Source organism: Bos taurus, chromosome X (assembly GCF_002263795.3).
Source record: "Bos taurus isolate L1 Dominette 01449 registration number 42190680 breed Hereford chromosome X, ARS-UCD2.0, whole genome shotgun sequence".
NCBI classification, from domain to species: domain Eukaryota; kingdom Metazoa; phylum Chordata; class Mammalia; order Artiodactyla; family Bovidae; genus Bos; species Bos taurus.
In genome coordinates this window covers 52,441,288-52,513,007 of record NC_037357.1, presented here as the reverse complement: position 1 = coordinate 52,513,007, position 71,720 = coordinate 52,441,288, and the positions used below count along the sequence as shown (strand labels likewise).

General features: G+C 45.3%; 1 protein-coding gene and 1 long non-coding RNA gene across 4 annotated transcripts; one reads left to right on the top strand and one right to left on the bottom strand.

Annotated features, from left to right (window-relative positions):
• Window positions 1–34,571: 34,571 nt before the first annotated feature.
• On the top strand, window positions 34,572–60,651 carry GLRA4 (glycine receptor alpha 4). Of its 2 annotated transcripts, XM_005227847.4 has the most exons (9): window positions 34,572–35,006; window positions 39,779–39,909; window positions 40,185–40,252; window positions 40,900–41,123; window positions 41,249–41,331; window positions 43,402–43,542; window positions 46,454–46,668; window positions 52,136–52,285; window positions 58,715–60,651. In XM_005227847.4, exons 1-9 carry the CDS (start codon window positions 34,936–34,938, stop codon window positions 59,003–59,005), a joined length of 1,374 nt encoding a protein of 457 aa, XP_005227904.1. In that variant the 5' UTR covers window positions 34,572–34,935; the 3' UTR covers window positions 59,006–60,651. The 2 variants fall into 2 exon arrangements, with proteins under 2 accessions (XP_005227904.1, NP_001092519.1); NM_001099049.1 differs by lacking the exons at window positions 52,136–52,285; window positions 58,715–60,651 and having other exon boundaries at window positions 46,454–47,454.
• LOC101901997 (uncharacterized) lies at window positions 51,774–60,900 on the bottom strand. Of its 2 annotated transcripts, XR_003033491.2 has the most exons (3): window positions 60,643–60,900; window positions 54,077–56,111; window positions 51,774–52,887 (listed from the first exon to the last, which is right to left on the bottom strand). It is a non-coding gene; the product is annotated as an uncharacterized lncRNA (long non-coding RNA). The 2 variants fall into 2 exon arrangements; XR_001495576.2 differs by lacking the exons at window positions 54,077–56,111; window positions 60,643–60,900 and adding an exon at window positions 53,732–54,059.
• Window positions 60,901–71,720: the final 10,820 nt, after the last annotated feature.

The window sequence follows — 71,720 nt, the reverse complement described above, 5'->3', positions numbered from 1 at the left end:
AGACTAAAACAACATCAGTAGCTATTGGATATGTGGAGGGGGAGGGGAGTTGACAACACATTCCAAAATGGCAGACAAGCTCCAGCCTTAGAAAGGCATGACTGGCCAAAGGATGGTCCATGATCCACTTCATCCTGACTTGACTGTAAGTGGAGAATGGGAAAAGGAAAAGAATAATTACAGCTAATAGAGTGAACAAAGCCAGTTGTAAAATACCCCATTTGTATGATTCCATTTATATGATATGTCAAGAATAAGCAAATCTACAGAGACAAAAAGTTGATTAGTGGGTGCCAGGGGCTGGAGGGAGAGGGAACGAAGAGTTACTGCTAATGCATACAGGATTTCTTTTGGGAACAATGAAAATGTTCTGGAGTTAGATGGCTTCACAATTTGGTGAATATACTAAAAACCACCAAACTGTACACTTTAAACGAGTGAATGTACATATGATATATGAATTATATCTCAGTAAAGCTGTGAAATGGAAACAATTACTAATAGTTATTGAGTGTTTTAGTATTAATGTATGTGGCTTCCCAGGTAGCTCAGTGGTAAAGAATCTGTCTGCCAAACTGCAGGAGATGGGAGTTTGATTTCTGGGTTGAGAAGATCCCCTGGAGGAGGAAATGGCAACACACTCCAGTATTCTTGCCTGGGAAATCCCATGGACAGCGGAGCCTGGCAGGCTACAGTCCATGGGGTTGCAAAAGAGTCAGATACAACTTAGTGACTGAGCATGTGTGCACACTTTAATATATGTCCAGCTGTGTTCTAACCACTTTGTAGATAATGATAATATGTTGAATCTGTAAAAAAAAATCCTCTAAGGAAGGTATTATTATTGTCCCCATTTTAGAGGCAAGGCAACTGAGGCACAGCGAGGTTATACAGCCAGTAGTGTAAGAACCAAGGTTTGAACCCAGACAATCTGCCTTCCAATCCCATGCTCCTAACCAGTATGCATACTGCCTGGCCAGTGTCCATCTGTGTGGATGAGTCCCGACCCTGCCCTCCGCCTCCTGAGTGAGTCCTTCTCCTCTCAGGACCTGGGGGCTTCATCTACCTCAGAGAAAATCCTAGTGTTTTGCACTATAAGGCCCTGGGCCAGTGTGGCCTTAGGACACAGAGCAGGAAGCCTCATAGGAATCTGAAGAGGACCAGGAAAGAAAAGGAGGGAGAGTAACTAAATTCCATGTCTGGAGAAGGAAGCAGCTAATGAAGTAACTGAAGAGTGAGAGAGAATCCTCCCCCTCCCCCCCCTCAATACAACTGCTCCCCCAGCACTTCCCTACACACACACACACACACACGCACGCACACACTCACATGCACATCCTTCTGTGCTCAATTATTCCAGCAGAAGGACAGAGCAGGGCTGCCAGAGAAGAGATTGCTTGTTAGTGAGGGAGCTTGGTGAACATGCCCTCCAGCTCTGCTTTTGAAAGCAGCTAGAGAATTGGGGGCTGGGTGACCTGCAGAACTCCTGGGGCTCAGAGAGCACCCCTAGCGGGAGCAGATGCTGAAAAATCACTCGACTCTTGTTCAGGACTGGCTTATTCAAGACTCTGTGGCTAGCCCCCAGGACTCCAAATCAAGTTCTAAGGCTTCATTCTGGAACTTTTCTAAAGCAGACACAATAGGGATATACAGAGGAAGCCTCATTCCCTGTTGACTCTGCTTATCCTGCAGGACCCCTTCAACTTCTCAGCCAATGGGCTAGCTGAGGACATACACAGTTCATGAGACTTTGACTCCTCTGCATAAAAGTACAGTCATGGTGCCTGGCCTCTTGTTCCCCTAGAAAAAGCTTGCTAGACATAAAGCAAAGCTGCCCACGACACTTCTCTCTCAATAGCTTTCCACCCTATGTCATTAGAAGCCTTCCACTTCACATCATCACACATCTCTGCAGTCACCAACTACTCTTCTTACTTTTCTACCTTCACAGGCACACGGTCTCAGAGATACTTACTTGACTCACTTTATTCATCTGCAAGTGAAGATGATACTGCCCTGCAATCTCCTAGAAGTTTTAGGAAATACAGTTCCGAATACTCTAGCAAAGTACACAAAGGGCTGCAAGTGCTAGGAGATACATTCATCTCCCCCACCAGCCTGTGAGCTTCCCCTCTACCTGATTATTCCCTCCCTAGCACCCAGCAGAATATTTTGCACATAGTAAGTTACTGAATAAAATGGTGCTTCATGAATTCAAGCTATGGATGGGAGTGTAGCATTTCAGGGCTGCAAATGACAGTCAAGCCTCTGTTACCATGAGCTGCTTCCCAACCTGAACCTGGGACCAGGCCTTTCCCATATCCCCCATAGCAGGATTAGGTGACATCAGGTGAAGCCAATGCCGTTCACTTTTCTTCATAAGAGTCCAGTGAGAGTAAGATTGTGCCAGGCTGTAAGGAGATTGGGTCACAGTCTTTCATAGCAAGGAGCAGAGGAAAGGCAATACCTGGGACCAGCACTGTGGTGGCAGAGGGTGAAAGGGGGACAGCAGGAAACATGGAGAGTGAACTCTGACTCTGTGCTCATTTCAAAGCATTTCTGATCCAGTCAGTGTGAGCACAGTGAAGGAAGAAGGCTGCATAGGACCATTTCACGCCAGCAGCAGTCAGAAGGGTAAAGACTTGAGAGAGGAGAAATAATCACAGACCCGCAGACTTGGATGGATGGGACCTTCAAGACCACCTCCTTCATTTTACACTTAAGGCCTGGGATTCTGAAGTAATTCACACAAGGTCAGAGAACCAGAGAAGTTCACAGCCATGTCTGGAACCAGGTAGCTCAACTCAGCCCAGTGTTCATTCTATGCCCTATCTTCCCATGAGGTGGAATAGCTCTTTATTCTTTAATATCCCTTGACCTACTTGATAGTCATGGCAGTCCCAGGGGTCAGGCAGGACACGGACTGTCATTCCCATTTGATACCAGAAGAAACTAAGATTCAGGGAGGCTTTTGCATTAATAGCCACAAATATTGGTGATGTGGCCAGGTTGTTATTGTTTAGTTGCTAAGCTGTTTCCAACTCTTTTTTGACCCCCATGGATATAGCTCACCAAGTTCTTCTGTCCATGGAACTCCCCAAGCCAGAATACTGGAGTGGGGAACCATGCTCTGCTCCAGGGGAACTTTCTGACCAGGGATCTAACCTGCATCTCTGCCCTTGCATGCAGATTATTGCTGAGCCACCAGGAAAGCCCTCAATATGGCCAGGACCATAACCTAGTACTCCCGACAAAGGCAGCTGAGTGATTAAGGACACCGCAGTAGGAGTCAGACAAACCTGGCTTTGAATCTTAGCTCTCCAGATTACCATACCCGAAACTTTGGGGTTAGTCATCTATCCTTCTGGGGACTCAGTTTTCTCAACTATAAACTGGGCAATGATGATAGTACTAATCTCAGAAGCATGTAATAATGCTCCGAGTAGTTCTTTTCTCTCTGTACCCTCCCCCATCCTCAGTGCCTCTCTCTTCAGGAGTCCACTGGGAGGAAGAGGTGGGGCAGTTGATAACAAAAGCTGAGAAAATGAGCTTTGGAACACATGAAGGCAGTTCTTCCCTATCACCTGGCCCCAGCCCCTCCTCCCTCCCTCCTCCCACCAAGGATGCTGGACAAAAGAGTACTCTTGGACTGGCACTCCCCATGCCATTTGTGTTCCTGGGCAGGCAGCCGGCAAAATCTTTAAATGCAAATTAAAAAAAAAAAATCAGCAAATCCCAATTGCCTGACCTTGGAAGCAAAGAGACAGACAGATGACAGCTGTAGAGGAATGAGCCAGGAGGACTATGGGCCCCACAGCTTGGGGGTGGGGGAGGAGGTGGAAGTGAAGATAAGGTGAAGAGAAAAGTGGGCATAAATACAGATGCTCACTACATGGCTAAGCCCCTTTTCCCCCAGACAGACAGCCAAGCAGCTCTGTGGCCTGGTAGGACCAGGCTTCCATCTCTCTTAGCACTACCAAAACCAAGATCAATGCCAAGTCCTGACACAGGCCTAGTGAAAATCCCAGCAGGCAGGAGCCTGGTTCACAAGAAAAAAGTAAATGATAAGCAATTGCTCTTTCCAGAAGCCCTTCTCCTTTATGCCCTCATTTGTACTTGCCTGTTCCTTTCCCATCTGTAACATTTGCCTGGTTCTTAGAACACTAGCCTAGTTCCGTCTTGGGACCTCTGTGAAGAAATGTCCTCCCTCAGCTACAAAATGAGTCAGAGCCAGATGGAAGAGTTGAGGCTCTTCTGCCTCCTCTGTCACGACTCAAATCTCACAGATTGCTTTTCCCAAACCATGCCCTAGGGAGCGAGGCATTTCCCTTTGCTTCTCTTACTTCTTTTCTTTGGCAGGAGGTCCCTGAAGGCTTCCCAGGTTGTGCTAGTGGTAAAGAAACTCTCTGCCAATGCAGGAGACATAAGAGATGTGGGTACCATCCCTGGGTTGTGAAGATCCCTGGAGGAGGGCATGGCAACACACTCCAGTGTTCTTGCCTGGAGAATCCCCATGGACAGAGGAGCCTGGCGGGCTACAGTCCATGCGGTTGCAAACAGTTGGATACGGCTGAAGTTCTTAGCACACATGCATATACACACTGAAGGCTACTATCTGTTCTGGCTGATCCAGGCTGGGCTAAACTGATAGGCCCCCCAGTGGAAACCCAGCCTGAGTCAAGTGAAAAAGCAGGCTTTACAAATGCCTCCTTGCCGGGGACCCTTCAGCTCAGCCTGTGGGCTTAAATAATCTCTTCAGTGGTATCACTGCCTTTGGGCTTGTTTCCTGGGTCTTTATACAGGGAGGGCAGTATCCTCAAACCACCTGTCAGGTGCCTTGGCCTTGGGGTTCCTGAAAATGAAATTCACTTCTCAGAGCAGCCAGAGGGGCTCTGGGGAGGCATAGTGTTGGAGCAATCAGAAGAAGATCTAAAGCTTCTCCCCACCCGCAAGCCAGCAGTGACCCGTGAGCCAGCAGAGACCAGCAGTCTCACTGGATCCAGGACTGCTAGACTGGCATTGCAATTGATTGGACTCCTTGGGTCAAGCTCCCAGTATAAAGATGGTAGGATTGTGGACATGAAGAGCAAAAGGAGCTCACATGTCAACATTTGGGATATGGAGGTTTCTTGCTGTTTCTAAAACCATGTGACCTCATTTCACTTTTAGTGTCCTCCAGCAGGGGCACCTCCACCAGGTGGTCCAACTGGCATCCATGGACAGATCCAAATGCCCAGGTGTTTGGCTTCTGGGTACTTGGTACTCCCTACTCACTGCCACTTCTCTCTCAAAGCAGCAAAAGGATGAATCAGGAGAAAAGAAACTCACATTTGCTGAACATGTATTGGTTGCCAGACACTATCTCAGATATTTTCCTATACCTTCTCCAGTTTCTTTTTTCCTATTTTCTATTTTTTATTTTTGGTGGGGAAAGGGAGTTGTGCCTTAGATGCAAAAAATAGCATTGCTTGGAATTCTGTTATAGTTACACTATCAGCTCATGTGTGGCCCACTTTGTTTTATGTTATTTCTATTTTTGCTCATCTTTTTATCAAAATATAGTTAATTTACAATGTTGTGTTAGTTTCAGGTGTACTAACACCACATTGTCAATGTTGTGTTATATATATATACATATATATATAGATGAATATATCTATATATGCTATGCTATGCTATGCTATGCTAAGTCACTTCAGTCAAGTCCGACTCTGTGTGACCCCATAGACGGCAGCCACCAGGCTCCCCCGTCCCTGGGATTCTCCAGGCAAGAACACTGGAGTGGGTTGCCATTTCCTTCTCCAATGCATGAAAGTGAAAAGTGATAGCGAAGTCACTCAGTCGTGTCCAACTCTTAGCGACTCCATGGACTGCAGCCTACCAGGCTCCTCCATCCATGGGATTTTCCAGGCAAGAGTGCTGGAGTGGGGTGCCATTGCCTTCTCCGATATCTATATATAGTTCACCTATATATATATAGGTGAAAATATATTCAGCTTTATATATACATATATTCATATTTATATGAGAAAGTAGGGAAATCACTAGGCCATTCAGGTATGACCTAAATCAAATCCCTTATGATTATACAGTAGAAACGACAAATAGATTCAAGGGATTAGATCTGATAGAGTGCCTGGAGAACTATGGATGGAGGTTCGTGACATTGTACAGGAGGCAGTGATCAAGATCATCTCCAAGAAAAAGAAATGCAAAAAGGCAAAACGGTTGTCTGAGGAGGCCTTACAAATAGCTGAGAAAAGAAGATAAGCTAAAGGCAAAGGAGAAAAGGAAAGAATGAAGAATTCTAAAGCATAGCAAAGAGAGATAAGAAAGCCTTCCTCAGTGATCAATGCAAAGAAATAGAGGAAAACAATAGAACAGGAAAGACTAGAGATCTCTTCAAGAAAATTGGAGATACCAAGGGAACATTTCATGCAAAAATGGGCTCAATAAAGGAAAGAAATGGTATGGACCTAACAGAAGCAGAATATATTAAAAAAAAAAAAAAAAACGGTGGCAAGAATACACAGAAGAACTATACAAAAAAGATCTTCACAACCCAGATAATCACGATGGTGTGATCACTCACCTAGAGACAGACATCCTGGAATGAAAAGTCAAGTGGGCCTTAGAAAGCATCACTACATATCAAAACATGGGCCAAAGAACTAAACAGACATTTCTCCAAAGAAGACATACAGATGGCTAACAAACACATGAAAAGATGCTCAACATCACTCATTATCAGAGAAATGCAAATCAAAACCACTATGAGGTACCATTTCACGCCAGTCAGAATGGCTGTGATCCAAAAGTTTACAAGCAATAAATGCTGGAGAGGGTGTGGAGAAAAGGGAACCCTCTTACACTGTTGGTGGGAATGCAAACTAGTACAGCCACTATGGAGAACAGTGTGGAGATTCCTTAAAAAACTGGAAATAGAACTGCCTTATGATCCAGCAATCCCACTGCTGGGCATACACACTGAGGAAACCAGAATTGAAAAAGACACATGTACCCCAGTGTTCATCACAGCACATGGACATGGAAGCAACCTAGATGTCCATCAGCAGATGAATGGATAAGAAAGCAGTGGTACATATACACAATGGAGTATTACTCAGCCATTAAAAAGAATACATTTGAATCAGTTCTAATGAGGTGGATGAAACTGGAGCCTATTATACAGAGTGAAGTAAGCCAGAAAGAAAAACACCAATACAGTATACTAACGCATATAGAGGGAATTTAGAAAGATGGTAACAATAACCCTGTATGCAAGACAGCAAAAGAGACACTGATGTATAGAACAGTCTTCTGGACTCTGTGGGAGAGGGAGAGGGTGGGATGATTTGGGAGAATGGCATTGAAATACGTATAATATCATATACGAAACGAGTAGCCAGTCCAGGTTCAATGCATGATACTGGATGCTTGGGGCTGGTGCACTGGGATGACCCAGAGGGATGGTATGGGGAGGGAGGAGGGAGGAGGGTTCAGGATGGGGAACACATGTATACCTGTGGCGGATTCATTTCGATATTTGGCAAAACCAATACAATATTGTAAAGTTTAAAAATAAAATAAAATTTAAAAATAAATAAATAAATAAAAAGAAAGCATCACTACAAACAAAGCTAGTGGAAGTGATGGAATTCCAGTTGAGCTATTTCAAATCCTAAAAGATGATGCTTTGAAAGTGGTGCACTCAATATGCCAGCAAATTGGGAAAACTCAGAAGTGGCCATGGGACTGGAAAAGGTCAGTTTTCATTCTAATCCCAAAGAAGGGCAATGCCAAAGAATGTTCGAACTACTGCCCAGTTGCACTCATCTCACACGCTAGTAAAGTAATGCTCAAAATTCTCCAAGCCAGGCTTCAACATTATGTGAAATGTGAACTTCCAGATGTTCAAGCTGGTTTTAGAAAAGGCAGAGGAACCAGAGATCAAATTGTCAATATCTGCTGGATCATAGAAAAAGCAAGAGAATTCCAGGAAAACATATACTTCTGGTTTATTGATTATGCCAAAGCCTTTGACTGTGTAGATCACCACAAACTGTGGAAAATTCTTCAAGAGATGAGAATACCAGAACTCCTGACCTATCTCCTGAGAAACCTGTATGCAGGTCAGGAAGCAACAGTTAGAACTGGACATGGAACAACAGACTGGATCCAAATAGGAAAAGGAGTACATCAAGGCTGTATACTGTCCCCCTGCTTATTTAACTTATATGCAGAGTACATCATGCAAAATGTGGGGCTGGATGAAGCACAAGCTGGAATCAAGATTGCTGGGAGAAATATCAATAACTTCAGATATGCAGATGATACCACCATTATGGCAGAAAGTGAAGAGGAACTAAAGAACCTCTCAAAGAAAGTGAAAGAGGAGAGTGAAAAAGCTGGCTTAAAACTCAACATTCAAAATATGATCATGGCATCTGGTCCCATCACCTCATGGCAAATAGATGGGGAAACAATGAAAGCAGTGAGAGACTTTATTTTCTTGGGTTCCAAAATCACTGCAAATGGTGACTGCAACCATGAAATTAAAAGATGCATTCCCCTTGGAAGAAAAGTTATGACCCACCTAGATAGCATATTGAAAAGCAGAGACATTACTTTGCCAACAAAGGTCCATCTAGTCAAGGCTATGGTTTTTCCAATGGTCATGTATGGATGTGAGAGTTGGACTGTGAAGAAAGCTGAGTGCCGAAGAATTGATGCTTTTGAACTGTGGTGTTGGAGAAGACTATTGAGAGTTCCTTGCACTGCAAGGAGATCCAACCAGTCCATCCTAAAGGAAATCAGTCCTGAATATTCATTGGAAGGACTGTTGCTTGAGCTGAAACTCCAAAACTTTGGCAGTCTAATGTGAAGAACTAACTCATTGGAAAAGACCCTGATGCTGGGAGAGATTGAAAGCAGGAGGAGAAGGGGACAACAGAGGATGAGATGGTTGGATGGCATCACTGACCCAGTGGATATGAGTTTGAGCAAGCTCTGGGAGTTGGTAATAGACAAGGAAGCCTGGCATGCTGCAGTCCATGGCATCGCAAAGAGTTGGACACTACTGAGTGACTAAACTAACTGACCGATATATATATATATATATATATATATATATATATATATATGTTCTTTTTCAGATTATTTTTCATTATAAGTTATTACAAGATATTGAATATAATTCCTTGTGCTATACAGTAGGTCCTTGTTTATTTATTCATATAACTTTATTTCTTTCCCTCTTTATCACCTTTCCCAGTGCTATTTCTTTTCCTGATCGGCCTCCAGTCTTTGTTTTCTTATGTGGTTGATTTACATAAGTAATATTATTCTGTTCATCTTTTTCTGCTTCTTTGTTTCACATAGTATCGCAATTATAAAGCTAATTACATTGATATCTATGTACCTAGTGTGTTCATTTTGACCACTGCATAGTATTCCATGACTTGCATATCCTGTATTTTACTTATTTGTTTTCCTGTTGATGAACATTTAGGTTGTTTCTAATTCCTTTCTATTGCAATATTGCAGTGGAGATTTTCACATAAGCCATTTTCTGTACCTGTGAGAGCAGTTCTTTTGGAATATATATCCAGAAGTAGAACTGGTCTATCACAGGGTACGTACAAATTAAAATTTTATAAATATTTCCTAATTCCTCTCCAAGTTGGGTATATCCATTTACATAATTCCCTATTTCCCTACATCATTATTAACACTTATTATTAGCTTACTCTTTTCAAATGTTTTGCCAGTCTGATGAGTATAAAAGAATATCTTGTTACTGTTTTAATTTGCCTTTTCCTAATGATAATGAGGTTGAACATTTCTTTAGATTATTATGATCTTCTTATTGAAGCTTACCCTTCTGTAAGTTGCCTATTTGTACATTTGTTGTCTTCTCTGTCAGATTTTGTGTATCTTTCTTGCCCTACATATTCTGGATATTAATCTGTTTTGTTCATATATATTACAAATATTTCCTCCAAGCCTGTTACCTCTCTGTTCGATTTGCTCATTGTGTCCTCTGTAGAAAAGAAATCTTAAATCTTAATGGACTTTAATCAAATTCATCCACTTTTGCCTTTATGGTTTGTGCTCTCCACACCTTAAGAAAACATTCTTACCCCCGTGCCACAAAGACATTCTCCTATATATTCTACCAAGAATTGTATAGCTTTGCCTTTTATGTTTAAGTCTTCACTATCTCTAGAGTTTATTTTGTATATGGCATGAGAAAAGCATTTATTTTTATTTTTTCTATGTAATAAGCTTATTTTTCCACTATTGCTACATTATGCCAGTTTTACATAGATTGGACCTTTTCTGTGGTCTTCAGTTTTGATCAGTAAGTCAGGATTTATTTATCAGGCTTCTTTGTGTTTCAAAGCCTTAAAGAGGAAATCTAGTGGAGCTTATGACACAAAACCTGCCTTCAGGAAACACGCCATCTAGCTAGAAGGATAAAACATAGACACAAGGACCTGAGAATAGGCACAAAGCAACACCTAGGTAAGGATAAATAAAGACCTTGGAAGCTGAGAACACAAGTTTAGAGGGTTAAAAAAGGAGCTGGGTCCCTATTGCCAGGATAGGATGGATAAAAGATTTGGACTACGGGTACAAGGGGAGAAGGCAATGGCACCCCACTCCAGTACTCTTGCCTGGAAAGTTCCATGGACGGAGGAGCCTGGTAAGCTGCAGTCCATGGGGTCGCTAAGAGTCGGACATGACTGAGTGACTTCACTTTCACTTTTCACTTTCATGCATTGGAGAAGGAAATGGCAACCCACTCCAGTGTTCTTGCCTGGAGAATCCCAGGGACGGGGGAGCCTGATGGGCTGCCATCTATGGGGTCGCACAGAATCGGATACGACTGAAGCGACTTAGCAGCAGCAGCAGCAGCAGGGGTACAAGGACAGCTTCCCAGGTGGCACTAGTGATAAAGAACCCGCCTGCAAATGTAGGAGACATAAGAGACGTGAGAAGTTCCCCTGGAGAAGGAAATGACAACCCATTCCACTATTCCTGCCTGGAGAATCCTATGGACAGAGGAACCTGGCGGGCTACAGTCCATGGGGTCGCAAAGAGTTGGCCACGACTGAAGTGACTGAGCACACATGCAGTTACAGGGACAGCATTTGATGTCATCACTCTGAGATGCTCATCCAATCAACCTAGCTTTATGCAGTTGCCACAGAATGAAAGAGATAGGAGCCACTAAGGCTTCATCATTTGCCATGATCTGGCCTTGCTGGTACGCTCAGTGTTTTCCTTCTCATGAACTTTTCCCTTCGTATAGCTCCCCAGCCCCAGGGTACCAATTAAGAAGGAAGCAAAACCATTTTTGATTGGAGTCCAGGTACCCAGTCCACAAAATCTCCCTGAATCATCTCTCTCCCTTTTCAGAGAAACAGACTGAATTGAAGGGAAATCCATGTACCCAGTCCACAAAATCTCCCTGAATCAGCTCTCTCCCTTTTCAGAGAAACAGACTGAATTGAAGGGAAATCCATGTACCCAGTCCACAAAATCTCCCTGAATCAGCTGTCTCCCTTTTCAGAGAAACAGACTGAATTGAAGGGAAATTATTTATAATAATAATAATAATACCCTCACAGCCCTTCTGGAGCACACGTTTTCTCCACAAATATATTATACCTTTGGTCACCGCTGGGAAAGGAGGCAGCTGACAGAGGGAAGTTTTTGTAGACTGAGTACATGGACTCTGGTCAAAGGACCTCAGGTTGAGGGAGATACCAGAAAGGAGTTCCCAGACAGACAGGACCAAGCTGTCTCCCTTTTTCCAGAGGCCTCCCTCTGCCCAAATTCCTAGTACCTAGTTTGCCTGTGCCTTTCCTATTCTATGGCCAGAAAACTATGGAGGCTTCAGAGAGCGTCAGGAACCCTCCTCCCTCGCCCCCACCACCAGTCCCCCTCTGCCTCAGGAGGCCTCAGCCATGGCACAGAGGTGTAACGTCTCGCCTTCCAAACATGGCGTTCCTAGGCGTCTGCACTGCAAAGCACACACCAATTATCCTCAGCAGGGCAGCCTGTATTCAATGTAGCCAGCATCCGAGGCTGATTTTGCTCCTAGTAATCTCCTTCTGCTTTAGTGCTTTGAGACTTTGGAAGGGTAGGCAGGAAAGGAATGGAGGGGAAGAGGGATAGGGGCAGAAAAGCAAACAGAGCTCATCAAAACCAACAAACAATAAAGCCCAAGCTCCTAGCTCCTTAATCCTCTCAGGGGCCTAGTCCTCACCATGGCAACCAGTAAGCCTCTAGGCCTCCTGAGTCCTCAATCCAGTTAGTGACGCTGGCTGCTTTGACTGGGATGGTTTCAATACTGGGCAAATTAAACTGGTCCTGAGGAGATGTGAAAGTTGAAGGAGCAGGCAGAGAGAGGAGAAGGAACACAGAGATGAGGAACGGCAGGTTTCTGTCAGGCAGCATCTCTCAGGAATTCTCTTAGGGAGATGGAGGGGACCTCTGCTACCAACTTGGATTAACTCTCAAAGGTCCCAGGTGGAGGCTGGCCCTCCCCACTCCCTTCCCCATTCCCCTTAGGCAACCCTCTGCAGTGTCAGGTATCCTTCATTGTGCGTGGGTGCCAGTCAGCTCTCTGCAGCCTAAAGTGAAATGCTCCTTCTTTGTCCAAAAGCAGAAAGAGGAGCTAGAAAGTAAAACTTGGCAGGGTTCCCATTTTCACCTCACCCAGGAAATAGCTGGTCATTGGTTAGAGTCTCTCTCCCCAGAGAAACAGGAGGGACAGTCCTCAGGAAAGATTCTTGGCAACTCAGTTCCTCTGACCCAGTACCTCTGCCCCACCAGGCCTCCCAAAGTCACCACTGCCATAGCTTTGTTGGATTCAACCTGTCCACTAAAGGGCCCTGACCTCCATGGACAGACAGCCATCTGCCAAAGTGGGCAGTCCTTCCAGTCATATCAGAGGCTCTATAACTCCCACAGGTGACTGTTTTGGCCAACTACCTCTCCCAAGAAACAGGCTGGAGCTGGGTATGGGGCTGGAATAGAGTCACTGATACACACAATGAGCTGAGCCTGGACTCAGAAATCAGACCCCAGTCTCGACCCCAGGCAGCTCACACTGGCCCTGTCCCCCATCAAGGTGGATGAATTCTTAGATCTTTTCCTAAATGCATGCTTTGACAAGGAAAGGGGAGGCAGTAAGCTGGGGAGAAAGGACTCAGGGGAGGCCCTTGGGTGTTTTGCTCATGTCCACGACAAGTAAAGGGTTGCTTCCTCAATTTGTTCCTAGTGGGTTTGATTTCTCCCATTGCAAATGAAACTGGGTACTCTTTCCTCCTTAAAAATACTACCTTTCTTCCTCTGTATGTGCTCCTGGGTCTGATACCATCTGCACACTCTTTCCATTCCCTTAGTGAGGCACTGAGTCCCAGAATCTGGAAAAAAATGATCATCTTCACTTTAGCCTCAACCTCTAAGACCTTAATACCTTAGACTTGTTAATTTCTGAGTCAGGAAGGAGTCTTGCTTTCACTCATTCACTCACTCATCTGCCATTTTTTGAAAGTCACTAGACTAATGTCCTTGAAGGCAGGGGCTACGTCTGATTTTGCTCACCAGCCTGCTCCAGTGCCTGCTTGGCATGCAGTCGGTATTCAGTGAAGAATTTGTTGACTGAAGCCTCTTACGTGCATAACCTCAGAATCTGTTAATGACTTAAAACAACAGTAACGCCTAAAGCTTCCATTTATTGAACAACTACTATGTGCCAGGGCCTGTGCTGAGTACTTCAGATACACATTCTAATTTAATGTTTGAGGGATAGAAACTGTTATTCAATTCCATTCCACAGAAGAGAATAACGAGACTCAAGGACATTAATTTTTTCCAATTCACGTGGTTAATAAATAAGTGGCAAACCCAGGTCCTTTGGACTCCAAAGCCTGCCTCCCTATACCAGTGTTAAGGCAGTGCTGCTGAGATTAAGGTTACTATCTGGTCCCCAAAATGCCAGTTAACTTTTCACAGAGAGCTCCTTGGCCACATACTTTATTCCCAACACTGGCAAACCAGTTTGTCTTAAGGAGCCCAAGAGAGACAGTGTGTGGTGTGTTATATATTCCTTTCTACTTGCCAATATCCCTTACTCAGGTACAAAAAGTTTTGTACAAAAGTTTTACCGAACACTTTTTCCCCCTTCCTCCAATCAGAAGAGGGAATTCAATTATTGTCCCTTCATTTACAGATAAGGACCCTGAGGCTCAAAGAAGTGATACAAATTGCCTAGGTTCACAGAGCCAAGAAGTAGTAGAGCTGCAGCTAAAATTCACTCTTTACTGTCTCTAAAAAATCCCCAAGCATATGTATGGTTGAGTCCCTTTGCCGTCCACCTGAGACTATCACAACATTGTTAATTGGCTACATGCTTAATGTGCTTAGTCGCTCAGTCATGTCAGACTCTGAGATTCCATGGACTATATTCTGCCAGACTCCTCTGTCCATGGGATTTCCCAGGCAAGAATACTAGAGTGGGTTGCCATGCTCTCCTCCAGGAGATCTTCCCGACCCTGGGACGGAACCCACGTCTCCTATAGTTTCCTGCACTGCAGGCAGATTCTTTATTTGCTGAGCATCAGGGAAGCCCATACTCCAATACAAAATTAAAAGTTTAAAAAAGATAAAAATTTGTAAAAAATCCGGGAGCATAAGCCACTGGGTCTCCTTCATATACAAAGCTTTGGAAATCTTGCTCTGTGGCATGTGCCAATTCCCACTAAAAGACTGCTGCCTTCTATTAAGACAAAGACAGTCTAGGGGGCCAGTGCTGCATCCTAAATTGCCAACTGGGGAGAGACTTGGCATCTCTCATGCACCGTCAAAAGTAGAAACCCATTATCCTGTAGGAAAATCTTTTGATGTCTTCCCCTCAAAGGTGCTGTCTAAGAATTAGCCTCCTTCCCCCATCCCTCCATCCCCCAAACAAGTCAGGGATATGTGCTCAGATGCAGTGAAAGCTGGCAAGGGCTTCTGCGAGGTTTTTGTTTGTTTTCCCCTGACACCTAATTGAGGACCAGGAATGCATGTCACTTCTTCCCTCCATCTGTCCTCTTTCCCCTCTGAGAACTCTTAATCATTTTTAAAGTCCAATGAATAAAAAAAACAGGCCACACACTCACCCCCTAGAGATTACAGCACTGCTCTCTAAAAGTAGGCCTTGGTCATAAAGAAAACACTGTTGGATGGGGCAAAAGCCAACAGATTAGTGGGTATTTGCACCAGCCTAAGTAGGCTTAACTCCTAAGTGGCAAAGTGGCTTGAACAAAGATCCATCCGAATTCTGTTAGTGACTCCCATACAGGATTCTTTCTCCTCCTCCTCTCCCGTATGACTATCACCCCACCCCCATCCCTCCCATAAGATGCTGTCCTTCTCTGCCTCTCCCACTGTCAAGTGACTGAAAGAATAACATTTCCTGAGCTTCCTTCACTGAATTATTCATCTTTGCTGCCTGGGCATGACAAACTTCTCATTAAAAGCCCTGGGTGGGGGTCACCCCTCCCCCTGTCTCAGCCCACACAGCTACCAGGAGAAAGAGCCAAGAGGAGGAAGAGACATGGTGGCTGGGGTGGGAGATCCCCCCCAAAGGGCCTGTAGACAAAGTCCATGAGACCCGGGGACTCAGGAGGGTGATGGACGCAGGCAGGATCCTGACTCCATGGTGACCAGCGTGCTGGTCTGGGCCATTATCCTTCTTGAAAGCTTTGGACAAACACAAGAGGCCTGAGCCCACCATGCCTCTCAGTCTAAGACTGTCCAAGTGCTGAGCAGTCAAAGAAATAGTCATGACACTGAGGAGAACTCACCCCTGTCTCTGCCATCAGGACTCAGTAAAGTAGGACAAGTTATCCATCCTGATTGTACCTAGAGGGACAGAGCCATGCAGGGAAGAGAGTGGAGTGGGGACTGGAGACCTAATTTCCAGTTCCAGCTCTGCCATTAGCCAGTTGTGTGACCCTGGGCACACCACTTGGCTTTTCTGTGTCTGAGTTTTCACTTGTACAAGGGAGGCAGCACACACGGTGTGGTGATTCAGGGCGTGGGCTCTGGAGCCAGGCTGTCTGGGTTCACATCTCAGCTCTGTATGTGACACTGACAAACCCATTTGGCCTGACAAAGCCTCAGTCCTCTTACTTGTAAAATGGGGACAACAAATAGTGCCCGCCTCAAAAGATTGCTGCAAACTGTACAGCAGCCAGCACACAGCCTTGAGAGACACTCAGAGACGGTTGCTACGTGCATCTCATCAGAGATCCTCATTCTCCAGAGTCTGATCTGTTCAAGTCACTGGGGCCTGGCTCTTCGTTCCAGAGGAAGCATGCCATTCTGGTGGTGAGGAGACGTGGTTTGCAGGTGGCCTGGGCCAGAATAAGGTGAAGGCACATCACGTGTGATGTTCTGCAAACCTTCGTGTGGCCCTCTTCATTTTGAGAAATCCTGGGGAACCCTGTGGTGGAGACCAGGGCTCCCAGGCTTCCAGGACATTTGCCCATGACTCTGCATAGGATAGAGTAAAGGCTGTGAAGGAGGAAAAATAATTTCCTCTCTATACTTCTAGGTTCTTGACTGAGGCCCCTTAGTTCACTTCAGTTCAGTCACTCAGTCGTGTCCGACTCTTTGTGATCCCATGGGCTGCAGCATGCCAGGCTTCCCTGTCCATCACCATCTCCCGGAGCTTGCTCAAACTCATGTCCATCGAGTCAGTGATGCCATCCAACCATCTCATCCTCTGTCACCCCCTTCTCCTCCTGCTTTCAATCTTCCCCAGCATCAGGGTGTTTTCCAATGAGTCAGTTCTTCACATCAGGTTCCCTGAGGCCTCTAGCTCTGTAATAAAAGACAGATTAACAGGAGAAAAACATACAGACTCTTTGGAACCTATGTACCTCCTGCATTCACGGGAGAGACCCAGGAAAATTGAGTGACTCTCCAAAATGGTCTAAGCCTCCAACTTATATACCATCGCCAGCTAAAAACAAAAGAAGATGATAAGGGAGTCGGGGAGAGCCAGTGATGGGAGATTTTCAGGAAAAGCTCAGGGAACAAGGGTAAGATTGTCATGCATATTTAACAATTGCTGTCTTCTCCACTGATAAAAGTTTCTTGAGATTAAGCCATCCTTCTCTTCCTGGTCCAGGAAGGGAGACTCCCTTACAAATGGAGATTTCCCTTATAAATGTAAATGTTTCTTACAATATAGCAACTTCTGCTAGGTTTCCAATGGTTTCCTAGCTCTGCTGTTCCTTAAAAATAACCAGCCTAAAATAATCCTTATGCCAAGGAGATATATTTTGAGGTGGTGAATTCTGTCCTTGCTCTGTGCCCACCCCTGGGGAGCCACAGCAAGGGAGGTCAGGGCCAGGGCAAGAAGTCAGCAAATCCAGGCCTCTCCTCCCCTGGCCTCTGGGTACTCAGACAACCAACCAGAAATGTGCAGCTTCCCTTGACCTCTTACCCCAGACCAGACTGCCTTGGCTTTGGTTTGCTTTCCATTTGGGGAGTCACCTATGATTCTGCCAAGATTTGGGAACCTACAGAGAAAGGGCCTGTGCTTCAAGCCATTAATGGTGTCATGAGCAACCTGGCCAATAGAGCAGCCAGGACTGGCCCCACAGAGGTTTGCCACTCAGCACTGTTGTCCAAGCTGGGGCTGCCACCAGTGCCTCCCCATTCATCCACCTATCCATCCATCCTTCCTTTCATCTCTCTACCCATCCATCCATGAACCAAGTCATCCTTCCATCTCTCCACCCATCCATCCATCCACCCATCCATCCACCCATCCTCCCATCCAACCACCCATCATCCAACCATCCATCTATCCATCCATCCTTCCATCCACCAACCTATCTACCCGCCCACCCACCCATCTATCCATCTACCCATCTATCCATACATCCATCCACCCATCCATCTATTCATCTTTCCATCCACCCACCCATCCATCCATCCATCCATCGACCCATCCATCCACCCATCCTTCCATCCAGCCACCCATTCATCCATCCATCCTTCCCTCTACTCACCTATCTACCCATCCACCCACTCATCTATCCATTTACCCTTCTATTCATCCATACATACACCTATCCATCCATGTACCTATCCATCCTTCAATTTACCACTCAACCATCCACCCATCTATCTACCCATCTGCCCATCTATCCATCTATCCATGTATCCATCCATCCATGCATTCATCTCCAAATATTTAGCTGCCACTTATCACCAGATGGTCAACACCAAAATCAGATTGATTATATTCTTTGCAGCCAGAGATGGAGAAGCTCTATACAGTCAGCAAAAACAAGACCAGGAGCTGACTGTGGCTCAGACCATGAACTCCTTATTGCCAAATTGAGACTTAAATTGAAGAAAGTAGGGAAAACCACTAGACCATTCAGGTATGACCTAAATCAAATCCCTTATGATTATACAGTGGAAGTGAGAAATAGATTTAAGGGCCTAGATCTGATAGATAGAGTGCCTGATGAACTATGGAATGAGGTTCGTGACATTGTACAGGAGACAGGGATCAAGACCATCCCCATGGAAAAGAAATGCAAAAAAGCAAAATGGCTGTCTGGGGAGGCCTTACAAATAGCTGTGAAAAGAAGAGAAGTGAAAAGCGAAGGAGAAAAGGAAAGATATAAACATCTGAATGCGGAGTTCCAAAGAATAGCAAGAAGAGATAAGAAAGCCTTCTTCAGCGATCAATGCAAAGAAATAGAGGAAAACAACAGAATGGGAAAGACTAGGGATCTCTTCAAGAAAATTAGAAGTACCAAGGGAACATTTCATGCAAAGATGGGCTCGATAAAAGACAGAAATGGTAGAGACCTAACAGAAGCAGAAGATATGAAGAAGAGATGGCAAGAATACACAGAAGAACTGTACAAAAAAGATCTTCACGACCCAGATAATCACGATGGTGTGATCACTGACCTAGAGCCAGACATCCTGGAATGTGAAGTCAAGTGGGCCTTAGAAAGCATCACTACGAACAAAGCTAGTGGAGGTGATGAAATTCCAGTTGAACTATTCCAAATCCTGAAAGATGATGCTGTGAAAGTGTTGCACTCAATATGCCAGCAAATTTGGAAAACTCAGCAGTGGCCACAGGACTGGAAAAGGTCAGTTTTCATTCCAATCCCAAAGAAAGGCAATGCCAAAGAATGCTCAAACTACTGCACAATTGCAGTCATCTCACACACTAGTAAAATAATGCTCAAAATTCTCCAAGCCAGGCTTTAGCAATATGTGAACCGTGAACTTCCTGATGTTCAAGCTGGTTTTAGAAAAAGCAGAGGAACCAGAGATCAAATTGCCAACATCCGCTGGATCATGGAAAAAGCAAGAGAGTTCCAGAAAAGCATCTATTTATGCTTTATTGACTATGCCAAAGCCTTTGACTGTGTGGATCACAATAAAATGTGGAAAATTCTGAAAGAGATGGGAATACCAGACCACCTGATCTGCCTCTTGAGAAATTTGTATGAAGGTCAGGAAGCAACAGTTAGAACTGGACATGGAACAACGGACTGGTTCCAAATAGGAAAAGGATTTCGTCAAGGCTGTATATTGTCACCCTGTTTATTTAACTTATATGCAGAGTACATCATGAGAAACGCTGGACTGGAAGAAACACAAGCTGGAATCAAGATTGCTGGGAGAAATATCAATAACTCAGATATGCAGATGACACAACCCTTATGGCAGAAAGTGAAGAGAAACTAAAAAGCCTCTTGATGAAAGTGAAAGTGGAGAGTGAAAAAGTTGGCTTAAAGCTCAACATTCAGAAAATGAAGATCATGGCATCCGGTCCCATCACTTCATGGCAAATAGATGGGGAAACAGTGGAAATGGTGTCAGACTTTATTTTTTTGGGCTCCAAAATCACTACAAATGGTGACTGCAGCCATGAAATTAAAATGCGCTTACACCTTGGAAGGAAAGTTATGACCAACTTAGATAGCATATTCAAAAGCAGAGACATTACTTTGCCAACAAAGGTTCGTCTAGTCAAGGTTATGGTTTTTCCTGTGGTTATGTATGGATGTGAGAGTTGGAGTGTGAAGAAGGCTGAGCGCCAAAGAATTGATGCTTTTGAACTGTGGTGTTGGAGAAGACTCTTGAGAGTCCCTTGGACTGCAAGGAGATCCAACCAGTCCATTCTGAAGGAGATCAACCCTGGGATTTCTTTGGAAGGAATGATGCTAAAACTGAAACTCCAGTACTTTGGCCACCTCATGCAAAGAGTTGACTCACTGGAAAAGACTCTGATGCTGGGAGGGATTGGGGGCAGGAGGAGAAGGGGATGACAGAGGATGAGATGGCTGGATGGCATCACTAACTTGATGGACGTGAGTCTGAGTGAACTCCGGGAGTCGGTGATGGACAGGGATGCCTGGTGTGCTGCGATTCACGGGGTCGCAAAGAGTCGAACACGACTGAGCGACTGATCTGATCTGATCTGATCTATCCTGTGCCTGGCCCTGTACCAGGTTCTGTGGGAACTCAGTAATGAGAACAACACAGGCTTGGACCTAAGGGAGCTTACAATCTATTCAGGGGAGGGGAGGGGCTTTATGAGGAGCCACACACATGGATGTGAGATTACAGATTGTGATAAACAGAAAGAAATAGAGAGGTGTTCTGAATGCCTGTAAGAGTAGGAATCCAAGGGAAAAGCCCAAAGAGGTGATGCTTAGGCCTGACCCCAAGGGAGAGAAGGCACCAGGCAGGCAGTGATTGAAGGGAGAGGATGAAGCAGGGCCGAGTTGTGTCCCTGACCCGGGCCAGGGTGTTTCCAAGCCCTTTGCCTTGGTGGGTCAGGCTCTGGGTTCTGGATTCCCATTGACTTTCACTTGACAAACAAACTCTCTGACTGCTACCACCACGGCTTTTCAGTACTGAGCCCTCAGACCATGAGCCTCAGAGTCCAAGAGAAAACTTGATATAGGTACGTGCCTGAGCTGCACAGCCCACAGAGACCTGAATTTAGCAGGTCATGGTGGACTCAAGTATTTGCATTTTTAATAAGGTCTCCAGGTGGTTCTAAGTATATTGGACTTGGAGAATCTCTTTACATTCTAGAGCATGAGGGAGATGGTTTGGTGGCAAAAACAAAATTATTGAATTATTGTTTATATTTATGAGCCTGGGTTAAAAGTGACTCTCTCAAGAGCCTTCTACAGTCCCTGACAGGCTCTAAAGATATCTTGGGCTTTCTGAATGGGCTTTTTCTTAGGGCTCCCACATGTCCCAGTTTACTGGGACTCTCCTTGTTATATAATTGAAAGTTCCATGTACCAGGAAACCCCTCAGTGTCAGCAAACCAGGGTGGTTGATCACCTTATTTTCTTAGAGAAAAGCACTCCTAGATTTACCCTGGAAAAGAAGGAGTCACTAGAATAAGAGATCCCACCCATATCTGGCCAAAATGCTCCCTAACCTGCTAAACCTGCCTTCTTATCTCTCTGCAAAGAGCCGCACAGCATACTTCTCCTTCCATTCCCCAGCGTACACTCTCGCTCCTTTTGTCTTCTGGACAAATATCATTTCCAAAAGAAGGAATGACAAGCCAGCAGGTCCCACAGCATATCCAAAATTTGGAGATGGAAATACCAAAGCTGCACCGAAGGCTAAGCCCTGGACTTAGAATCTAGAGCAGAAAGAAGCTATCAGCTGCCAGATTCACAGAGTAATTGAAAAGAAGACATATAGCATCACCATGGCAACTAGCCTCCAAAAGCCCCCAGCACCTGCTCCTTTCTATACAAGATTTCCCCAAACAGGAATATTTCTTACTTCCTTGTTTTTCTTTTCAATAAAGATGTTAATTTTATTTCCCCTCATTTGTGCTTAATGTTCCAGTAGCAAGTTAGCTTTTCCCTGGCTCTCCAGCCCCTCCCTGTTTCTCCCAAACCTTTTCTTCTCCTCTCTCACCAGCTTCCGCTCCCCGCCTGTCTATCTTCTCTGATTTATTCTGTCTGTCCTCACAACTTCCTGTCCCCCCACCTCCAAGGAATATTTCTAACCTAAGCCCTCATCCAGAATATTTTATCAGCTGCAGTTCTAACTCCCTAGCAAGCACTAGTCTTTGTTCTGGGTGAGGGCTAGATGGTACTCCCTCCAAAGCCCACCTACTCTGTTCTGGTACCCCCAGCTGAAGGGGCACAGTGCAGCAAAACCACTTCAGCCCACAGAACAAATGAAGGAACAAAAGGGCTCCAGGGCCAAGACTAATAATAGCTTACCTAGTGCTACCTATGTGTCTGGCTCTTGGCTAGAGTCTGTTATCACATTTAATCTTCACGACAACCCTGATGGCACAGGTTTTGTTTATCATCTCACTTAGCAGATGAGGAAACAGAGGTTTAGACTGGTTAAGTCACTTGTAGAGGGTCAAACAGCTAGTAAGTGATAGAGCTAGGATTTAAACCTAGTCAGTCAGGTGGTGCTACTGGTAAAGAACCTGAATGCCAATGCAGGAGACATAAGAGACATGGGTTCAATCCCTGGGTTGGGAAGATCCCTAGAGGAGGGCATGGCAACCCACTCCAGTATTCTTGCCTGGAGAATCCTCATGGACAGAGGAGCCTGGCGGGCTACAGTCCATAGAGTCGCACAGAGTCGGACACAACTGAAGAGGCTTAGCATGCACGCAGTCTAATGCCAAAAAGCTGCTCTTTTCACAATGACTTTCAGAAACTGTTTGGGGAAGACGATTCTGTCCTGATTCACTGAATGGGAATGGGAATCCAGGTATGCCCTCTAATCAGCATTATTTGGAGGGAGTGGTCAATAAAAAGGTCCTGGGTAACAGTACCTGCTCCCTTGAATCTGCTTAGATCCAAGGGAGCAGTGTAACAGAAAGTGAAATGGAGCAGGACCCTATCGTCCTTGACACCCATACCCCCACCATGACCTCTGCCTGCCTTTTATCTGTGGAAAACTTCTGTCAAACAATAAGTTTAATCACAGAGGTGAGAAGTGTGGAAACAAAGGAAAACAGTCAAAGGAGACTAAATAATAGTTATGTAGTCATTAAGCATAGTCAAGAATATAGTTCTTTCTCGAGGGCTATAGATAATATTCTGAGCCAAATCCTGTGAGTTGTCTTACAGATACTGAAACCCCAGGTAGAGAAGTTAAATACATGATGACCAGACTGTACCCAGGACATGAGCTGCCACAGTTCTGAGAACAGGTCTCAAAGAAATGGGAACAAATGGACCCTGGAACTGAAAATGAACTGTACCTAAGACAGTCAAGATGATGCTGATCAGACTACTGATGACCAATTTGAAGATGACTGTCAGAGTTGTGCTGTTTCTACATGCAGCACCCTGCGGGGCTGGGGTCGGCCTTTGGACAAATGTCCACCACCTTCCCCCCACTCAGTTGCGGAGTTGCCAGCATCTGAAATAAAGCAAACTTTCCTTTCCACAAGCCTGTCCTGTTTATTGGCCTTTGAGCGACGAGCAGCCAGATCCCACACACTCTTTTGGTAACAAAAGGACAACAAGGGAGTTGAATAACACTTTTTTCATTCATCCAACACATTTAGCTAATATTTCCCATGAACCAGGCTCTACTCAGCCTATCCATAGGCCTCTGTGTTGTTGTGGAAAGACTGGTGCTAGGAGCTCTGTGGATGAGGCCTGGCTCTCCACTTGTCACCTCTGAGCCTGTTTCTGGGAATAATAGTACTTGTGAGTTAACAAAAATTATGGCTCTGAAAGTGTCTGACATGAGAGCAGTCAACCTTGTAGAGGCAAAATCACTTCTACATGGGAAAGTTCCACTGAAACAAAGGGATGTGGTGCTGAACTCTACCACAGACGGGATGGGTCCAGGGATGCTGGATATGTGCTAAGTCACTTCAGTAGTGTTCAACTCTGTGTGACCCCATGGACTCTAACCCTCCAGGCTCCTCTGTCCATGGGGTCCTCCAGGCAAGAATACTGGAGTGGGTTGCCATGCCCTCATCCAGGGTGTCTTCCAGCCCAGGGATCGAACCCACATCTCTTATGTCTCCTGCATTGGCAGATGGGTTCTTTACCACCAGCACCACCTGGGAAGCCCAAAAGAAGATTCTGGGACCCCTACCCACTCTCTTAGGAGTGGGCACTCTCAAAGCAAGGATCCCCAAGGCTGCCCATGGTATCACCTATTTGCATCTTGGAGTGCACAGCTTCCCCTTTCCAGATCCTGTGGCCAAAGAAGAGACCCAAGCCTTTGTAGTACACAGCGTTTCGATCTGACACCAATCTTCTACAGTGATGAGGTCTCTGTGTAAATATGCTGCTGAGGCAACATTATTTTTATCATTATCATTATTAGAGTGGGAGCTTGTGTGCCCAGGCTTGCAAGGGAAGCTGACCCTATAGAACAGGGATTAAAGAAATGCTTTGGGTAAGGGGGGAGCAGGATGCCAAGAAATTCTAAGGAAATCCAATCATTTTGTTTTACTATTTTTCTCTCTCCTCTTTGCATCTCTCATTTCTTACCTCATTTCTGTATTTTTTTTTTTTTTTGGTTTTGTTTTTTTGGAAGACAATGAGTTACTGAGTAGACAGTGGAAAAAGAAGCTCGGGTGTGCATAATTTAGCTGACTTGTGGCTTAATTAAAGGGACTCCCTTGGCCCTGCTGCTGAGCCTTTACACCAGAGTAGCAACTCAGGAAGACATCTTGCCTTGGCCTGTGCTTGGTCAGGATGACTCGTGGCTGTGAGGTACAGGGAAGAGGGTAGGTGTACACACGTGGACCTTGTGGAGAGGGCCAGGGGAAAACATCAGAAAGCACAGAGCACAAAACAGAGAAATGGTCTGGGCTTCCAATAGAAGGCAAGAATGTGATGGGGAGCAACTCTCGGGGGCCAGAGTTTCTGAGGTCGACTCCAAGCTCTAAACCAAATAGCTAGCTGTGCCAAGCTTCTGCACAAAGATGATAGAGGCAGCTTTAGAGTCAACTAGGGAGTACTCTTGCCTGGAAAATCCCATGGACGGAGGAACCTGGTAGGCTGCAATCCATGGGGTCGATAAGAGTTGGACACGACTAAGCGACTTCACTTTCAATTTTCACTTTCATGCACTGGAGAAGGAAATGGCAACCCACTCCAGTGTTCTTACCAGGGACGGGGGAGCCTGGTGGGCTGCCGTCTCTGGGGTCGCACAGAGTCAGACACGACTGAAGCAACTTAGCAGCAGCAGCAGCAGCAGCAGCAGCAGCAGGGGATTCCCAGGTGGCGCTAGTGGTAAAGAACCTGCCTGCCAATGCAGGAGACAAAAGAGGCATGAATGTCATCCCCAGGTCAGTAAGATCCCCTGGAGGAGGGCATGGCAACCCATTCCAGTATTCTTGCCTGGAGAATGCCAAGGACAAAGCAGCCTGGTGGGCTACGGTCCATGGGGTCACAAAGAGTCTGACATGACTGAGCAACTGAATACACACACACACACACACACACACACACACACACACACACACACACGTTAATTGCAGCCATGATTCATCTGGTGGATAAAAATCTCCCCTTACTAGGGTGGAGGCAACTTCACCACTAACCACAGCAAAGTTTGATTTAGACAGAAGTATTGATTATGGACTGTACCTTAATGTTCTAAGGATCTGGTTTGTTCTCACTTGACTAGAGCAGTCAGTCGAGGGGGAAAGCATGCCTGACTTTGACTCTTGTTTGACCTTTGGGGGAAAAAAAAGGCCTATTCCACAGCCAAGCTCACCAGTATTTAGGCTAGGGAAAGTGCAATTTCTTCCTTCAAAAGCCTCCAGAGTGGTCTTTGATTCATAGGAAGGCAGGATGCTGTCCTTTCTCCAATCTGCACTCAACCCCTGGAAACAGGGGGATCTGCATGGCAGAACCAAGAACCATGATGAATCAATGATTCTTTACTTCCTATTCCCCCTTTCTTAAAATGAAGAGGCCTACCCTAATCCTCACTTGGGATCAGTGGACTTCAGTTGATCTCTGCAAGACACTCTGAACTCGAAGGTAAGTAGAGATCTGAGTAAGTCCAGAGCAGTGGATAGGCCAGAGTCTGAATATAGAATTGGATATGAGAGAGACATCTGAACATTTCCTGGATGCTGACTACAAAAAGAAGCCTAGTTTCATCTCTGCTTTAGTCTATCTTATTGGTTGGCTTGAGTTTCACCAACTTGTAAACCTAATATCTTTATGTTTAAAAACTGGAAGTGGGATGAGAGTAGAGGTACAGTGAAGACATGAACTGTGTTGTGGGCCTTTATTTTCCCATCTGTAGCATGGATCTAGGAAGAAGCAATCCTAGCATATCAAATTGAAACAAAGAGTTAAAGACAGTGAAATGTCTCTAATAATAGTTATGAATCTCACCAACTTGTAACAAAAAAAATCTTCTCTGCCTCTGACAAGTTGGAAGCACTTTGAATGCCAGAAATTTCTCTACAGAGTAACTAGAATCCCTTTAAAGTCTCCATGGAGATCAGAGAATCCTCTCAGAGTAAGGGGATGAGGAGGGCACTTTGGCATCATTAGAGTCTATGGTGGACTCAGTTTCGCCACAGGCACTGGCCTTCTTAGCACTGATTAACAGCTTCTCCAGGATTTGTTCTATGATGTGAGGAGTATCTTGTTAGTTTCACTTTATCTGGTAATATTCTGACTGCTTGATTGAGCTTGGATGGAATTCTAAGCCATCAAAAGAGACCCACTTCAAATTCTCTCCCTCTGGTAACTCAGAATGAGCTGAGCTCCCCTGCCTGTGCTTCCAGTTTCCTCCTAGATGCTTCTCTGAAGAGTGAAAATATTTGTCCCTACTCAGTGGGCCTTCTAAACAGTCCTCGTGTACTCTATTCTACCATTTCATAGGCCTGGTTCTGTACATGGAAAATAAGTTGGTCTCCCAAATGTTCTTGCTTAAGGTAATGCAACTGAGCAGACTTCCCTGGCTCCGTGCCACTGCTTGCCTGAAAATGTCAAGACCTCAGCATCCTATTTGTCTCTCCTGAAACCAGACCATAATTGAGGCTGGTTGTACTGGGTTTGCAGTTGTGAAACAGCACCTGCCTTTGACTCAGCAGTGGGCACACCACTGTGGAAAGTGAGGGGATTATAGAACACGTGGGATGGTAGAAAGGCAATGTGAAGGTTACAGAAAGAAACTGACAATGGGCAGGAAAAAGAAGTCAGAGTTCTCAAAGCCATGCTGTCTCGGTGTTGGAAGATGACGTTGCTGACCGTGCAGGAGAGGGTGACAGCAAAAGCTGGTATGCGTGACCTGCTAAGGTTTATTCTCTGATTAGCAGCTCGGGTGACTCTTTGCAAGCGCCTGTCATTGATTAGGATCTGTCGCTTTGGGCCATATGCTGCATAACTTTCACAAAAATGAATTAACCCACTCCGTAAACAGAGAATTGGTTCAATTTAGCACCTTACCAAGGGATTCCAATTTTTCTGTGTAAGTGACTGTGGTGAAAAGGGCTTCATTAGTGCAGTGTATGAAGAAACCACAGTCACAAATCAAAGAACAAGATCCACTTGCACTCAGGAAGGAAAGGACTACTCACCACACCCCAACTTCATCATACTCCACGGTCACACTTTTGGATGATAATTGCTGGCAGCAAGGCATCATCTTCAGACTATCAAGAAGTGCTGTGTGTGCATACATAGACGTGTGTATATTCAGATGATGAAGACTACAAGAGTGTACAATTAAACTAGTGTATCTTTTCTAATGTAAAATTCTAGTCTTTGTCGTATAAAATTGGCTAATCTAACTATAACTATGTGCTTAGTTTCATTAATGCAAATTCTGCATATTTCTATGTACAGTCAGCAGTTAAATTCTTCCTCACTCCAGTGTCGAGTATCCTATTGCAGCAGACATTGAATTTATTCATCAGTTCAGTTCAGTTCAGTTCAGTCGTTTAGTCGTGTCCGACTCTTTGCGACCCCATGAATTGCAGCATGCCAGGCCACCCTGTCCATCAACAGCTCCCGGAGTTCACTCAAACTCATGTTCATTGAGTTGGTGATACCATCCAGCCATCTCATCCTCTGTTGTCCCCTTCTCCTCCTGCCCCCAATCCCTCCCAGCATCAGAGTCTTTTCCAATGAGTCAACTCTTCGCATGAGGTGGCCAAAGTATTGGAGTTTCAGCTTGAGCATCATTCCTTCCAAAGAACACCCAGGACCGATCTCCTTTAGGATGGACTGGTTGGATCTCCTTGCAGTCCAAGGGACTCTCAAGAGTCTTCTCCAACACCACAATTCAAAAGCATCAATTCTTCGGTGGTCAGCTTTCTTCACAGTCCAACTCTCACATCCATACATGACCACTGGAAAAACCATAGCCTTGACTAGATGGACCTTTGTTGGCAAAGTAATGTCTCTGCTTTTGAATATGCTATCTAGGCATGGGAAAATCAAAAAAAAAAAAAAAAAGACTGGAGGACAGACAGAAAGACAAACTGAAAGAAAGACAGAAAGAAAAAACAAAGACAGAGGAGAGAGAGAGGGGAAGAGAGCAGAGAGAGAGAGACAGAGAATGAAGCCTGAGTAATTGAAGACAACTTAGAGAAGCATAACAGCAACAGTGCTAAGATTGCCCTTAATCCCCCTAAATATCCTAGTGAGGAAGGTGCTTATTAGCAGTCACAGACAAATATGTATGCACCACCAGAGTTACTCAAATTGACCCAGACATGTATATTCTGTTTAGGGTTGGATTATTGGAGGAAAAGCTTCTTGGGAGGGTGTCTAGCAGGTGATGATCAGTTGTGATGTGACTAGCAGACAGATTCTGGAATACATGGAAATGAAACTGATTCCTGTCTGCTGAAAAGTCATCTCTCTTTTTTTCATTTTAATTTATTTATTTTTAATTGAAGGATAATTGCTTTACAATATTGTGTTGGTTTCTGCCACACATCAACATGAGTCAGTCAGTCTCTCTTCTTTGTAAAATTGAAGTATAGTTGATTTATATCATGTTAGCTTCAGGTATACAGTACAGTGATTCATATGTATATATACATATGGAGGCTTCCCAGGTGACTCAGCAATAAAGAATCCACCTGCAATGCAGAAACCACAGGAGACACAGGTTTGATCCCTGGGTCAGGAAGATCCCCTGAAGGAGGGCATGGCAATCCACTCCAGTATTCTTACCTGGAGAATTCCATGGATAGAGAAGCCTGGCAGGCTACAGTCCATGGGATCACACAGAGTTGGACACGACTGAAGCGACTTGGCACACATGCACACACATGTATATGCAGATGTATAGATACATTCCTTCTTAGATTCTTTCCCCTTATAGATTACTACAAAATATTGCGTATAGTTCCTTATGCTATACAGTATGTCCTTGTTGGTTTTCTATTTTCTTTGATTATCTATTTTATACATAGTATTGTATATATGTTAATCCCAAACTCCTAATTTACCTAATTTACTCCTCCCTCTACCCCATTTCCCTTGTAGTAACCGTAAATTTGTTTTCTATGTCTGTTTTTGTTTTGTAAATAAGTAAATAGACATTTCTTTTTTTCTAGGTCATATAATAAACGCTCAGCTCAAATGCTTCAAGAGGTTCTCAAGCCCTAGGTAAGGCACTGCTAATGACCCATGCACAGAAGCTTCTTCGGGAGGCAATTACATCATTACCCTACTGGAACATAAGCTACACAGGAGCATGGACCTCGTCGGCTTTGTTCACTGTTGCATCTACAGCACCTAGTATCTGGCGTTTGATGCATGGTCAGTAAATATTGAAGTGCATGCATGATTTGTGGAAACACAATCCATACCACGCAGTAAATGTTTATTCATCTTTCCAAATTCTTTGGCTTTTATGTCATATAAGGTCTTCACCCTTTACACATCATAGATGATCACAATCCCCAAATGAGTGAAATAAGATTTTCATGAACACAATCACCAGCAAATAACCAACTTACTTTTGAAAAGAGGTGTGACATGGTCATATTATCCTTGAAAAAGAACATTCAAGAGCCAAGAGACAAGGAGAGTCAATGCAAGCTCCGGGCAAACCTTAATGCAACACTCCTGCATGCCTAGTGAATTGTTCTCAAGTGGCCAGTGGGATGAGTAATGATGCTGAGAGCCCAGCAGGGGAAAATGGTGCCAATCAGGATGCTAGTCAATACACTGTCCCTGCCTGGAGCCCCATTTCTCTGTTGTTCCTTAGACACTGAACAGAGAGCTAGTGACAGAGGTAGGAACATTGCTCACTATGCTATCCTGGTGCTGATTCCTCTTGTCTCTGAGGACTGAGAGGAGCTCAGTCATTCCCTCCACAGGTTCCCCCAAATTCAGACACCCCAGGCTTTCTCTGCAAAGCCTGTACCAGAAATATAAAAGAAGGAAAGCTAATCTTGTAGATACTGGACTTAAACTGATCACTCTCTAAAGTCTTAGGAGAAGAGCACTGAACATGTCTAATACATCTGTTCTTTTGTTCTTTCTCCTTCCTTCCTCCAGCTGAATTGAGGCCTGTGAAACTCCCATCACCATTACTCACACACACTATGCCTATCTCCTGAGTCTGAAGGGTGTGAAGGTTTCCTGCCTCGGCTGGCAGCGCTCCCTCAGGACCGAAAGTTGAGCCCCCACTTTTGAGTAAAGGCCACTTTCTACTTCAGTAAGTGGGATAGGTGGTGGGATGGGCAAGTTGGATCCAGCAAGGGGTGTCAAATGACTCTCCAACTCTGTTACATCCTCTGATGTGGAAAATGACCCTGAAAAGAAAAACTCATACACAGCAATAAGATGCAACCTTGGTCCTTGGAGAACCAACCGAAATGCCCCAGTCCTTGTCAGAAGATTTTTAGAAAGACATCTGACTTTTATTTCACATATGCCCCCAATTTCTTATCCTAATACTTCTTAAAAGTAGCTAATGCTTTGAGAGTTTCCTCAGACTGGGGGCACAGTCTAACTTTTTAAGTACCCCACAGGCCACTTTCTACTTCAGAAAGTGGGATAGGTGGTGGTATAGGCAAGTTGGGTCCAGGAAGGGATCCCAAATGACTCTCCAACTCTGCCCCCAAAATTAAGCTCTAGAAGTCACTGAATTCATCAAATGATACCCATCCCCACACAGACATGCAGTTCCTCAGACTGAGATATCAGAAGCCTCCTTGTCAAGAGGGCACAATTGTAAATTTCCTTGCATCAGGCTGAAACATGACAGACTCTTTCCCAGGATGAAACATTTATTAAAAGCATGTGCTTAATTCATTTTTAGCAGCTCAGTAGTTTTCCTAGATGAAATAAGTATCTTTCATTCTGAAAAACATTTTGTTTATTGTAGCTTCTACCCCATCTCCAGGCTGCAATCCAGCCAGTTCTCATGGCCAATGGGGCTGCCAATTGCAAAACAGGAAAAGAGGGCAATACATTCTGGAACATGCAGACTCATGTACACCATAGTTCTATAATAACAAGAGAGGAAGTTTAGGGGGCAAGGCTGGACACAACTTTGTGCCCCTCCCACATTAGAAAATGCTGAGGCCATCTTCAGAAAGTGTGGCTTCCTATTAGTAGAGGGAACTCTTGGATGGGCGGGCTTTCCAGGTTGCACAGTGGTAAAGAATCCACCTGCCGAGTTGGGAAGATCCCCTAGATTCTTGCCTGGAGAATCCCATGGACAGAGGAGCCTGGTGGGCTATAGACCATGAGGTTGCAAAGAGTCGGACACAACTGAGCACACATACACACACTCTTGGATGGGCATCTCCCCTGCTTCTTATCACCTCCTAGGAGTAGCTTATCCAGTTCTTTGCCTCCCTGGCCTCCCTTCTTCTCCCAAAGAGTCAGTTTTCAGCACCTTTGGAAAGCTCTATCCCTTCAACATGCCAGCCAGACCCTTGGTCATGGCTGTAAGCTCTCATGAGAGTCTTTCCTCCCCAGAAGCTGACCTCGCTGTGTTCTCAGCACTCAGGGATCCCACGGGACACACAGGGGCTGAGACCCAAGACAATAGACCAGTGGACCAGTCCCCAGGGGCCTGTGCCTTCCATTAGCCAAGAATCCCAGATGACTGAGAGTGAGGCCACAGGCCTAAGGGGCAAGAGAAGGAAAATTGCTTTCTCATTTCCCTTTATTACTATTACCTCATGCCAGCCCTCTCTGTGCGTCAGGCTTATCATTCTCATTTGACAGAGAAAGAGACAGAGGCATCAGCTTGGGGAAGTGTCTCTGGGTGCCTGGGATGCCTCTTCACAAAGGTTCTCTAGTGGCCTGGGATGTGCCTTGCTCTGGACTAGGCCCTGGGGACTGGGTGGATCACGTGGCTCTGCCCTTAGGAAGTTCATGGGGTGTATAGTGGGGAAAGAGTCAAGTAAGCGGGTGGCTGTAACCAAGTGTGATGGATGCCGTGAATGGGAAGGCGAGGGTCCTGTGGGAACACATTGGAGGGTCTCCTAACCCAGAACCAGGGGGCGACAGGAGCAGTCCACAAAGTCTTCCTTGAGAGGGTGACAGCAAAACTTAGTCCAGAAGAATAAGAGTGGAGGGAAGAGGGCTCTGGCAGACGAACAATTTCTGAAACAACCTGAATGCTGGAGAGACAGGGGATTCTTGGTGCAGCACTGGCGGAGGAGCAGAGGGACCAGGTCATGCCACTCCCTGAACTTCAGCTTGAGAGCCATAGGGAACAGTTGAGGCAGGGGAAATGACATGATCAGGCTTGTCAGAGGGAGCGAATTAAACAAAGAATCAAGTGCCTCTGCTTCCCGTTCCCCCTTAGCATCCTAGCCTGGAGCTCAGCCCTGAGAGGTGCTGTAAGGCTTGGTTCCTGGCCAAGGACTGGGGGTTGTGATGCTTAGAGAAAACAAGGTGGGAGGGTAAGCAGATGATAGACCCACTAAAAATGTTTCTAGGTAAATTAATACTTTGTATTTTGTATTTACTGGCCATATAGGCATGATTGGAGGCTTATAATTTTTCCAGTCCCAATTCTAAAAGCCCAGCTCCCCCATCAACATTTCAGTGTGTAATCTTTAAAATCCTCTTCTTTCCTTTACATTGGTTGTTTAAAAATTCCTCTTTAATAATAACACAGCCACAAAGGAGATGCAGCACAAGTTCTACTCATTGTAGCCTTGTCTTTAATCCCTCTAAGTAGCTGATGGATCCTGTTAGAAGAGCACACAGTCTCCACACATCCCTCTCTGGTGGGGCTCAGGTATTGACCCTAAGAAAGTGGCACCCACCTCGCCCCCGGCCCAGCATACCCTCAAGAACTCAGAAGAGCTGTCATAAGAGTTTCCACTGAAGAAAACATGAAAACATTTGGCTTCTCATGACCACAGCTTAAAAGGAGAGAGTGAGAAAATGGGAGGTTGAGATAGAAAACAAATGGGAATGGAGAGAAAGTGAGGGTGAAAGAAGGGGGGAAACAGACCTAGAAGGTGAGACCAGAAAAGAAACAGGGAGGGAGATGCAGAGAGTATGGATGAAGGAAAGCTTCAGAAAGAGAGGGAGGAAGAAAGAAGAGAAAAGCGAGAGAGGAAGCGATAGTGGATGAGGCACTCAGAGATGTCCTAGACCAGAGCGGTTCAGGTGGTGCTGAGCAAGTTTGGGGAAGGGTTGACAGGAAAAGAACTGTTCAAGCAGCCGTACTCTGTAAGCAGATGAGAAGCAAGGAGGGGTGGGTGGTCCGCTCTCCCCAGCTCTCTCCTCCATCCTAAGCTTTGGGGGTGCCAGGTCATTGCTCTTGGTCCCCTTGACTCTTCCAAAGCTTACAAAGCCTGCTGTGTGCCAGGCTTGCCCTGCCCCAGCTTCTGCCCTATTCCTCCTCACAGCCTAGCCAGTCTGGGGAAAGAGGGGTTCCAGAGAGCTACAGAGAGCCCACAAGCTCAGCAGAGATGACCTGAGGGAGGGAAGTAGGCAGGAAAGAGGATGTGCAACTATAAGGATGAAGGAGATGGAGCAAGTAGGCAGACAGACAGACTGACTGATAGGCAGGCAGACATAGGAAGAAGCCTCCTAAGTTCCTGTGCATCATTCATCCCCCTGTCTCCATCCAGAGAGTTGAGGAAAAGCTGCCCCTTCCCTTCCCCTCCTCCTTCTTGCCTCCTGGCAGCCCTTAAACTGTCACCTGGAGAATACCCAGTGGCTCTGCCTAAACCCTCTCAGGTCGTTTCTCCCCCTTACAAAAAATCATTAAGACTAGAGTTTGGCCCCCGCTTGGCTCCAGGCTAAAAGGGAAACTGCTGGGGAGGTGGGGGAAGCAAGGCAGCTTGCCGGCACTCCTCCAGCCCGAGAGTTAGAAGCTGGACAGAGCACCTCCGGCCCCTCTCCAGGCTGCAGCGGCAGCCCAAGCTCCTCCCCGGCACACAACACACACGGACTCGCTCTGAACCCGACTCCAGCTGCCGGCGACTGTGCCTTTAAATTGCTGCTTTCTAGAGGGTGCATCTCAGGGGGAGGTGGGAGGGAGGGAAACATCTTCATACAGTCTCCCTCCCCCATCTCCTCCAAGACTCTCCGGGGTTTAGAGAGTGATTGCTTCCCAAAAAGAATCTCCTTCAGCACCCCGGCAGGCAGGCAGGCTGAGGCCCTCCGGAGCCCCAGGCGAGCTCGAGCAGGAGCCGGTGGGGTTATCTGTGTCAGGATCACTTCCAGGGGAATAGTTCTGGCCCCCTGACTGAGAGGGACGGGGCAAAGAAGAGAGAAGTGGGGAGAGAGCACGCCACTCCTAGCCCGGCCCCCCTCAGGTTCCCTGCGAGAGCGGCCTGAGCAGGAAGAAGGATCTGTACTTTCGGCGTTCCTGCCCCGGGTATCCCCTCTCACCTTGGCAGCCAGGCTGAGAAAAGGACTCCAGGGTCCCCACAGGATGACAACTCTTGTTCCAGCTACCCTCTCTTTCCTTCTCCTCTGGACCCTGCCAGGGCAGGTCCTCCTCAGGTGAGCTGAGTGGGGGTGAGAAGGAGATGCATGCAAACACCGGCTGGGGAGGGGGGCAACTGGGGCTCCGGCAGAGTTTCCTTGAAGTTTGCCAAAAGCCCATGGATAGTATGGCTCCAGAGGCGGACTCACTCACCTCCACTGAGATCCCAGGAGCCTTTTGTGAAGGATGTCAAAGCCCCAGAGGTGATGGGGAGGCTTCTGCGGGTGAGAGCTTCCTGGGTCAGGGTAGGGGCTAGGAGTGAGCCCCTGAACAGAAGCCATCTGTCCTGCCCTCCAACCCTATCTCCCTCCCAACTTGACCACATGCTCCTCAAATCCTTAAAAATGACACCAACCTCTGCCAGCTGCTCACCCAAAAGGTTACAACGAGCCAGGATTTTCCCCAAACCACATTAGGATGAAGCCGGGCTGATCAAAGCTGGCCCCTCTGCACTCTCCCTACCCTGCCCAGGGAACACCTGGCTGCTCCCTGGAGTGGTGCTATGTGGCCATCATTTCCTGGACTTTGGGGCAAGACAAGCTTTGGGCTCCCTATAAATGCCCCCCCCCACCGATTCCCACTTTTCTCATTAGCTGGTGCAGGGGGCAGGGGCAGTCTAGGTGGACAGGGGAAGCTAGGTGGACAGGGGATGCTGGAGGAAAGATGGCTGTGCCCTGGGCTGAACTGGTCAGAAGAGTGCCTCCCAAGGTGGAGGTGGGTGAGTGCCACCGCAATATCATCCTCCTCTTCATTCAGGGAGCACCCCAGGACTGCTTGCCTCTGAGGAGCCTCTTTCTCATGTGCTGGCAGACACGAGTGGGCAGGCAGGCAGGGATTCAGTGGGATTGGCAGGGAGGGAATAAACTTCTTCAGAGTGAAAAGGAGCCCAAAGTAGAATGGCAATGGTAGCTCAGCTGGAGCTGATATGAGGATGCAGGCAGAAGGGGGCACCCAGCTGGCATTTGCTGGCCCTGATGGAGGGGAAATTATACTAAGGCCCAGGCTTTGGTGGCAGCAAAGCCCTCTTGGTGATTAGAGCAAGGTTAGCCCTTAGAAAGTCTTGAGCCCAAGTCCTTCATTGAACTTATGGAAACTGAAGCCTAGAGAGGGCAGGTGACCTGGCCAAGGTCATTTGGGCACCCAATAACAGAATTGGAGTTCTCCCCCCTACCCCACCCCAGGGCCTTCCATGAGAAAGGTTTCCAGCTCTGGAGCCTCCTGAGTCCTGCCAGTGTTTGGAACTTTCCAGGAATGAATGGGAGAAAGGAGAGTCTACACACCGTGACTCTGCTCTCAGGTCCACAAATGAGGTAGCCCTGGAAAAGATGGGCTGCCACGGGGGTTGAGGCCCAAGACAGCTGAGTTCACAGCCAGTCCTGGGACTGGGGCCAGTGGGAGAGATAACATGAGACTGGAGCTGAGGACGGTGGCAAGGCTCTGGCTGCTCCACACTCAGGTCCACGTGGCCTCCCTGGGGGCGGGGGGCAGACGGCAGGCGGCCAGCAGCAGCACCTGGCCAGTGTGGACGTCCCATGGTGAAGCCACGGACGACTTCTGCTTGCACCAGCGCCTCCTTGGATTTTCAGAGCATGCTTAAGCCACCTGCTCTGGCAACCCCTGCTCAGGGCCAAGGTGGCCTCTGTTCCCAGGGTAAGAGCTTCCTCTTGCTCTTAGGATTCGAGAAGGCAGGACTCTAGGGGTCAGAGTGAGGCTGCCACTGACCTTCCCCAACTCTGGTTCCTTGGCAGCCTGCCTGGGGCTGCTTGTATCTTAGTACTACAGTAGATAGACTTAGGTTTTTTTTTTTTTAATTAATTAATTTATTTTAATTGGAGGATAATTACTTTACAATATTGTGATAGTTTTTGCCATACATCAACATGAATCAACCATAGGTATACATGTGTCCCCTCCCTCCTAAACACCCTCTCACCTCCCTCCCCACCCCACACCTTCAGGTTGTCACAGAACACCAGCTTTGGGTTCCACGTCATATATCAAACTCCCACTGGTTATCTATTTTACATATGGTAATGTATATGTCTCAATACTATTCCTCAAATCATTCCACCCTCTCCTTCTCCCACTGAGTCCAAAAGTCTGTTCTTTACCTCTGTGGATAGGCTTAGTTTTGAAGTCAAGAGCTCTGGGTGGGAATCTTGGCTTTACCATTTAGAAACTGTATGATCATGAACAAATTGCTCCATCTTGCACTCCTCACCTATAAAAGGAGGATAATAATGGTACTTATTGAGAGGACTCATGTGAGAACTCTACTAGATAAAGCGTTTAGCATGGTGCCTCAGCTATTTTTATTACTATATCAGTCACTGGCAGGTGCATAGATTTACTGGGAAGGAGGAGCCCACTGTCTCAAAGGAGACTCAGACCCAGGACAGTAGTCACCTCAACTCCCAGCACAGGGGAGCTGGCTTTAGGGATGACAGCAGGATGGAGCAGGAGGCACAGGGCCCAGCCAAGAGTCTAGCTTCAGCTCCACCCTTGCCCTCAAGCCCTTGCTGAACTCCTGGTCCCTGGTCTAGCTATTGGCTGGTAAGCAGACAAGCAGGCATATGGGAGAACCTGTCAGGGGAGAAGAGGGCTGGCCTCTAGTTTAGGCCAAAGCACACTGGCCCCTTCCTTGAAATGAAGCTCTTAGGGAGATAAGATGGGAGTTGACTTTCGCAGCATGGCTTCTTTACTGGGAGTCTTTCCCTTGCTCCTAGAGCCCTGCTTTTTTCTGCCTATAGTATTGCGAAGGCAAGTTCATCTGCCTGCAGCTGCCTGGACCGAGGTCCAGCTCAGAATGTAGCTTCTGGCTGGAGCAGAAGCCAAACTGCCCTCTCCAGAAGCTGGGTCCTAGCCCTTGAGAGATCAGCATGAAGGCCAAACAACAGAAACCAGCTCTTAGGGGTGTCAGTTGCCCTTGAGCCCTTCCCATCCTTGGCTAGGCCAGATGTACAAAGTGTGGCCACAGCTACATTAATTCTGTCACTCATGTTTGAGTGTGTTCAAGACACCATCAGAGTCCAAAAGATGGGATGACCCAGAGGGATGATATGGGAAGGGAGGTGGGAGGGGGATTCAGGATGGGGAACACATGTATACCCGTGGCGGATTCATGTTGATGTATGGCAAAAACCAATACAATATTGTAAAGTAATTAACCTCCAATTAAAATAAATAAATTTATATTAAAAAAAAAAGACACCATCAGAAAGAGAACACTGGATGAGGCCTCAGCTGTGAGACTTTGGGCAAGTCATTCTTCTTTTGGTAGTTGATTGACTGATCTATCTATCCATCCATCTATCTATTATTTATGTATTAAATTCCATGTTTATATGTGAGATCATACAGCATTTGTCTTCGTCTGACTTATTTGACTTAGCATAATGCCTTCCAAGTCTGTCCATGTTGCTGCAAATGGCAGAATTTTCCTTCTTTTTTATGACTAAGTAATATTCCATTGTGTGTGCTGCTGTTGCTAAGTCACTTCAGTCATGTCCGACTCTGTGTGACCCCATAGACGGCAGCCCACCAGGCTCCCCCGTCCCTGGGATTCTCCAGGCAAGAACACTGGAATGGGTTGCCATTTCCTTCTCCAATGCATGAAAGGGAAAAGTGAAAGTGAAGTCGCTCAGTTGTGTCTGACTCTTCACGACCCCATGGTCTGCAGCCTACCAGGCTCCTCCATCCATGGGATTTTCCAGGCAAGAGTACCGGAGTGGGATGCCATTGCCTTCTCCATCCACTGTGTGTATGTATGTATTTATCACATTTTCTTTATCCATTCATCTGTTGATATACACTTGGGTGCTTTCCATGTCTTAGCTATTACAAAGAATGCTGCTATGAACATGGGAGAGGTGCAAATATCTCTTTAACATAGTAATCTTGTTTCCTTGGGGATAAATACCCAGAGGTAGAATTGCTGGATCATATGGTAGTTCTACTTTTAATATTTTGAGGAAACTCCATACTGTTTTTCACAGTGGCTGCACTGATTTACAGTCCCACAGATCACTCCTTCTTTGGAAGGAGTTTTCTCACTTGTAGAATGGAAATAACAGTTTTTGCCCCCATCACATGAGCATTGTGAGAGCAAAAAGATCTAATATATGTGAAAGCAATTGTCTAGGACTGACTAGTGAGCTGCTGTGTTGGCTTATGGCTGTTTCTGTTCTTCTCATTTGCAAGTGGACAAGCAGAAACCCATCTCCTAATCTCCTCACTGATATGGAGACCAGCCAAAGTGCGGTGGGAACAGGGAAGTGAAGGATCTGTAATAAAGTAGAATATAACTGATCTCCAGCTTCTTAGGTGGTACTGGTGGTAAATAACCTGCCTGCCAATGAAGGAGACATAAGAAACTTGGGTTCAATCCCTGGGTCAGGAAGATCCCCTGGAGGAGGGCAGGACAACCCACTCCAGTATTCTTGCCTGGAGAATCCCATGGACAGAGGAGACTGGTGGGCTATGGTCCATGGGGTTGCAAAGAGTCGGACATGACTGAGCACACACAGACTGTAGTCTGCCAGGCTCCTCTGTCCATGGGATTCTCCAGGCAAGAATACTGGAGTGGGTTGTCCTGCCCTCCTCCAGGGGATCTTCTGACCCAGGGATCAAACCCACATCTTCTGCATTGCAAGTGAATTCTTTTACCGCTGAGCCACCGGGGAAGCCCCAGGCTACAGTCCATGGGGTCACAAAGAGCTGGACAGGATGGAAGCAACTTAGCACACATGCATACACAACTGATTTCAGTGATTAACTCTCTCCTCTCCAGAGTGGCCTTGGCAAAAGAGGAAGTCAAACCTGGGACCAAGGCGTCCCAGCCCATGTCCCCCTCTGATTTCCTGGACAAGCTTATGGGGCGAACATCTGGGTATGATGCCAGGATTCGGCCTAATTTTAAAGGTAAGAAGTATTCATCCTACAAAACCTCCCCCTCCCCACTCCCTTTGGGGACACTGAGCCACCCCCATTGCCTACCTTAGAGCCAGGAGGCTGGGGAACAGGTCTAGCACTCACAGCTCAGAAGGAGCATCCCCACCCCATCACCCTGGGTCTGTGTGCCAGACATTGCCTTCTCCCAGCAGTGCCCTGGCCTCCAGTTCAGAGAGGCAGTCTTGGAATCTTCTCCCAGATCCCTGGAATGCTCTACCAATATGGCTGTGCTTTGCTACCCTTAGGCCCACCTGTGAATGTGACCTGCAACATCTTCATCAACAGTTTTGGCTCCGTCACCGAGACTACCATGGTAAAGCATCTCCATGCCCCCCACTTCCTCTCTAGTGTGAATGGGAGAAGCCCACCAGATAGCAAGCCAGTCTTTCCTCTGCCATCCTCTCCCTGTTTCAGTGTCATGGCTAAAGCCATGGGATGTCCAAAGGTGGTCACTAGGAGTTTATCTTTCCCCAGCCCAGGGTTTTTGTGGCTAAAGGCAGACTAGCCTAAGCAGCAGATGGTCGAGTTTGGAAGATAGCGTGATGACTAGCACAGGCTTTTAATCAGAAAAACCTGCATTCAATCTCAGACTCTACCATCTAATAGTTGTATGACTTTAGGCAGATTTACTTAAACCTCTCTTTGTCTCAGTTTCCTCATCTGTAAAATGGGAATCATAACAGCACTCTCCCCTCAGGGTTGAGGTGAGATTTAAATAAAATGATGCATATGAAGAAAGTGCTTAGCAAAGACTCAGGCACATAGTAAGAGCTTAATAAATGTCTTTTCCCTTCCCATCTTTGCCGTATCAGCCCGAGCCTGTCTCCTTCTCCAGTGGAAAATGCGCACTTCCCCTGAGATGTGTTCCCAGCATTTTCCTCCTCATGGCCCTCCTGTGGTAAGCTTGCTAGTCCCTGCAATAACACTGCCTCCGATGGGCCCATCTTTGCCCCCTCCCAGGACTACCGGGTGAATGTCTTCTTGCGACAGCAGTGGAACGATCCACGCCTGGCCTACCGAGAATATCCTGATGACTCGCTGGACCTCGATCCCTCCATGCTGGACTCAATCTGGAAGCCAGACCTGTTCTTTGCCAATGAGAAAGGGGCCAATTTCCACGAGGTGACCACAGACAACAAGTTGCTGCGCATCTTCAAGAATGGAAACGTGCTCTACAGCATCAGGTGCAGCTGGTAGATGGCCAGGAGAACTCGGGGCAAGGGGCAGAGGCTGCGGGGTGGGGGGAGGTCCCTGTGCTGCACTGAGCCACACTCAGCCAGCCTGACTTCTTTCTTCCTGTCCCTGCCAGGCTGACTCTCATTTTGTCCTGCCCGATGGACCTCAAGAACTTCCCCATGGACATCCAGACCTGCACAATGCAGCTGGAGAGCTGTAAGTGTCCCTAGAAAGTCACAGAGCGATGCCTGAGATACCAACTAGTCAACCCCATGCCATGATATTCCAGACAGGAGAAGGGCAGCCCAGAGTGGGGATGGACTTCCCCAAACACACACAGTCAGATCTTGGCCTGGGGAAGACTAGAAGCCAGAGCTCCTGAACACCCAGTCTAATGTGTTTTTCCATTCCCTGGCTATTTGCAGGTCTGGCTGCCCTATAGGGCCGGGGGATGGGAAGGTCCCAACCTTATATACCAGTGTGCTTGGGCTGGATGCCATTTGAGGAGTACCTCCTGTGTCCAGAGATACATTCCCTCTCACAGTGCCTGCAGTAATTCTACCTTTACTTCCTTTGAGTTAACATATTCAAGATGCCTATACACATCTAGAGTTGTCAGGGATGGGGCAGTCTTTGAACCCTGATTCTTTGTGAACATAGGCAACTTTTTTTTTTTTTATTGAAGTATAGTTGATTTGGACTTCCCTGCTAGCTCAGCTCATAAAAAGTCTGCCTGCAATGCAGGAGACCCCGATTCAGTTCCTGGGTTGGGAAGATCCCCTGGAGAAGGGATAAGCTACTGATGCCAGTGTTGTTGGGCTTCCCTGGTGGCTCAGACAATAAAGAATCCACCTGCAATGCAGGAGACCTGAGTTTGACCTGAGGGTTGGGAAGATCCCCTGGTGGAAGACATGGCAACCCACTCCAGTATACTTGCCTGGAGAATGGACAGAGGAGCCTGGTGGGCTGCAGTCCATGGGGTTGCAGAGAGTCAGACACAACTGGGCAACTGAGCACAGCACAGCACATAGTTGATTTACAATGTTTTGTTAGTTTCAGGTGTACAGCAAAGTGATTCCATTATATATGTATTATTTTCCAGATTCTTTTCCATGATAGGTTATAAAAAGATACTGAATATATCTCCCTGTGCTATCCAGTAGGCCCTTGTTATTTATCTATTTTACATATAGCAGTGTGTACAGATTACTTTTGTAGAGAAGTGAGAGAGGACAGTTCTAGGCATAGGACAGTGCCCAGGGCACCAAGGTCAGCCAAGAGCTACCAAGGGCATAGGGTGACAGCCTGCAGCGGCTGTCCCAAGTGCAGGGAAGCTAAAGGATGACAAGGCTGGACATCGCCCATGTCCATTTCTTCGCCATCTCCTGGGCAAGTGAGACTGCGAGATCAGGAGTTATGCATTTGATCCTCAGAAAATTCTTGTCTGTCTGTTTCTAACATATAGTAATAGTGATGGATAGAATTTGTCCTACGTGGTCCGCTTTTTAGAGTTCATAAACCACCTTCACGTCCAAGTCCTCATTACCTCCTCTGAAATGTAAGTGGAACATTTTAGAGAAGGGGAAGTGACTTGCCTACAGTAACAAAGCTACTCTGGGCCAAGGCCCTACACTGGACATCTGTGAGCCTTTGTGTTTCTGCTCACATTTCTACCCAACATGTGAATATAGTCATCTATGTGGCAAGAGCCTTCACAAAATTCTAGCTCTCTGTGAGCAACTTGGCGCTTTTGATGTTAGCTCTCAGTTTGCCCCAGTTCAGGGCCCTGGCTAGGAGTCTGTGGTGTGCACATTGGCCCATGCATGGCTGGCAGGGTATAAATAGCTCTCTCCTCCCTGGAGTGAGGTGGCAGAAGCCCCAGCTCCAAGGCTGGCTCAGCTCAAGGTATGTGGTCAGTACACATGCTTTACTCCCCTGGGTTTGAGATGGGGCAGGAGGTTCCCAGCTGGGTTCCTTGACATCTTTCCAGGCCTCTTGATGTGCTTTCTAGGTCTGTCAGAATAATTTATCTTTGGGACTTTCTAATGCTTGAGAACTAGGTAGGAGAGGAATCTGAAGTCTTCCTGATTTACCCAGTTAGGCTGGGCACATGAAGCAGTTGATCAAGTACCCTCTTCAGAATGGTTTTTCTTTCCCAGATGAGCATGAAACTCCTAAAACCCAGGTCTTAGTCCTCATCTGTTCTTTCCTGCCAGTTCTAATCCTCTCCCTACCCCCAACCAACACCCACACTCTGCAGCCCTCTGCCATCTCTTTCACTTTCAGTTGGCTACACCATGAATGACCTCATGTTTGAGTGGCTGGAAGATGCTCCTGCTGTCCAAGTGGCCGAGGGGTTGACTCTGCCTCAGTTTATCTTGCGGGATGAGAAGGATCTAGGCTATTGTACCAAGCACTACAACACAGGTAAAAAAAAACTAGAATCTTACTGGCTGTGGGCTGCACAAAGGGCCTCCAAATGGGAGGGAAAGGAACAAGGCAGCTGGCCTCTATTGAAGGTCCAATCTGTGCCCGATGGCGTGCTAAGTTTCTCATATGTCTTATCTCATTATGGCAGCGGTGATCAGCCCCATTTCTCAGAAAGAAAAAACTGAGATTCTAAGAAATTGAATCAGTTATCCAAGTCCCACAGTTAGTAAATGACTGATTTCAAATTCAAAGCCCATGTTCCACCACCAAAGCCCATATTCTTGTCCCTATCACATGCTGCAGAACAAATGGGCCTGTGTCAGTGAGTGGCAGGAGTGTTCCACCTGTCCTGAGGCCAACTTCATGTGGAAAGTGAGGAATTTCTACATCTGGGAGAATTCAATGACTACATTGAACCAGGAGAGAACAGAATTCAGGGCACCAGCTGGCTTACTGTCCACACCCCCTGCCACTGTCTCCAGTCCCCAAGTCTCATGAACTGACATGGTTTCCCAGGTGTGAAAACTGGGTCAGGAAATGAAGAGCAGCTGCTTTTCCAGCTTGAGCACCTTCCTTTTGCAGCTTCCCTAATCGCTGTAGGTTCCTCATTTCCACCTACCATTTGGCTGTTGTGAAGAGCTATGATGCTGAGATAGGGGCCACAAGCTGAAGAAGGGAGATCCTGGGTCCCTCCAATGGTGTGCTGATATGCTTTGGGTGCAAGCCTATGAATATGTGTTTGTGTATGCAGGGGTGCAGATAGTTGGGGAGAGGAATGAGCCATTGAACTTAGAAAATGCTGGTGGGAGTGGAAATTGGTGTAAACTTTTTCAGGAAAAAAAAAAAAAACCTGGCAATTTGTATATAGACTTATGGTTTTCAAATTTTGGTGTGCATCATATTTCCCTGGAGAGCCTGTTAAAATATTGATTCCTGGGTTCTACGTCTCAGAGATTCTGATTACATGTGCTTGGAGTGATGCCCAGAAATCTGCATTTGAACACGAATCCTGAAGATTCTGATGCAGGTGGTCCAGGGGGCACACTAAGAAACTTTAGTCTGGAACCTAAATTTTTTCCCTACCTGTTGATCCAGGAATTCCACTCCTTGGAATTTATTTTAAGGAAATATTCCAAAAAATCATATTGACTTTAGACCCCAAGAGGGCTCCTTGGTCACTGTTTATACTGGCAAAAACTCAGAACTGCTCTTAATATCTACCGATAGGGCAGAAGTTAAATAAATTACATAGCACATCTGCTTGCTGGGGTATTATCCAGAGGTCTAAAAGGATGCTTTCAAGGCACTCGTATCAACATTGGAAAATACAAGTGGAAAAGGTTAAGATCTAAAGTTGTATACACAGAATGATTCTATTGTGGTGAAAGAAACAAACCAAAAGCATTTGTTTAAAAATCCTGTAATTGAAAAAAAAAAAAATCCTGTAAGAAAATAGCACCAAGTGTTTCTAAAGCAGTGTGATAAGAGCAAGAACTTTGGAATCAGATAGAGCTGAGTTTGAATACTGGCCACACTATTTTCTAGTTGGGAACCCTCAAGAAACATAATCTCAAAGGAGCTTCCGTTCCCTACCTGTAAAATGGGAAATAATAATTTTACCTGCCCCAAAGAGTTGCTATGGGGTTTAAATGAGATAAACTATATAAAGTCAAGGCACTTAGTAGGGGCTTGATAAATGTCAGTTTATGAATATTATTATTCCCTCTTTACCTCTCACATTTTTTCTATGCTAAACAAGTCATAATCCATTTTGTCATGGAAAACAAAAGCACTATCATCAAAAAGAAAAAAAAAAAAAGAAAGAAAATACAGATACCAAAAACACTTCATGGCTAGAAGCCTGGGGTGGGATGAAGTGAGGTGGACTCAGGCAACAGTGGGAGATCACAGCATCACACACATGACAAAGTCTTAGTCAGTCATTGATGAAATCACTAAGCTTGAGGAATCAGGTCTGCTAACAGCAAGACCAGACCACAATAAAAGAACAACATATGTATCCTCTGCTTTTTGCCTTGGTTATCCTAAGCATCTACTACCAGGGGAAGCTCTGAGCTAGTGTTTTCTTAGCCTTGGGGCGTGGGAAGCAAGGTAAAGTGAAGGTGACTGTCAGAGGAGGAGAGCTTTGGTACATGTGCCCAGGGCCAACACACTTTTTGTTGGTGGAATAGAACGCTGCTGCCCAGTGCTGTCTGGGAACTCGCTGCCCACCGTCCAGAGCTGGTCTCTGTTGGACACTGTTTCCAGATATTTGCTATCCAGCTCTTCTTACTTGCTTAAGACACAGGCAGTGTTTATCTCAGTGAATCATTGCTGGAGAGCTTCAGGGGTCCCAGGACACACCAGCAAGGATGCTGAGACTGGAGTGGAGTCTAGGCTCATCGCTTTGTTAATCATGAGAATAGTACCATCTGCCTATGTGTTCAACACCTCAAATGCATCACCTAACTTTAATTCCTACAATTGCCCAGTGATGGAATGGATATTGTTGTTATTCTAGTTTATAGACGAAGAAACTGAAACTTTAAAATCTTCGGTGTTTCACCTGAGGTCACACAGTTAGTGAGCAGAAGCTTCAGGAGTCAAACACATACAGCCTGGCTTTGGAGTCCTCCCACTCTTAATCCTCTTTCAGTACTGTCATGGGGAAGGCCTTCTGCTGGCAACTAAAGTGCTTGGAGCAAGAGGTCAGGTCCCTGTTGGCTACTCTGAGAGCTTCATCAAAACATACATCTGGGACCTGGGACCATTTTGAAAGGCTCAATTATTGACCCAGATTAGGTGCCCAGAGGCTGGCCCACAGAGATAGGGCTGCCCTACTCCTGCCTCTCAATTTCAGCTGCTGGCTGGGGACCTGCGGCCTGACACCTCACCTCTTTCCTTGCAGGGAAATTCACCTGCATCGAGGTAAAGTTTCACCTGGAACGACAGATGGGCTACTATCTGATTCAGATGTATATCCCCAGCCTACTCATCGTCATCCTGTCCTGGGTCTCCTTCTGGATCAACATGGATGCTGCCCCTGCCCGAGTGGGCCTAGGCATCACCACTGTGCTCACCATGACAACTCAGAGCTCTGGCTCCCGGGCCTCTTTGCCTAAGGTGAAGAGACATGCCAGGGACCTTGCTTGCCACAGAGCTCCCCATTTCCCATTCATTCCCACATTCCCTCCCACTGACTATTTTCCTTGGATTTAAAGTAGAGAAGAGCCGTCAAGCAAGAGCAGGTGTCCTGCATTCTCTTCCCCTGGAACACACTGCTAATAACATTGCAAACAGTGTGAAGACTGGGGTTGCAGATGCTGTCTGGCTAGGGAATGAGTAGACAGTGCTGACTTTGACTTTCATCAGGAAATACTAGCATGTCCAAGATCAAAAGACCCTCAGCAAGTAGAAAGCCCCATTGCCTCATGGCACAGATGAGGGTATTACAGCCCAGAGAGATAGAATGACTTTCTCAAGGTCATGCTTCACAAGGAACAATCAAAGAAATACAAGGATTTTAAATTGACGTCTGTTTCTCACTATGTCAGAAATCAGATACTATCATGAAGAGCTCTAGAGACAATGTCCCTTCTTTGGGGGTGAGAAAACTTTGAGGCAGCAAATAGCAATTAAAGTCAGTGGACTCAGATTTTCTAGGGCCAGGTGATATTTTGATTACACAGAGAGATTTGTGCTGATGGGACTGGACCCAGGTTTTCCCTGCCTCATGTCTTCATGAACAGAATTTAGAGGTCATCACCTCAATGTCCTTAAAGTCAGCAAGGCTCTGAGATGATCAGGGAGCAAGCAAATTCATTCATTCAGTAAATATTTATTGAGCACATACTGTGTACCAGGCACTGTACTATGCCATGGAGAAATAATGGAAAGCAAAACAACACAGTTTTTATGGCTGTTATAGTGAATATATTCCCTCTTGCTCTGTTTTGTTGGAAACCAGGCCCTGTGATCTTATATCTCCCAGTGTTTATTCCTAAGAAGACTTTTACTGGGGACTTAAACAGGCGGTGATCTGGACACTCAGACTAAATTTACAAATTTCCTATATACTGGGGTGGTGGGGCAATAGTTGTTAAGAATAGGAGATTAGAGACAGGTAGTTTTTTTTTAAGACAGGTAGATTTTTATTGAAGTCCCAGCCTCATCATTTGCTAATGGTGATCTCAGGTAAATTCCTTCTCAGTCTCCTCACCTGTAACGTGGGAATATTACCTCTTCCATAGGGTTATTGCAAGAAATATATACGATAATGTATTAACAGAGAGAATGGTGTTTGGCACATAATAATCACTCAATAAATGTTAGCTATTGTTATAATTATCAGGAGTCTAGGTGGAAAGGACTGGGTAGTGGACCTAGGCCTAAAGCAGCTGGTAGTGCTCTCAATTATTTTTGAATCACCAGGAAACCTTTGAGATGATCCTAAGTTTTTCTAGGGACAGACAGTGACAAAGCTGAGATTAGGATCATGTCACAGGGAAAATTGTCAGAGAGAATTTCCTATACAAGCATATCTCATTTTATGGCACTTCATTTTATTGTGCTTTGCAGATCTGCTTTTCTTCCCCCCACAAATTGAAGGTTTGTGGCAACCCTGAGTTGTTAAATGATGGTTACCATCTTTTTAGCAATAAAGTATTTTTAAATTAAAGTATACATATAGTCTTTTTAGACATAATGCTATTGCACACTTACTAGACTACAGTGTATTGTAAACGTAACTTTTACATGCACTGGGAAACCAAAAGATTTGTGCTATTTGCTTTATTGTAGTGATCTGGAATTAAACCCACAACATCTCTGAGGTAGGCCTGTAAGTGTGTTTTCTAAATGTCAAGGATATTGAAGAGGCTGTGAGAGGCAGACTGGGCTTAGTTGAAGCCTACAGGGCCAGGTGAGGCTGTGGTAGTGGCCTTGCATGAAGACCAGAGGAAGAAAAGTAGTTCAGACCTAAGAACCCTGCCCTAGTTTATTGCCGCTGCCATATAAGGAGATTCTCCTCTAACTCAGGGAGTTGCTTCAGTTTATGCCTTATTCTTGCTGAGAGAACTCCTTTCTCCAGTCCCCTCCTGTGAGCAAACACCATCCATCTGCTCCCAGGAATCATTCTGTTTTCTCATATAGAAAGAATGTACTTTATTGGAGGATTGTTTGGTTTTGTTTGGTTTGGGGGGGGCGGGTGGTATTTGGTACCTTCTCATCAGATTTTGATGACCTTTTTTATATATATATATATATATATATATATATATAAAATTGAAGTATAGTTGATTTACAATGTTGTGCCAACCTCTGCTATACAGCAAAGTGACTAGATTATACATATATAGACATTCTTCTTTATATTCTTTTCCATTATGGTTTATCACAGGATACTAAATATGGTTCCCTGTGCTATACAGTAGGATCTTGTTGTTTATCCATGCTATATATACCCGTTTGTATCCACTAATCCCAAACTCCCAGTCCTTCCCTACCCCACCACCTCCCTTTTGGCAACCATAAGTCTGTTCTCTATGTTGATGACCTTTTCTTGTCCTCATTGGCCAATGGCAAAGTACGCAGGCATAGACCCTAAACTAAAAAGTTTCATTGGCCAGCCCCACAGAGCAAGGGACTAAGTCAGAGAGCTTCTGCTCACTCTTGAGTTTGTGCAACATTAGATTTCATGGGAGCCCCAAGGGAAAATGTGGGGCTAGATCAGGGGCTTTTGAAAGCAACAGCAATCTCACCCCCAATACTATTCTAGTGTCCAGGATAAGAGCAGCCAAGGGTCACTTTGTAAGGGAACTCAACTGGGATGGCCATTTCCCATGCTACTGGAAGCCATTCCATCTTTGCCTTTATGAGGGCTAGGGCTCCAAAAGGCACCCATCATTGTCTCTTTGCCAGGCTCTTGATCTGTACAACTTCCAGTTGGTTCAGTGTATAATGGAAGGGCTTAATGGAAGTTTCTACTAGAGACTGACAGATTAGACCTAAAGTTGAAACAGGGAAGAGGAACCCAATTCTTTCAAAGTCCTGTCATCTAAATGGCTCACAGCTCTTGGGGCAGGTAGTAACAAAGAAGGCTAAGAGGGCAAACAGAACTAGCAGAGACAAATACACCATCCACCTATTCATTAATTCAAAAGATACTTACTATGTGCCAAGCTCTTAGCTAGGCACTGGAGATAGAACAGCGAACATGATAGAAATAGTCCTTGCCACTGAAGAGCTTACAATCTAGTGAAGGAAAGAGCCAGGTATATTTGATGGATGCTCAGGTGCAGGTAACCTGAGCACATCCAGTAGGGGCAATCAACCCATACCCGCATGATTAGGGAAGACTTCTCAGAGGATATGGTATCTAAAGTGGACATTTAAGTAAAAATCATCAAGGTGAAGGAGAGACACACAGAAAGAGATGATCCCCTTGGGAGACAACTGAAATTGATCAGCATGGCAGGGTCATAGATTGCAAGGGACAAGGTAAAGCTGAAAAAGTAGGCAGGAGCTAGGTGTCATGCCGAGGGGAGCACTGCCTATATCAGAAGGATAGTGGAGAACCACTGAAGGGTTGTAAGCAGAGGAGTGATATGATCAAACTTACATTTTGAAAACAAAATTCTGGCTGTTGTTTGAAGAATAGATTGTAAGTGGCCAGCAGAGATGCAGGGAGATTGTTTAGGAAGCTGTTGCAATTCTTCAGATGAGCCAGGATAGTGAGTGGATGATTTCCAGAGATATTTAAGGTGCATTGTTGACACTTATTGTTAACAAGACTTTCTTCCTGCTTCTTAAGGTGTCCTTTTCTTTTGATGATCCAAAGTCCTTCATGGACCTCCCCTGTCATTACCTCATTGTGGATTTTCATAGCACTTACTTAACATCCCTGGGGGCACAGTGGGACTGGGAGATGGTAAATGAAATAGGAGGCCCTCTTTGTAGGTGGCAAAGTAGAAACACCAAGGGATGCTTAATCAGGGTTGCCTAGCAACCCACCACTATCATCTCAATAGAATTGCCCTTAAAGAAATAGAGCAGAGTTTCTCCAACTTAGCACTATCATCATTTTGGTTGAGATCATTTTTCTTTGCTGTGTGAGTTGGTGGAAGGGTGGTGTCCTGTGCACTGTAGGATATTAGCAGCATCCCTGGCCTCTAGAAGCCAGTTGCTGGCACCACCCTAAAATTGTGTGACCAAAAATGTCTCCAGACATTTCAAAATGCCCCTGGTCGGGGGTGGGGCGGGGAGATGGGTGTGGGAGTCAGCCCTGATTAAGAGCTACTGAGGTGGAAGATTTTGTGAGACCTGCTCCTTACCTGGAGTGTGCAACATCCTCAATGTCCAACATAGCAGAGGCTGGTGAAAGAAGTTGCCTGTCATGAATCCTACTCCTGCTGGGGAACCACATAAGGTGAGCTTAGCCACTCAAAACTTTGTAAGGAGGTGATCTGATTGAGGAAGTGGAAGGACTTCATAAACCTGAGTTCTGCCCTCCCCTCTGGTCCCACCCAGCCACAACCCTGTTTCAAGAGAAGTGAGCATTTAATCTTCACAAAGGAAATGGGAGAGAAAAGTACAGTTATCTCTCAAGTGCCCTTGGGGGATTGCTTCTGGGATTCCTTGCAGATACCCAAATCAGCAGATGCTCAAGTCCCTTACATTTGGCCCTCTGTATCCTCAAATGCAGAACCCATGGATACAGAGGGCTGATGGTACCTGAAAGCTACCAAGGCAGGTAGTAAAGGAGACCACTAGGGACTGGATAGGCAGAAGCCAGCATTCTTGAAATGACAGAAACATCCATAGCAGGGGGTGGATGGTGCACCCCATTGGGATCCCTACCCTGTTCTGCTTTTCATTGTGAGAGATGAGGCCCCTGCTCTCCACTCATTTCAAATCCTCACCAGGGTCTCTTGCAAAGAATGGCAGGGAAAAATCATAGGATCAAAGGAAGAATAGACATGGAGGAAGGAAAGGAAGGAACTCATAGTCTGGTATTGAGACTTCAACCTAGGTAATTCACAGCATCACTGAATTGATGCCCAGAATCCTTAAGCCCTAGTGCCATCTTCTCACTGGTTTTCTTGGCTAAGACTTTTCCCTTCTAGGCCTCGAATGTCCTCATATGTCTCACTTATGAATAACACACCCTGCCCAATTACCACCACAGCTGTGTTATCCTAGGACAGAACAGAAGGCAAAGAAATCCAGCATTCATGTTCATTGCTTTTTATTCAAAGAAAAGAATCAGAAGAGGATAAGAATGAAAAGGACAATAAGAAGCAGAAGCATAAGTTCAAAAAGGAGAAAGAAAGGAAGGAAAAGAAGTATAGGCAGGAAAAGTAGCTGAAAGTGGAGGGTGAAGAGGGCAGAGGGGTGAAGCATGATGGGTGGTCTGATCTTTTTGACATAGTCCTTCAGATAATGGGACATATCAAGGAAAGCTTCTTTAAACACGAGAAGAAATTCAGGATAAAGCTGCAGAATAGCAGGCAGTTGATGCAGGCTGGTAATCCACTAAAGAGGCCGTGAAAGAACTCAGGAAGGTTGACTCTTCCATTGATGGATGTTGCAGGTGTCCTATGTGAAGGCAATCGACATCTGGATGGCCGTGTGCCTGCTCTTTGTGTTTGCTGCCCTGCTGGAGTACGCTGCTGTCAATTTTGTCTCTCGTCAGCATAAGGAATTCATTCGACTTCGAAGAAGGCAGAGGCGCCACCGCATGGTGAGCATAACTAGGGAGGAGCCCACTTCCTTTCTCCTTTGGACTCCTTCCTTCCTGCTACTCCTCCCCAAAACCAAGACTCAATCTAGACTGCAAGGACTAGACAGGCAGTCAGGAACCCTGGATTCTAGTCCCAGGCTGGTCACAAATAAGCTAAGTACTTTAACCTTTTTGATTCCATTTCTTTATCTGTCCAATGGGACATTCATTCCTGTAGGGCAGTCTAGCAGAGTAAATTAAGGGCATGGACAGATTCCCCTGCATAGTCAGCACTGCCAATATATTAGCCAATATTAGAACCTTATCGACTGACTTACCACGAGATTGCTTTGAGAATTAGTAGTGGTTGCTCCTGACTCTCCTCCCACCCAGGAGGAAGGTATCCCAGGTTGTCGTATACTGATTGGTGGTTAAGAATTCAAGTCAGGCATTGTGCCTTTCTAGGGGAGCATTATAAAGGGTCCCCACCATAACTAAGCTGGAATTGAAACACTACCACTTGCATCTTCTGGCTCTTTCATTTCTTCGCCTTGGTCTCCATTGGGTGCATCAGATTCGTTAGGCATGAGTTGTTATTTTCTCTCATTCTTGTTTGTGATCACCTGGGGAAGCAGAGTAGGTAGGGATCTTGTCCTCATGACAACAGAGGCAGCGCATCCTCCCCCCCACCCCATTGCCCAGACAATAGGTGCTAGGTACACTGTCATGACAACAGAAGTGCTGGGCCACTGTCACAGAAGGAAGTGCCCAGTTATGAGCAAAACTAAACGCCTTTGCTGAGCTACATAAGGTTCACTTAATCATCAGACACACCGAGTTCTGGCCTATCCTGAGCTCCAACTCCCTGTTTACTGCCTAATCTGGAGGCACTAAAGCACATATGATCTCTGGGTGGGGAAAGAAAACAATGATCTATCTAAGCAAACTGGCTCTAGCTTGTTGGGGCCACTCTAACTCGAAGGTTCTTCTCTCTTCCTAACAGCCCCACCTCCCATTTCAGTTGCTCCTGGAGTACCCTTACCATGTGTCTGCACTAAAAATATCTCAAAAGCTACCTCCGGGATTTCATGTTCCTTGCTAAGGTCCCTTTCTGCTGAGGGCAGTGTTCTTGTCTCATCTAGTGGTTCGTCGGTATTCACCAATTTTTTCCCCTCGCTTCAGTCCTTGAGTTGCGGCCTGGGAAGCACGCCCTCTAGTGGAGTGATCCACAACTGCACCTCCTTGACTAGGACCGATCAAGAGTCCTAAAAGCCTTTCCTATCCAGCAGCAGCATCCTAGGCAGAGGCTCAGGGGAAAAACATGGATTTGGCAGAAGGGCAAGAAAAGTAGATACACCCTTTTGTAAGTTAACTGATCCCACCTCCTTAGTTGTGTCAAACCTGCCCACAGGTACCCAAATCTTATCTTTATAGGGGTTTTAATCTTGGTGCCTTCTCCATGCTTACCTTAGAAAAGAACAGTCTGCCAACCCGTTCCAGACTTCTTTTCCCAGCTAAATTGCCTCTACTGGTGTCCTGGTAACAGAAGACTGCTGTAGTCGCTGTAGAACTACTCCAGGGTGACACTTGTCCCACCTCCTTCCCTGCACCTCTCCAACCTCCAACTGCCCACAGCCTATCCCCTCCTGGTCATATACAGGGTGATCCTGACCTCATAATGAAGCCTGTCATAATCAGTGCTCAATTATTACATAGTTATAACAGTAGCCTGGGCCCTGCTTAGGCACCTGGATCCTGCCTCAAAGTGGCCCAGGCTTTTGATTAATGTAGATAAAACCTGAAAACCATTACCTGTATCATTAGTTCTGTCCCTTTTTGAGTTTCCTACAGTCATTGCTATCCCAGAAGAAATGTAGCCAAATCCTGGAGGTCAGTGAGTGGGCTGAAAAAGTTGATACAGGGTTGATTCATTTCTAGAACCTCTCTCTGGACCCTGCTATTCCAGCTAGAGAAGCGATTTTCAGTCTGAGAGGAGCCCTCTTAAGGGAGAGAGAGACTCCATAGGATTTTCAAGGATCCCTTAGCCAAGAGCAAGTTAGGAGTATTCCAGAAGTCAGCCAGCTGTTCATCAAGCTCCAGACTTCATCTTGTTCTTCTCAAATCCCAAATCTCAACCATCCATTTGCACTTTGTAGTGGTCTCCTTCCATGTCACAGTCTAAGATAGCTTATTTTTTTTCCTAGACATTTCTGCTTTGTCTTCTTAGCTAGTCTAGAAGCCTCACACAGAAGGGTCTGTTTCTCATTTTTTATAACCTCAACAGGCCCTGGCACTAGGTTCTGGACACAGCAGCCACAGAATCCAGTCCGCCAATCTTTGCAGACTTATTGGCAAGGGCTCTCTTTCAAGATGGACAGAGGAAAAAGCTTTACCATTATCAACAGAATAACTTGAGAAATGGAAGAAATTTAAAATACTGCCCAATCCTCTCAGGAACTTGGTCCCAGAACCCTGCTTGCCTCTTTCCATCTCCCAGGACCCTTCCCCATTCTCCAATCTCCTCTCCTCACTTCAATATACATCACTCAATATCGATCCATCCTTCCCATCTTCACAACTCATCTCCCACACTGTGCATTCCCATCCCCGCTTGATTTTGGAATATCTTTCCTCTCTAGTTCCCCAGCCCTCCTCCCCTATAGATATCTGCCACAAAAATGCTCCATTTCAACAGCCATGGAAGCCACAAGTATGTTTAGTGTGCTCCGTCATGTCGACTCTTTGCGACCCTATGGACTGTAACCTGCCAGGCTCTTCTGTCCGTGGGATTTCCCAGGCAAGAATACTGGAGTGGGTTGCCATTTCCTTCTCCAGGAGGATCTTTCTGACCCAGGGATCCAACAGTGTCTCTCGTGTCTCCTGCCCTGGGAGGCAGATTCTTTACCACTAGCGCCACCTGGGAAGCATGAAAGCCACAAAGTGGAGTTTAACCCTCCACTGTCCCTCCCCAACACACGCACAAACACGCACACACCTCTGAATGTGGCCTAAATAAGCAATACCCAAATTCAGGACCCTCACCCTTGAATTTTAGTCCACTCATCTTTGCTACCCCAACTACAAGTACAATATGTTAAAAAAAAAGTTTTTTTAAAGAGCCCACGGTGACTTATACTATTGGCCATTTTTTACCTCTCCTGTGGGAAACAGCTTTTTCCAGCTTGAAAAATAGTTCCAAAAAATTCTCTTTAGGTTTACTGTGATTGGAGAAAAGGGAAAATAATTAGATCTATAGAAACAGAAATAGCAAAAGTTGGATTTAACTTTCTCTTTCAGAGCTTTTTGCAAACAAATACATTCCATGCTTTTATCCTCTAGCTCGAGATCTACAGGGATTAGGATGAGCAATGGGGAACAGGGAGTCTGAGGGACTCTGAACTGGAAAGCAAAAGAAAACTTCATTTTATTTACTCCCTCATTTTTCACTTCAGTTCAGTCACTCAGTCATGTCTGACTCTCTGCGATCCCATGGACTGCAGCACACCAGGCTTCCCTGTCCATCACCAACTCCTGGAGCTTACTCAAACTCATGTCCATCGAGTTGGTGATGCCATCCAACCATCTCATCCTCTGTTGTCCCCTTCTCCTCCTGCCTTCAGTCTTTCCCAGCATCAGGGTCTTTTCCAAGGAGTCAGTTCATTGCATCAGGTGGCCAAAGTATTGGAGTTTCAGCTTCAGCATCAGTCCTTCCAGTGAACATTCAGGACTGATTTCCTTTAGGATTGACTGGTTTGATCTCCTTGCAGTCCAAGGGACATTTTTCACTTACTTGGGAGAAATTTTGTTTACCTTTGGTTCTTCATCCATAAAATGGATCCAGCACAACCTGTCATGAAGAAACAGTGTGAAAATGAACTACAGAATACAGGTGAAGTGAGCCAAGGCCTATGGTGATAGGTTGTATAAAGAACTTAAACAAAAGAGCTGAGGTCTCCCCATCACGACAACTCAGGGTCAAAGCACCACCACAAGGGTGAATTGCCTCTGGCCTACACATGTACAGGGCTTCCCTGATGGCTCAGGGGTAAAGAATCCATCTGCTATGCATCAGTCACAGGAGACACAGGTTCAAGCCCTGGGTGGAAAAGATCCCCTGGAGAAGGGAACGGCTACCCACTCCAGTATTCTTGCCTAGAGAATCCCAGGGACAGAGGAGCCTGGTGGGCTACAGTCCATAGGGTTGCAAAGAGTCAGGAATAACAGAACTGACTTAGCATGCATGCACACATGTACAACTCTCTTCACAGAGGCTGGCAAAATCAAGGATTGGGTAGCAAGGCTGTCTGGTGGGCAGACTTAGAGAGACCTTTCCCTATGCCAACTATGCCATTCTTTTTAAGGGGCCTCAGGCCATTGTGCAGAGGTAGGGCAAGAAGCAATTGTTTTTTCTGCCAGGCACTCTGTAGCTAAGATTCTCTTTTGAGTAGACTCTTCAGTTTGAGATCCTGAGAGGATGCTGGCTTCATGAGAACAAAGCCATTCCCTGTCCTGTATTCCGCATGTGGCTCATCAGTCCATTCATTCATTCAACTAATATCTACTGGGTGCCTATCAGATGCCAGCACTGTGCTAGGCACTGGGGACACAGCGGTGAGCCAGACTGATGTCCTTTCCCATGTATGAGCCTGCAGCAGGCAGAGAAAGAGATAGGATCTGTTGACAAATCTCTGACCTGAGCTTGTCTACCTCTGATGCCCAGTGACAGGCTAGGCCTTCTAGTGTTATCATAATCAAGGATTAATGGGACCAACCACACTAACATCTCATTGATGAAGCCACTTTTAAATGGGTTACTATAATTATAGAGGTCCCAGGATAAAGACCCTATGATGTCCTTCTAACTGCATAGCATGTGTAAAATCTACTTTATCTACGTTTTATGTATATCTGTCATGTCCATTCAATATATACATGTGCCTTATTCTGTTTAGTACTTAAAGTCCTAAGTATCAGGAAGACCACAATTCTGGGCAAACTGAGAAGATAGTTGGTACCATCCCAGAAGAGGTTATTTCTTACATAGCTGAAGCTTTTACTGCTATAAACATTGATACTTTAGAAAATTATAACCATCTTTGAATGAAGTATTCCTAGGTTGTAGTATATACTTACCTGTCCTAGGTCTAATTTCCAGGTTGTGAACCACCACTTGTGATGGCAGTGTGTCCTTTAGAAGGAGATAAAATGGGGTTGAGGTTGTGTGCTACTGCTAAGTCACTTCAGTCGTGTCCGACTCTGTGTGACCCCCTAGACGGCAGCCCACCAGGCTCCCCCGTCCCTGGGATTCTCCAGGCAAGAATACTGGAGTGGGTTGCCATTGTAGAAACCAACAATAAATAGGCTCTGAGTTAGGCCCTGAAAGACTTTTTTTTTTAATTTTTTTTTTATTTTTAACTTTACAATATTGTATTGGTTTTGCCATATATCAACATGAACCCGCCACAGGTATACACGTGTTCCCCATCCTGAACCCTCCTCCCTACTCCCTCCCCGTACCATCCCTCTGGGTCGTCCCAGTGCACCAGCCCCAAGCATCCAGTATCGTGCATCTAACCTAAAGTTCTATTGATCACTCGGGAGCTTTGGTTCTCTCTCTCTCTTCTTTTTCCTCTCTTTCTCCCTCTCCATCTCTCTCTAGGTCTCTATCCACCTATCTTTCTGGCCTTACCTCCTGACTCCCAGCTGTGTTGTAGCTACTTAAGGTTGTCAGTTGTCATTTTTATTGGACAAATGAACTTTGTGTAATCTGCTACATTACATAATGCTTAGATAGAATTTACCTCTTCAATGTTAATGTGTTCATCAGAATTCATGTACTGCACATGAATGGAATGTGTATTGGGTAATAAATGTTACCCTAGAAGTACACACATCTGCAAGAGCATAATCAGCTTTACCCTGATTCGGATAACCCACTAGGTTATTTAAAACTTTTGGAATTTTCAGAGATAAACATTTTTTTAAAGATACTATGTACAAGGAGACATAATTCTTCAGCTTTTGGAAGTCATTAAAGTCAAGTTTCCAAGTCTAACTATCTCAGCTGTGCTTTCTAAAGGTTTCATTGTTCTCTTTATTCTGTTTATTACCAGTCAGAGATAACTTGACATTGAGATGTGCCTCTCACAGTGAGTTGGCACTTTCCTGGGTTTTAGATGGCTCTAAATGATGTTACGCATTTTAAAAAGGCAGCTCAAGGCTTATCTGCAAATGGAATCATAAACTTATACCATACGTACCACGTGTAGCTGCTTAGCGTACATCTATCTCGTGAGTAGTTTTGTGACCATAAAAAAGCATGCAATGAGCCTGTGTATCCACCTACCCTGTCTGCATAGCATCACCCGAGATACTTGTGTGGTGTGGTCTCTATTCTTCTACATTAGAACTGTGACCTCAAATTCTGCCTTTTCTTCCATGTAATTCCAGGAAGAAGATATCATCCGTGAAAGTCGCTTTTATTTCCGTGGCTATGGCCTGGGCCACTGCCTGCAGGCAAGGGATGGAGGTCCAATGGAAGGTTCTGGCATTTATAGCCCCCAACCTCCAGCCCCACTTCTAAGGGAAGGAGAAACCATGCGAAAACTCTACGTGGACCAGGCCAAGAGGATTGACACCATTTCCCGTGCTGTCTTCCCTTTCACTTTCCTCATCTTCAACATCTTCTACTGGGTTGTCTATAAAGTGCTACGGTCAGAAGATATCCACCAGGCACTGTGAATAGGAGCTTAAGAGTCCAGTTGTTGGCTTCCTGCTTTCCCCTTGTGGGCTTTCCCTCTCCAGTAGATTCCATCAAGGGCTTGGACAGCTCCTTCCTGATCTCCTACTCAGAACTTCAACAGCCAATCCCAAAGCTATGTGGAGCTACAATGCATGGTGCCAGTGGTGGCTGTACTTAGAAAGATGGCTCACCTATCTTCATCCAGATTTTCTCCATACTATCCCATTTCTCATGAAAGTAAGGTTTGGCTATGTTCTTGTAGCCAGGATAACCCTGACTGGAGCTTCTCTGTTTTTAAGTTCTCTGGTAGAGGATATTCAGAACACTGCTACTAGATTCTGGCATTTGTCATCTTAACCTGTACCAATCTTTGCCCTGCCACCTCCTACCCAGAGTCTGACCTTTACTATGCCCTCTGTCCCTCCTACCACGGGTCAAACAGGAATCTTTCCCATCCCCAAATGCTGCCCTGTGTGACTTAGTCAGGTTTCCTTGACCCTGGGAGGAAGGCAAGGGGACAGATTCCCCACTACTAAGCTTGGAACAGTCATCGGCTACACTGGGGTAGGGTGTTGCTATACAACCCAACAGAGAGGTCTTCAAGTTTTCTTGGAACCTCAACACTGTTAAAATGGGGTCAGGAATCTTGGACTCTCAGAAAGACCACCTTTCCCAATCTACCCAAATTTCCTGATCTCAGAAATATTTGTTGTATTCCCTAACTAGCTAGCATCATGGCAGGGTGTGTTTGACTGCTGTGGAGTGTAAAAAGAGAAAGATGCTTAGACTTTTAGAAAGTTACTTGATGGTGCTATAAAGCTTTCAAGAAAAGTGAGCTTAAGGCGGTAGGGCCTAGGAGGCTTAGAATAAGAAACTATCCTAAGAGAGTCTTCTGTTGCCTGCACTTTTGTTTCTTCTTTTCTCTAAAGTCTCTTTATTTCCCAGGACCTCTCATTTCCAACTTGCTCCTTCACCTCCTTTCAGTGAGCAAATAATAATGCCATGCAACCATGCCCAGGATAAAGCAGCCTACCAGGCTCCTGGGAAGGAACTAGGTATATAGAGGATCCCTATCCTGAACAAACATTGACTTGGCCAAGCTCAGGATGGAGTTGTCGAAGCTAGAAAACCATAATTTGGACATTTTTCTTAATCCTTCTCATTTCCCTTCTCTGTCCACAGTGAGGAAGTGGAGCAGTCAGTTGAAGCTACCCAAAAATATCAGAACAGAAAGAGTGTAGAAGCGCTCATCTCAGGCCTGACACTGGGACACGGGGAAGCATGGGCCTGGTACTCTGAGTCCTTTGAAATGATCCAACTGGGAAGAACTGTAAAAAGGAAGATTAAAGTGCAGGGCTAAACAGCTGGAAGACAGAAGTGATCAAACAATCTCTTAAACATCTTGTCTTTTTCTCCGAATCTAGAATAATTAACTATGTAAATTCAGTCTCTCTCTCTCTCTCCCCCCTGCCCCATATCTTCCTCCCTCCCTTTCGCTTCCTCCTTTTCTCCTTTCCTTAAAAACAGGTGTTCAAAATTTTCTGAAAGTCAATAAATCCAATGACCAAAGTAGATCCTACAGACAAACCAAGAGCTCAGCTTTCTTTCCCCCTTTTCCCTATGGAGCTTGTCTGACCTTTGCTCTTTGTGGAGATACTCCTCTTGTCTCTTGGCTTTGTGGCGAGCATTCTGGGCTGACCAGGATAGCTGGACCAGAAATTAATCTTATTGAAAATATTAATTATGGTGGCCAAGGCGATTCCGAACTAAAGGACTGGCTTAAGAAAGGAGGGGGCAGAGAATCCCTGTTTTCCCATTTCTGCCCAGGTAGTGCCAATCAATGAGAGGCCACAAGCAATACCCCTTTGAAAGGAGCAGAGAGTATCTCTTTGATACTCTCCATGGTCAGGCTGGGGTGTCAGGCTACTGCAGCCCGAAGGCGGGGGTAGTGGGGGGTGGACTATGGAGATGAGCCTATTGCACAGAGCTCTACTTGTTATAGATCTTGTCCAGATGGGCCAACTGCACAAATCTGCCCTGTTGGAAGTCTCAAGAACAATGCCCTGGAGACAGCTACAGCACTGAGCAATAGAGCCTGCCCAACTGGGACTCAGCTCAGGGCATCAGCTGGTGCTGGGAGCCAAAGAAGCCAAAGTACCAACCAACATAATGGCCCAAAGGAGTTCACAAAGCTGCTCAGAGGCAATGCCAGGTGGAAGGTACTGTCCCTCCCCATCGGAGCTGGCAAGTGGAGAAGGGAGACACAGGGTGTCAGAATCAGGTGCAAATGGCTTTCATTTTCCTCACCCTTCCCACACAAATATAGGGGCAAGGGGGGGTGCTGGGTCTCACTGGGTCTGACACTTAGCAATCCATTCAATCGTAGAATTCTTGAACTTTGACCCTTCATACAGTGAATTGGCAGGAGACAATAATGAGACTCATTTGGAGATCACTTCTATCTACCCTCATTCTTAGAATACTCACTGCTAGAGATCCACACTACTTTCTGCCTGGATCATGTATGAAATAATTTTTAGTTTTAAAACAGCATATTTTCTAAAGGGGAACAAACTTCCTACATAAATAAAGTGTTTTGTGTTTTCATTAATTCGTTGTTAATATTTAATGTCAGTTAAATATTTTATACGTATATTTTTCCAGAAAAGGGCTTTATTTTTCCTGTTGTTATTAAGGCTATCAGCACCTTCATCTTCTCTTCAGTTTGGTCTGCTCTTTGAAAAGCCAGTGGTCTGTTTTCCTCTTTCCCCTCAATCCACTAGCAAGCAGGACCTCTTGCTATTCCAAATTTCACAGTCATATATATTTTTAAAATTTTCTATGTGGAAGAAAGGTTGCTGTTGTTGTTTCAGTTGCTAAGTAGTGTCCAACTCTTTGCAACCCCATAGACTGTAGCCCGCCATGCTCCTCTGTCCATGGGATTTCCCAGACAAGAATATTGAAGTGGGTTGCCATTTCCTTCTCCAGGGGGATCTTCCTGACCCAGGGATTGAATTTGTATCTCCTGCTTGGCAGGTGGATTTTTTTTTTTAACCACTGAGCCACCTGGGAAGCCCAGGAAGAAAGGTAGTGAATAAAATGTATTCCTTTCACTTTTTCTCATAAGCCTTTCCCCCCACCTGTCACCAAAGAATTGACACACTTCTAGATGAAATGTTGACTCTTAACGTTATTTTCCCTTTTCACTGAGCCAAGTTTATAGAGCCATGCAAATATCCCAACTTTGACCAGAACATATTGCCTCCTGGGAATCTTTATATGTGTCCCCACTTGCCTCTCTCCATTCTCAGTTCACTATTATCAATGCTGTAATTATTATTAATATCTTGTCATTTCACTGTGTTGGGATTAAAGATCTTCCTAGGTTGCTTTGTTGGTGAATAATCAGGCAAACATAGAAACCAACAAAGGATTTGGAACCCAGATAGTATTATCCCTTGCTCAATGGAAGAGATGTAGATTAAGCTCTGTGAGGACATGTTATACAACTATTTAACCCACACAGACTCTGGTACATAGGAAGACTCGGTATGTATATGTAGAATGAAAGCATGACTTCTCATGTGGTCTATTATATACCACATTTCTATTGATTTGCTTTCCATTAACCTATTGATTACAGAAAAATACACTTGGAAGGGAACTTATAAAATCAGATAAAGTTTACACACACACACGTGCATGCACACACACATACTCAAACTGGTCCTTTGGTATAACAGAACCTAAGTACAGAAGACATCAAAATTTGGTAAATGGCATTACTGAATAAAGAATGATAATGATCTGATTAAACATTACTAACATGCCAAATAAGAAAACTAGTATCAAGCTATGTTTCAAAAACCAAGCACCAAATGAAAACTCAGGCAGTGATTAGCGAGTATAGGAGCAGGGATTCTGGCAGTACAACCATCTGCCTCACCCCATTCAATATGCTGTTTCTACCAGAGAGCCAGTCATCCTTGAAAGGATAGCAATTAGCCTCTTCTTCCCAGCTTCACACTCACTTCATTATACATCTAGGATAGATGTGCATCTAGGATAGAGTTTGCAATCTACAAATTTGGACTGGTGGCATCAGAACATCTCGTTATCAAATCTTAGGCCAGGAGAAGCAAGGCCATCTGAACCAGAGGCTTTCTTGCTCACAGAGCATTCTCTTCATGGAAGAACAAAGTACAGCTCCTATCAAGAAGTCACCTGAAAAAGTCACTTGAGAACTCAGCTATTGCTGTCCCACCTGAGTAGTTCTGCCTTTCTCAGTCTCTCCTTTCACCATGAGGCTTTCTGCATATGCCCTGGCTACATCATACTGTGTGGTGTATTACCAAGGAAGTACGTGCTCTCGCCATCAGCTCCCTGGAATGAGGGCAATTTTTACTATTAAGTTCAGGGAACATTTTGCCTTACAGAGCTGGATCTAGAAAAATGTACACATAGTCTCTATTTTCATAGCTTCCATTCATGACAGTGTAGTGATTAAGAGCATGGTTTTGGTACCAGACAGAGCCGGGGCTTGAATTACAACTCACTAGATATGAGTTCTTGGGACAAATGACTTCATCTCCCTTGGCATCCCTCGCAGCTCTGTAAAGCATCTGCCTGCAATGCAGGAGACCCGGGTTCAGTCCCTGGGTCGCAAAGATCCCCTGGAGAAGGAAATGGCAACCCATTCCAGCATTCCTGCCTGGAGAATCCCAAGGACAGAGGAGCCTGGCAGGCTACCGTCCATGGGGTCACAAGAGTCAGACATGACTTAGTGACTAAACCACCACCCTAGGAATCAGTTTCCTCCTCTAAGGAGTCATTTGAAGGCTCTGAAAGAGCCAGCACACAACAACTATGTGGCCTTGAGAAAATCATTGAATCTTTCTCTGATTCAGATATTCACATCTGTTCAACAAAAGTGATAGCAGTACCTACCTCATAGGGTTGTTGTGGCAATTAAATGTATTAATGTAGGTAAAGTGCGCTTAACTTAGTACTTTGCACATAGTAACTGCTCAATGAAGATTAGCTATTATATGACCTGACCAGTCATAGTCTGGTCATATCATAGTCTGGTCATATCATAGTTTATCACATTTTCAGTACAGGGACCTGGTTGGAACTTCAGATTGCCATTTTTGCATATCTCATTTTGTTGAGTCCACACTCACAAAAAAGGTCAACTGAAAATAATCTCTCTTATATTTTCAGTCTCTCCACTGTCATGGGTTCTTCCTGCTGGCATATACAATGCTTATAAAACATGTAACCATGGCAAATGGCTGGATCTCTCTGAACCTTAGGTTTCAGAGAGAGAGGGAGAAGGGGAGGAGGAGGAAGATGGAAGGGAGAGAGGAAGAGGGCAGAGAGGGAATGTCTCTCTCATTCAAAATTAAAAATAAAAGTAAAAACTACCCTCCATTTGACCCTGAAGTTGTCTCTAGCTATTAATTTATTGCCCTCCTTCCATTCATCATCAAGTTTACTAAAGGGATGTCATTATTAGATGTTTGCACACATCACACTACCATTACTCCTCAACACACTGCAATCTAGTCTCTGCCTTCTCCACCCTCACTCTACCTCAGGTTCCTCACACCCCCTCCCTATTTGCCGTCTCAAGTCAACACTTCTCTATCCTAATCTTTCATAACTTCTTGTAACATCTACCAGAGCTGTCACACCTTCTTTGAAATTCTCTTCTCCCTTGGCTTTCATTTTCCTGTTTATTCTCTTGGGCCTCTAGTAATTACTTCTTGCTGTTCTCATTCTCCAGTATTTCATCTTTGGCTTTCACCCCCTCCTCATTGCACACCTACCGCTTAGCTGTTCTCAACTATTTCCAGGCTGTGATAACGTATATGCTGATGATTCTCAAATTTCTACCATCTTTTCCGAATCTCCACAGCTTTAGTCCTATTTTCCAATTTTCTGTTGAACATTCTGAGCCAGGTGCCCATAAGGACCTCAAACTCAGTAAGTCAAGAGCCAAGCAATTCACAGTCTCCTTCAAATTTCCTCCTCCATTCTTCCCAATCTTTGTGAGTGGCACTTATCTACCCAGTCACCTAAGCCAGAAACTTGGGAATGAGCCTTGACAACTTCTTCCACAACCCTCAGATCAAATCAATCAATCAAGTACTGCTGAGTCCACCTTTCAAATATTTCTGAAATCTGTCCCTCTTTCTCCAACCTCCCTGGTCTCATTTTGGCTCAGTTTTTGATTCCATTATGATTTCCTATCCTTTTCACACTAGTGTCCATTTGACCTTTCTAAACCAGAAATATTTGAGAAACACTTTCTTGCTCTTCATTCTTCAATAGCTCCCTATTAGCTTCACAAAAAAAGGCCACATTCCTTAAATTGACCTCCAAGAGATTTTCTGCTGTGGCCCATGCCAGTGCCTTCAGCCTCTTTCCACATTACTCTCCTTGCTCCCCTAAATTCATGCTGCATTTGAACAAGCTGATTTACCCACAGATCCCTGAACCCACTAACTCATCCTGTCTAATGCTCTGTGCCTTTGTATATGCTGTTCCCTAGCCTTTAAATGCCCTCCTCTGACCTCTTCCATCTGAAGTATCTCTACTCATCTGCCAAGACTCTAACCAGATATCATATTTTCTGTGAAACCTTCTCAAACCCATGTTATCCCAACACCCAGACAGATTTGGGTTCTCCAATAATGCATTGTATATAGCTCTATGTGTACTTGGAAGATTACATAATGGTTTTTTTTTTTTTTTTTTGGTCTGTTTCCCTCACAATTATATGAGTTTGAAGTCAAGGGTTACAATGTATTTTTCAATTCCTTACACCAAGCTCACAGCATGAAACGAAAGTGTTTCCTAGATAATTTTTAAAGCAGTGAGCACTTAAATTTTTTAAATTTTTAAAAATGTTTGAAATTTTCAATCACTCAATTGCAACATTAGTTTCCACCAACTATACTTACTTTGCAGGGGTTGTGTCAAGAGGGACTATACGATTAAGGTAAAAAGCATCCTTGCAATCTTTTCCTTTGCAAAGCACTTAGTGGCATGTCATCCTTACAGCAAAACTTCTAGGGAAAATAATTATGCATTCATGCAAGAGATGAGGCAATGAAGCTCAGAGAGGCCAAGTGACTTGCCCAAGTCTGTTAATGAGTTAGTAACAGGGCCAAAACCAAAACCCTATTTCTCAGTTTTCCTGTTTCTCAGTTTAATGTCGTATTTACTGGGCAAGGAATTTTTAAAGTCAGCTTCAAGGAGTCCTAGAACAGGCAGTCACCTTCCCCAATCCCCTCACATACACACAATATGCACATTTCAGTCAGAGTAACTTTACTTTCAGCTGAAACATTTATTATACCATAATACTCACTTGGGATAGGAGTGGTTGGTGGGGAGGAGAGTTTATTGTTTCTTTTGAATTTTTGAAAAAAACCCTGCATTTTCTACAAATTTCAGAGGTAATTTATTTAACAGGTCAATGAATGTTACAACTGTGTTATTTGGACACTAGTATAGAAAGACCTTGTGTTTTAAAAAATAAGCCAAAATGAAGGGCAGTCATGACAAAGGAAACTGACAATTGACCATCTTTCTGACTTTAAGCTCCTCTTCAAATTATCAACCTACAGAAGTCATGAGTTCTTATCTCCCTCCATCCACTTACACTTTCTAACAATGCCTTGTTGACTGATCTGTTTTATCAGTCCTCAATTTAACACTAATCCTTAACTACTTCAGGCAGTGAGAAACAGTTACAAAGACAGCCTTGACTATCAAGAGGGCAAGAATGCTTGGGACTTTTGGTCACAGCGACACATTTGCTATCTTGACTACATTTACTGCTATTCCCACACAGAGAAAGAAACAATTGGCTCTTTTAGAGAACTAATCTCTCATGGGATTTCCCATAAGGCAACTGGGTCAACGGATCACAATGTCTTAGAATTCTAGATCCTGGCATAAGAGAGCTAGCAGGGCTTTCCTGGACCATTTTGTCTTCGTCTGCTCACCAGACAACATCAGACTACACTGAAGGTCTAATAGGGTGAAGTCCAGGCTGTAAGTGTAACTCCTCCCCTGCTTTCTTTTGAAATTAGTTTGAAGCTATTAAGGAAAAGAATGGAATAGAAAGGGAGGGTCCAATGTGTGTCATAATTTATTAGCTTCAGAGACTCACTTCTGAAACTGCTCTGACAAGTTGACTACAGGAAATTCAAGGCCAAAGAGTATCTGTAGCTGAGGAAACTCCCTGTGAGACCATTCAGTCCCCAACCTCTGCCATGTTTAGATGTCCAAAGTCCCAACAGAAAGAGCATAGCACAAATCTTGCCAACAGTTAGGATAGTACAGGTGTAAATGGTGCTGCCACGATCCAAATTCTACAAACTCAGGGTGTCCTTCTCTTTGTGAACTTTTCTGTGAAGCCCTTAATCTTATACTTCTCCTACCCTTTCCCTAATGGAAACATAACCTGTTATCACCACTTGATTAGCGTAAGCTTCAGGTTGGTCCTTTAAGGAGGGACATAATGTGATTTCTCACTAATACATCATAATCCTTCTTTGAAATATACTCCATTGATTTGCAGTTAACCTTTCTTGGCCAATCTCTTATAATTTCAAATTCCAGGTGTATGAACCCTCTTCACACAAGGCCACCTAACAGAGTAAAGCCATGAGCTATGGATATTAATCTCATTCATGTCTGTCTGCTACTTTTCTCTCTCCCTAATATCCCAGTGGTAGATTCATTTTCAGAGTAAAGGATTCAAGGGAGAGAGAAAGAGTAAAAACTAATGACTATATCTTTCAGGCTTCACTGGTACCATGTTTGATGTTATCCTTCAACCGAGAGAAAACTAGTTAGGACTGTATATACAAAACAGTAGCTTTGCTTCCCTTTACTCTCCCTTGGAGTGGGGCCAGGGACAGAGGTGCACTGTCTCTCTGACATCCCCATCTGCTATCTTCCTAACCACCGAGAACCAAATCTAAGATAAAAGACATCATCCCCTGGCATTAACATCTACTCCTGGATGAAAGTGGGGGCTTTATGATGGTCTTGGAAGGTTTCTGGGGACCACATGTTTGTTTCAACTCCCTTCAGGGGGCAGGCCAGCTTAATTTTTATTGGGAAAACTAATTGCCTTTCCTGTGATTCCACTCTGTTTCACCCAAGAGGTGTACCTTGGAGGCCCGTTTGCCTTATGACGCTCAGCCTCATAAAGTTCAAGAATGGCTACTGCCCGAATGCCCTTCCAGACATTCTTCACTCTGCTACTTAACCTCTTCCTTTAAGAATGAAAATCTAGTGTGGATTGACATCCATTCTTTGTGTCTCACCGAGTCCCCAGTTTTACAGAGGACCAACCCCTGAGATTCAGATCCTCTGTAGGCTCTTAGTGCCCTAAAAAAATCTCCCAAATTAACCTCAAGTAAGGCAAAGTTCTTCACTAGAAATTTGAAGTTATCAACTAAGTGATCAGTATGAAGGATTCACTCAACTGGAACCTCATTAAGGTAGGAATACATTCTTCATCTGTAGCTAAGAACACAGAGTTTGCAACAATGGAGATGGGCAATAAATGTCAGCCCAATGAACAAGTGCACATGTGAACAGAAGTGCATTTGGCCCTACTGCCAACTCTCTCTGGTTGGAAGGACCAGTAAGTTTTCTTGTGTTTTGGAGGAGAGAGTGGTATGGGGAAGCAGGTAAGGAGGGAATATGAGTCCACAAGATAATTAGGAGTCTGGAGTTCAGGGTAAGCTAGGGGTGGAGTTCTCTGTGTATTGTTTGTTTGAACTGTTTTTTGTTTTTCAAAAGTCAGTGTTGCAACAAAAATAAAAAAAAGCGAGTGGCGAATGACAACGAAAAAAAAAAAGGCAAGTGGTGAATGACAAAGGAAAAAAAAAAAAAAGTCAGTGTTGGACTTCCCTGGTGGTCCAGTGGTTAAGACTCTGAGCTCCCAACGTAGAGGGCACAGACGCAATATCTGGTCAGATCCTGCATGCCACAGGGTGTGGCCTTAAAAAAATTCAGTGTTATCTAATGATTTCTTCATCCTATAATCAAAAACATTCCATAGATATGAAATAATCTCTTCAGTTGGCTTTCACCTACCAATATTGCCGCACTCCCCTTGGATTCATTCATCAACTTCTGTGGAGCACCCACTACAATATGCCAGGCACTGTACTAACTACACGGGCAAACACAGTGAAGAAGAAACATGGCCCCTGCCCTCAGAGGGCTTATATTCTGGTGGAGGACACAAACATGAACTAAGTTAGTGGAGAAGAATAAAATGGAGAAAGTGTAGAAGTATTATGGAAATACATAAGAGGCAGAACTGACCTGATTGTGGTAGAAGCAAGGGGAAGGGGTGTCATGGAATGCTTCCCTGAGATGGAGACATTAAGATATGACCTAAGGGGAAAGTGAGAGGGAGGGAAGCAAGAAGGACCTAAAGGGAGGCCAGAGAGAACAAAGGGAGTTTTTAAAAGGGAAGCAATGTAACAGATTGGCACTTTGCAAAGAACATTCTGAGCCGCAGTGTGGGGAACAAATTGCAGGGAGGAGAAGTAGGACACTACCTGAAGATGGTGGCGACTTATAAAGGGGGAAGTAGTAGGTCCTGCTGCTGCTGCTGCTAAGTCGCTTCAGTCGTGTCTGACCCTGTGCGACCCCATAGACGGCAGCCCACCAGGCTAGGAGAGCATTAAAAAAAATCTCACTTCACCTGGTCCTAGATTTTAAGTGACATTTCAAGTGAGACTTGAAGGCTGGGTTAGGCATGAGGTGCTGGAGGGGTTGAGGTGTTGAAGAGAGTCTCCGGCACTGTAAGCTTCTGCTTTAGCCAAAGCAGTTCTCGTGATTGCTAACGCCTTGGTCTCAACCTGGAATGCCGAGTGCCAGTTCCTTCTAGTCAAATCCTGTATATCTTTCCAGGCCCTCTCAAATCCCACCTTCTCTGCTCACACCCAGATATGGCTTCTCTTGCTTCTAAACCCCTATGCCATGTTTGTCACTTGGCGTTTAAAGATCCACTATTTAGTATTGTTACTTAACTTTACACACATCTGCAAACTCCTTGTAAGCTCCTGAAACTTATGAATAGTCTTCCATGACTTTGGCATCACCCAGGGTACCTAGCACAGTGATGAGCACATAAGGCACTCAATGAATGAATGAATGAATGAATGAGGCACTAGATCCCCTTCAGGGCTCCTTTAGTAATTCCCTATTATCTGTGAAGCTGATAAGGAAAAGGTCTTCTTTCCCTACAAGATTTCTGCTACTTGCCTCCAAAGACCTAAGACTCGAGATCGACAGCTCCTTCCCACTGGTCACTGCTTCTCACTCCCCTTCCAATCCTGCCCCCTCTCCCACCACCACCACCTTCTATTGTTTCTTCTGTCTTCTGGTTGTCAGCCAGGATGAGAAAATGGCCTAGCTGTCCTCAGAGACTTACGCCAGCCTGAACTGCTCTGTGGTGCCATGAAGGGCCAGGACTTTTGTTTACAGCTGGGACCATGGCGAGGTGGTGAGCACAGCTGACAGCCCCACGCTGGAGCAAACATCAATCTTCCTCTGTCCTCTTAGCCAAGTTTCACAGACCAGCTCTATTGAAAACTGGCTGCACCCGCCTGGGTCTCACTGACATCCCACCCACCACTCTGGCCTGGGAGCAGCTGGGTGAATCTCGGCTTTGTACCTTTTAGGCACTGCCCTTGGCTCTCTTCTCTGGCCCCAGCCTCTAATCATATTACCTCAACTTCAGGGCCTTGAAAGAATATGTACTCCCAGGCCCCCACACTCCAAACAATGTCCCACCTCTCCAACCAAATACTCTGACTCCCACCAGTGTACCAACACCCTCATTGGCTCAGTCGAAGTTGAAACACGACAGCAAAAAGAACCAAACCACCCAGTTTTCAGTGTGTACTTTTATGGAGTCTGCCAAGTTTCCAAGTTGAGTAGACAAGGTTCCAGGCCCTTGGAAATTCGCATGCGTGTGTGATCTTTGCCTGCAGACAGCTTTCCTGCTTGTTTTAAAACCTGCAAATCAGATAGGGCCTGGAACCTTTACAGAATATCCTTTGAAAGCTTAAGTAAGGTCCTCTTTGCACCAAATTCTGTTTCTTGGCCTCCTCCTTCCCTAGCACCTTTGCCCTCTCCAGCACTCACCTGGGGTGAGAATGAAGCCCTATCTCTTGACCCCAGGTTCCCTTTGCCTGTGTTTCTATGCCTACTGGCTAACAGTTTTGACCAATTAGCTGAGGCCCGTTTCCTGGTTTTCACCCTCTCCCCATTTCCAAAGGTCCACAGGAGATGACTCACTCCTCTCGCTTGCAGTGGCTCATTATAGCAACATGTCTTCAGGGATCTGGCAGAGAGGGACTTCAGGCCAGAGGAGACTCCCCTTCTAGGAAACCTTCTGAGGATTTCCAGCAGAGAGGTCTTTTCAATCTAAAATAACCCCCTCCCCATTTTTTACATGATGTCTTCCTACTAAAGGTTGTCATCTAATTATTTACCTTAGTCGTGTCTGACTCTTTGCAACCCCGTGAACTATAGCCCACCAAGGCTCCTCTGTCCATGGGATTTCCCAGGCAAGAATACTGGAGTGGGTTGCCATTCCCTTCTCCAAGGGATCCTCCTGACCCAGGGATTGAATCAACATCTCCTGCATTGCAGGCAGATTCT

Bases quoted from the DNA above. Each gene is read 5' to 3' on its own strand.
- GLRA4 (XM_005227847.4), top strand. From the start codon at position 34,936: ATGACAACTCTTGTTCCAGCTACCCTCTCTTTCCTTCTCCTCTGGACC. The intron at 35,007-39,778 runs GTGAGCTGAGTG...TCTCCTCTCCAG, and splicing joins CCAGGGCAGGTCCTCCTCAG to AGTGGCCTTGGCAAAAGAGG. The intron at 43,543-46,453 runs GTAAAAAAAAAC...CTTTCCTTGCAG, and splicing joins TACCAAGCACTACAACACAG to GGAAATTCACCTGCATCGAG.